General features: G+C 44.3%; 2 protein-coding genes, 1 long non-coding RNA gene, 1 other non-coding gene and 2 pseudogenes across 4 annotated transcripts; 5 read left to right on the top strand and 1 right to left on the bottom strand.

The window, feature by feature from the left end:
• Nucleotides 1–21,585: 21,585 nt before the first annotated feature.
• Nucleotides 21,586–24,326, top strand: ino80c (INO80 complex subunit C). Its single transcript, XM_046303454.1, has 5 exons — nt 21,586–21,916; nt 23,153–23,269; nt 23,379–23,490; nt 23,692–23,759; nt 23,889–24,326. The coding sequence occupies exons 1-5, from the start codon at nt 21,698–21,700 to the stop codon at nt 24,018–24,020; spliced, it is 648 nt and encodes a 215-aa protein (XP_046159410.1). The 5' UTR covers nt 21,586–21,697; the 3' UTR covers nt 24,021–24,326.
• A 316-nt stretch (nt 24,327–24,642) lies between these two features.
• LOC123997357 lies at nt 24,643–32,071 on the top strand (annotated as a pseudogene).
• On the bottom strand, nt 27,926–27,998 carry trnat-ugu. Its single transcript has one exon. It is a non-coding gene; the product is annotated as a tRNA-Thr (tRNA).
• Nucleotides 32,072–32,176: 105 nt separating the features above from the next.
• On the top strand, nt 32,177–37,341 carry LOC123998331 (annotated as a pseudogene).
• Nucleotides 37,342–38,590: 1,249 nt separating this feature from the next.
• Nucleotides 38,591–41,966, top strand: LOC123998330. The gene is made up of 3 exons (XR_006832253.1): nt 38,591–38,745; nt 38,922–38,995; nt 41,770–41,966. It is a non-coding gene; the product is annotated as an uncharacterized LOC123998330 (long non-coding RNA).
• Nucleotides 41,967–44,122: 2,156 nt separating this feature from the next.
• On the top strand, nt 44,123–59,755 carry LOC123998329 (cytoplasmic dynein 1 light intermediate chain 1-like). Its single transcript, XM_046303452.1, has 11 exons — nt 44,123–44,225; nt 44,530–44,760; nt 44,972–45,129; nt 48,609–48,702; nt 51,503–51,638; nt 51,766–51,877; nt 52,346–52,405; nt 52,607–52,651; nt 52,850–52,940; nt 54,762–54,872; nt 58,853–59,755. Exons 1-11 carry the CDS (start codon nt 44,168–44,170, stop codon nt 58,933–58,935), a joined length of 1,179 nt encoding a protein of 392 aa, XP_046159408.1. The 5' UTR covers nt 44,123–44,167; the 3' UTR covers nt 58,936–59,755.
• The last annotated feature ends 11,009 nt before the right edge of the window (nt 59,756–70,764 follow it).

Genomic DNA, 70,764 nt, shown 5'->3' with positions numbered 1-70,764 from the left:
TCTCATAGTGCTTATTGCTTATTGGTCAGGACTACTCATAGTGCTTATTGGTCTCATAGTGCTTATTGCTTATTGGTCTCATATTGCTTATTGGTCTCATAGTGCTTATTGGTCTCATATTGCTTATTGGTCTCATAGTGCTTATTGGTCTCATAGTGCTTATTGTCTTATTGGTCTCATAGTGCTTATTGGTCTCATATTGCATAGTGCTTATTGGTCTCATATTGCTTATTGGTCTCATATATTGGTCTCATATTGCTTATTGGTCTCATAGTGCTTATTGGTCTCATAGTGCTTATTGGTCTCATATTGCTTATTGGTCTCATAGTGCTTATTGGTCTCATAGTGCTTATTGGTCTCATATTGCTTATTGGTCTCATATTGGTGCTTATTGGTCTCTCATAGTTCTTATTGGTCTCATAGTGCTTATTGGTCTCATAGTGCTTGCTTATTGGTCTCATAGTGCTTATTGGTCTCATAGTGCTTATTGGTCTCAGTGCTTATTGATCTATTGGTCTATAGTGCTTATTGGTCTCATAGTGCTTATTGGTCTCATAGTGCTTATTGGTCTCATATTGCTTATTGGTCTCATAGTGCTTATTGGTCTCATAGTGCTTATTGGTCTCATAGTGCTTATTGGTCTCATAGTGCTTATTGGTCTCATAGTGCTTATTGGTCTCATAGTGCTTATTGGTCTCATAGTGCTTATTGGTCTCATAGTGCTTATTGGTCTCATAGTGCTTGCTTATTGGTCTCATATTGCTTATTGGTCTCATAGTGCTTATTGGTCTCATATTGCTTATTGGTCTCTCATAGTGCTTATTGGTCTATTGCTTATTGGTCTCATAGTGCTTATTGTCTCATAGTGCTTATTGGTCTCATAGTGCTTATTGGTCTCATATTGTGTCTTATTGGTCTCATAGTGCTTATTGGTCTCATAGTGCTTATTGGTCTCATATTGCTTATTGGTCTCATATTGCTTATTGGTCTCATAGTGCTTATTGGTCTCATAGTGCTTATTGGTCTCATATTGCTTATTGGTCTCATATTGCTTATTGGTCTCATAGTGCTTATTGGTCTCATATTGCTTATTGGTCTCATAGTGCTTATTGGTCTCATAGTGCTTATTGGTCTCATAGTGCTTATTGGTCTCATAGTGCTTATTGGTCTCATATTGCTTATTGGTCTCATAGTGCTTATTGGCCTCATTGCTTATTGGCCTCATTGCTTATTGGTCTCATAGTGCTTATTGGTCTCATAGTGCTTATTGGTCTCATAGTGCTTATTGGTCTCATAGTGCTTATTGGTCTCATATTGCTTATTGGTCTCATATTGCTTATTGGTCTCATAGTGCTTATTGGCCTTGTTGCTTATTGGTCTCATAGTGCTTATTGGTAGTGCTTATTGGTCTCATAGTGCTTATTGGTCTCATAGTGCTTATTGGCCTTGTTGCTTATTGGTCTCATAGTGCTTATTGAACTCATTGCTTATTGGCCTCATTGCTTATTGGCCTCATTGCTTATTGCCTCATTGCTTATTGGCCTCATAGTGCTTATTGGCCTCATTGCTTATTGGCCTCATAGTGCTTATTGGCCTCATTGCTTATTGGCCTCATAGTGCTTATTGGCCTCATTGCTTGTTGGCCACACACTTATAATCCAGTCATTTAGCACTCGCATCACTCTGATCCAGAGCAACTTATAGGTGCATAAAGGTTCAGTAGGGTAGACCTCACATTCTGCCATTCTTCTCCTTGGCCAGCTGTCTCTCCCCCTCAGTGTCCACTGATATGGAATGACACCAAAGCTGAGTGTGAAATATGAGCTGATGGTCTGGTCTCTCTTCCCTGGGGCCATCACACACACAAGCACACACATCAGATGTGATCAATCTTTATATCTCTCTCACACACACACACCTTGCGAGACACCTCCGTTAACACGCAGACAGCACACCAGGTTCGGTGTCCATTCAGTAAGTACCCGGAAATTCCATTGATCTTCAATGCCTTTTAATGAGCATAATGATGAAGTGGAACCTGGTTGACATTCTGAATTGACTGGAATGTAAATGGATTTGACCCCAACCCATTAGCTCAAACATAGACACATTTGAGCCAGCCATTTCACCGTACACATCATTCACTCATATCCGGCGCCAGTCGAAGGCCTCCTGACACAGATCTATGGGGTGGTGCTGCAGGCTCTGGGTCTGATCTTTGGCTCATATCTAGAGAGTCAGTGGAGCAGAAGACTGTATCAACTCTGTGACATTAATCCGCTTTTAAATCACAACCTTCAAGAACAAAATCCATTTCTTTTATTAATTTATTTTAATTCACCTTTATTTAACCAGGAAAGCCAGTTGAGAGCAAGATCTCATTTACAACTGCGACTTGGTCAAGATAAAGCAAAGCAGTGCGACACAAAAACAACAACACAGATTTACACATAAACAAACGTACAGTCAATAACGCAAAAGAAAAGAAAAATAGACAAATGTACAGTGTGTGCAAATGTAGAAGAGTAAGGAAAATAATTACAATTTAGCATTAATACTGGACTGATGTGCAGATGATGATGTGCAAGTAGAGATACTGGGGTGCAAAAGAGCAAGAGGATAAGTAACAATAGGAGGATGAGGTAGTTGGGTGGGCTATTTACAGATTGGCTGAGTACAGGTACAGTGATCGGTAAGCTGCTCTGACAGCTGATGCTTAAAGTTAGAGAGGGAGATATAAGACTCCAGCTTCAGAGATATTTGCAATTTGTTCCAGTCAATGGCAGCAGAGAACTGGGTGGAAAGGCTGCCAAAGTAAGTGTTGGCTTTGGGGATGACCAGTGCAATTACCTGCTGGAGCGCTTGCTATGGGTGAGTGTTGCTATGGTGACCAGTGAGCTGAGATATGGCGGGGCTTTACCTAGCAAAGACTTATAGATGACCTGGAGCCAGTGAGTTTGGCGACGGATATGTAGTGAGGGTCAGCCAACGAGAGCATACAGGTTGCAGTGGTGGTTAGTATATGAGGCTTTGGTGATAAAACCGATGGCACTGTGAAAGACTACATCCAGTTTGCTGAGTAGAGTGTTGGGGGCTAATTTGTAAATGACATCGCCGAAGTCAAGGATTGGCAGAATAGTCCGTTTTACGAGGGTATGTTTGGCGGCATGAGTGAAGGATGCTTTGTTATGAAATAGGAAGCCGATTGTAGATTTAATTTTGGATTGGAGATATATGATGCGGCTGCATGCATGCCATGGCCCTCCTCTCTCACACTCGAGTGACACTGAGATTGTGTTCATTGAGAAATAGCTGGATAGAAAGGCTCCTAGTAACATGTTGTGAGGTATTCTATTTGGCACAATAGAATCCCAACCTGCATCTCATAATTGCCTGCAAGTCCTGTATTGATTGATGAATATTGAAGATTGACACGCAGATATCTTTTAATGAAAACAAGGCCTCCTTACTCATTTAGACCACTAGAAAGCAAGAGCATCTAATCAATACTACGATTACAGAGCCCTCTGTATAGCACTCAGGAACATGTATTGTTGAACTCCAGGTGGAGTACAGAGCCCTCTGTAGCACCCAGGAACATGTATTGTAGATCTCCAGGTGGAGTACAGAGCCCTCTGTAGCACCCAGGAACATGTATTGTAGATCTCCAGCTGGAGGGCAGCTGATGTTTGAATATAAACAAGATGGCTCTGATGTAAACGTCTCTTGAAGTCAGTTATCTGACAGTTGATGTGTCCGTTAAAGACAGGGAAGTTGGGGGGTCCAGTGCCCCACAGTTACAGCTCACAGTTTAACCTTGTTCATAAAACATTAATGCCTGTTTGCACCAGAGTCTCCAGAAAGGCCTTATTTAAGTGTAGCATGTAGCAGCATCCTGCTGGGGATGTAATATGGATGAGATGTCAGAGGCTTCCCCTGTCTCAACACATTCCTTCCTTCACAGATACACAACAGGCAACACTATTGTGCACACACATTCACACACACAAACCCTACTGCACATCTGGCCTATATAGATGGCATGTATATATTATATTATGTATATATGATGTATTATTATATTATCTGCATCCTGTGTTGACGTCTGGATGCTGACAGGTCTTTCTCTGGGGGAGCTGCTGTGAGCTGATGGCTCTCCTGCAGGCAAGTCTCTGTAACAGATGTTTGTGAAAGGCATACGTCTGTTTGAACGACCACAGCGTAAGCATGTACAGTACCACAGTCCTTAGTAACACCGTCATTACACAGTAGTAACCACAGCCCTGACTCAGTTCTTTACCGTGTTGGCACATTAACCCCAGGTACCTGTTAGGTCCAGTGGAAAGGGGATTATTGACTGTAGTATTGCCTGAGGAACTCCTCTGCTGCCTGAAGGCAGTGGCAAAGAAGATTAGATAATAACCTCACTGAATGTTTTCAGATGGTCATGAACACTAACACATACATCATGCCACCGAGGTGGATAGAAACTCTATACCAGGGTAGAATGGGGACTGAGTTACTAATAGGACCATTTGCTTTTTAGTGTGTGTGTGTGTGTGTGTGTGTGTGTGTGTGTGTGTGTGTGTGTGTGTGTGTGTGTGTGTGTGTGTGTGTGTGTGTGTGTGTGTGTGTGTGTGTGTGTGTGTGTGTGTGTGTGTGTGTGTGTGTGTGTGTGTGTGTGTGTGTGTGTGTGTGTGTGTGTGTGTGTGTGTGTGTAATCTCCTCTTATGCACTCTGGACAGTTAGTGTTAGTAGTACCCAACTCACTAACGATCATTAGGTCGCTAATGGCCTGGTACTCAGGGCTCTACCGTCCCTCCAACCACTCTGACATCAATGCAAATGCAATGGAAAATCACATCAAAACACTATGTGCTTTTAAAACTCAATTTGAAGAAAGAAGTTCAACAACAGGTTGAAACTGAATGGAAAACATGGTCTTTGTGGATGTTGTTTCAAAGACTAACACAACGGAATGGACAGTGCTTTCTAAGGTGATGATTCATTCAAAACACCCATTTGAATATATAAAATAAAAGCTGAATTTAAGAAATGATAGTGCTGTTATACAGTACATAGCCTAGCCACATATTACAGAAGGCAGAAGAAAACTGATTTAAGAGATCTATGGTACATCATTTGTCTAGTCTATATTAAACAAATTCAGAGTTAGACTACATTATAGTGAATTTCTATTTGATTTTGAATAGCCTAGTAAAAGGGCATTATTTAAATATGTTTTATATAATCAATAGGCTGACACATTACCTTTAGCTACACAATATCTGAACCAACGCATTTCCATTTCCTCCCCTCTCTCCTTCATTCCTTTCTCCAGCGCGCAGGGAGGGGCTGTCAACAGTTTAATGAAATATGTTTAGTTGGGAAAACATGTTACTATCATGTTCCAGAACAGATTTCACTTGGTTTCACAAATTAAGCACTGGGTAGCTGCAGGAACAGGGTTGGAGAGCCCATGACATACAGAGTTTGTGTGCAATATCACCTGTTGCGTGAAAAAATAACCTGTGTAGCCGACCCAACATGGAATGAACCTGTAGCCTCCATTTGCTATTCGAGTGCATACGGATGATATGGATTTCCCTCTTGCCCCTGTTTCTGCCCATTTCATAATGGGACATTCTAAATCTAAACTCATTTTACATATTAGTAAAGACAAAATTAAATGAAAAATAGTCTGATGGGTGAAATAATGATCACTTGATGAGAGCTGGAGAGAACAGCTAGTGCTGCCTGATGCAAGGAACAGAGCACCACCTTTTGATTGGTAAGACATTCTAGGGTTTGTATCATTCACAACTAAAGTTGCCAAATAACTAGCATATAGTACCTGTTTCAAATGATACATTTTATAGTCAACATAGCAACTTCATAGGCGCACTTTAGCTCTGAATCGGAAAAAAATAATTTATATTTTATTCAACTTATTTTATTCAGTTAATTTATAATGTCCTTACTTTAAAATCAAGTAATATAAAATAATGGCATGGGACTTATAAGCATGTCTTGTCTGCTAAATGAACAAGCCTACAGCCTATGGCATGGCGCATAGTTTCACAGCCATCAAAGGAAGTGGACCAAGGTGCAGCGTGGGGAGCGTACATATTCCTTTTGTGGTGGTTATCTTCACCCTGCAAATGCGGGGCGCTGGCACAGGACGCACTGGGCTGTGCAGATGTACCGGAGACACAGTGCGCAGAGCCTGCTCAGAGACGCACTGGAGACCAGGCGCGCTGAGCCGGCACCATCCGTCCTGGCTGGATGCTCACCCTAGCCCGGCAGATGCGGGGAGCTGGGATGTAGCGCACCGGGCTGTGAACGTGCACTGGAGACACCGTGCGCTCCACCGCATAACACCGTGCCTGACCAGTACGACGCTCGCCACGGTAAACACGGGGAGTTGGCTCAGGTCTATAATCCGACTCTGTCAATCTCCCCGTGTGCCTCCCCAAAAAAAATCTTGGGGCTGCCTCTCGGGCTTCCTTGCTAGCCTTGTTCCCTCATAACGATGCCGTTCCGCCTTTGCTGCCTCCAGCTCCTCCTTGGGACGGTGATATTCCCCAGTCTGCCTCCAGCTCCTCCTTGGGACGGGGATATTCCCCAGCCTGCCTCCAGCTCCTCCTTGGGATGGTGATATTCCCCAGCCTGCCTCCAGCTCCTCCTTGGGACGGTTATATTCCCCAGCCTGCCTCCAGCTCCTCCTTGGGACAGGGATATTCCCCAGCCTGCCTCCAGCTCCTCCTTGGGATGGTGATATTCCCCAGCCTGCCTCCAGCTCCTCCTTGGGACAGGGATATTCCCCAGCCTGCCTCCAGCTCCTCCTTGGGACAGGGATATTCCCCAGCCTGCCTCCAGCTCCTCCTTGGGATGGTGATATTCCCCAGCCTGCCTCCAGCTCCTCCTTGGGACAGGGATATTCCCCAGTCTGCCTCCAGCTCCTCCTTGGGACGGGGATATTCCCCAGCCTGCCTCCAGTTCCTCCTTGGGATGGTGATTTTCCCCAGCCTGCCTCCAGCTCCTCCTTGGGACGGTTATATTTCCCAGCCTGCCTCCAGCTCCTCCTTGGGACAGGGATATTCCCCAGCCTGCCTCCAGCTCCTCCTTGGGACAGGGATATTCCCCAGCCTGCCTCCAGCTCCTCCTTGGGACGGTTATATTCCCCAGCCTGCCTCCAGCTCTTCCTTGGGACAGGGATATTCCCCAGCCTGCCTCCAGCTCCTCTTTGGGATGGTGATATTCGCCAGCCTGCCTCCAGCTCCTCCTTGGGACGGGGATATTCCCCAGCCTGCCTCCAGCTCCTCCTTGGGACGGGGATATTCCCCAGCCTGCCTCCAGCTCCTCCTTGGGACGGGGATATTCCCCAGCCTGCCTCCAGCTCCTCCTTGGGACAGGGATATTCCCCAGCCTGCCTCCAGTTCCTCCTTGGGACGGGGATATTCCCCAGCCTGCCTCCAGCTCCTCTTTGGGACTGTGGTATTCCCCAGCCTGCCTCCAGCTCCTCCTTGGGACAGGGATATTTCCCCAGCCTGCCTCCAGCTCCTCCTTGGGACAGGGTTATTCCCCAGCCTGCCTCCAGCTCCTCCTTGGGACAGGGATATTCCCCAGCCTGCCTCCAGCTCCTCCTTGGGACAGGGATATTCCCCAGCCTGCCTCCAGCTCCTCCTTGGGACAGTTATATTCCCCAGCCTGCCTCCAGCTCCTCCTTGGGACAGGGATATTCCCCAGCCTGCCTCCAGCTCCTCCTTGGGACGGGGATATTCCCCAGCCTGCCTCCAGCTCCTCTTTGGGGCGGTGATATTCCCCAGCCTGCCTCCAGTTCCTCCTTGGGACAGGGATATTCCCCAGCCTGCCTCCAGCTCCTCCTTGGGACGGGGATATTCCCCAGCCTGCCTCCAGCTCCTCTTTGGGACGGTGATATTCCCCAGCCTGCCTCCAGTTCCTCCTTGGGATGGTGATATTCCCCAGCCTGCCTCCAGGGTCCTTTACCGTCCAGGATTTCCTCCCAAGTCCATGAGTCCCCCTTACCACGCTGCTTGGTCCTTTTGTGGAAGTTCTGAGCCACCTCCGACCATGGGACGTACATCACCCATTCTCCTGGCCGGTCCTGGCAATACGACCGCAGAAACCTACCCACATCCTGGTTCACTCTCTCCACCTGCCCATTACTCTCGGGGTGATAACCCAAGGTCAGGCTGACCGAGACATATCCAACAGCAAAGGAAAAGGGAATCGGTGGCAGCTAGTAGACCGGTGACGACGACCGCCGAACGCCACCGAACAGTGGTGGAAGTCGTGACACAAAGCCAGATAGGTCAACTCATATTCTGTCCTTCTGTTTCTTTAGACCTGCCTAAAATAAAGAATGGATTTATTGTGACGTTGTATATTCAATTGATTTATTATACTTTTTAAAATGTAGATGTTCCAAAAGCAGGCATCAGCAGCTTGTGGGGAGATCAGGAGATGCTAAATGTGTTTAAATTAATTAACAGTCAACTACTGTGAGACCGGCAGTCTTTTGCATAGCAATAACTGGCTAACAAGTGGCAAAGGAATGGCATTTTCTCTAATAAACTGTCGTTAAAGGAACAATAATGGAACAAACAGAATAACATGGTGGTTTTCTGTGAATATCCATCAAAAACTTCTTAGCAGACATTTCAAATTACACCTGTACAGTATATGCCCTGAAAAGTGGACTGGACCAAGGTTTTTGACTCATGGGACGCAGGTACCCACTGCTTAGCCCAAATGTGATTCCTACTCCCCTCTCCAGGAGCTGATGGTTTTTGCATGAGGCAGGTGATGAGGGAGGACACTCCCAGAGAACACTGAGGGTTCTATGGAACATCACCAGCACAGCATACGCCTGACTAGACATGGACTAACACAGTTCATCTTTGTAATGCAAAACCACACAGATATAGTGTTAAACTTCAACCGAGGAGTGTCTATGTGTGTGTGAAAAAGAGACTAGGGCTTTATTGGAGGAGTGCAATTGAGGAGTTATAGTTCCCCCTCTCACTATATACTATAATTAAAAATAACCAAACACGTTTGGCCGTTTGGCCGACAATTTCTGAGGCTGGTAACTCTAATGAACTTATCCTCTGCAGCAGAGGTAACTCTGGGTTTTACTTTCCTGTGGCGGTCCTCACAAGAGCCAGTTTCATCATAGTGCTTGATGGTTTTTGCGACTGCACTTGAAGAAACTTTTGAAAGACCAAAATAAATTAAATAGTTCAAATCTGATAAATGTCCTATTACACAATGTTATTTAATAGTAGCACTTTTGCCCATTGAGATATGTTGTATTTCTGCATGATCATTTCTCAATAAGCTGTTTGAAATTAGTTATAGCAATCAAGTGTATATGTGTTATTTGGGATGTTCTGCTCAAAATACCTGCCAATGTCTCCGGAGAACAAACCTTCCTCTCCTGAGTGCCTACTTTCGTCTCCTGAATACAAACCAAGTAAAATGACCTATAAATCTACTTGCTCTCTTGAGAACCTTGAGTCTGTTGGCAGTAGTGAGCGTCTGAAGTTGATCCAGACCGGGGTGAAGTACCTGCAGCGACAGCTGTGGTACACACTTCCAGTGTTTGCCATAGGAGACCTATCAGAGAGGATTTTGGACCGATAGGAATTTACAAACTGGATTCCTGCTTTTTCCCCGACCCGTACGTTGTTTCAGGCTGGGTAAAGGACAAATTGGGAGCGGTTACATGTGAAAGTTTTGAGAAGTGGAATTGTTTATATTTTTTGTGCATCCTCCGCCCACAGGCAGCTGGCGCTGCGCGTGTCGAGGCCTCGTGCTTTGCTCTTCGGAGCAGGGCGCTGCTCAAAGGAGTGATCAGTAGGGTAGCATTGAGTGTAAAGTTGGATCAAATGAAAAAGAATATTCCTGGTGTTTGGTGAAACGTAAACCTGGTGGTAATGGCGAGACTGAGAATACCCAGTCTGTCTTGTTGAGCTTTGACAGAGTTTCTGCCTGATCAGGTTAGGTTATAGTTGTTATTCTGTGAGGTCCTTCAGTGGCTTGGGAAAGTATTCACCCCCTTGGCATTTTTCCTATTTTGTTGGGAATAAAAATTCATTTTTTGGGGGGTGGGGGGTTGTATCATTTGATTTACATGCCAACCACTTTGAAGATGCAAAATATATTTTTATTGTGAAACAAATAAGAAACAAGACAAACAAAACAGAAAACTTGAGTCTGCATAACTATTCACCCCCCCCCCAAAAAGTCAATACTTTGTAGAGCCACCTTTTGCAGCAATTACAGCTGCAAGTATCTTGGGGTATGTATCTATAAGCTTGGCACATATAGCCACTGGGAATTTTGCCCATTCTTCAAGGCAAAACTGCTCCAGCTCCTTCAAGTTGGATGGGTTCCGCTGGTGTACAGAAATCTTTAAGTCATACCACAGATTCTCAATTGGATTTTTTTCTTTAAGCAATGCCTTCTTTTCTGGCCACTCCTCCGTAAAGCCCGGCTCTGTAGGGGTGTATGGCTTTAAAGTTGTCCTATGAACAGATACTCCAATCTCCGCTGTGGAGCTTTGCTGCTCCTTCAGGGTTATCTTTGGTCTCTTTGTTGCCTCTGTGATTAATGCCCTCCTTGCCTGGTCCGTGAGTTTTGGCGACCCTCTCTTGGCAGGTTTGTTGTGGTGTCTTATTCTTTCCATTTTTTAATAGTGGATTTAATGGTGCTCAGTGGAATGTTCAAAGTTTCAGATATTTTTTTATAACCCAACCCTGATCTGTATTTCTCCACAACTTTGTCCATGACCTGTTTGGAGAGCTCCTTGGTCTTCATGGTACTGCTTGCTTAGTGGTTACCCTTACTTAGAGATGTTGCAGACTCTGGGGCCTTACAGAACAGGTGTATATACACTGCGATAATGTGACAGATCATGTAGTTAACTAATTATGTGACTTCTGAGGGTAATTGGTTGCACCAGATCTTATTTAGGGACTTCATAGTAAAGGGGGTGAATAAATATGCACGCACCACTTTTCTGTTTTTTCTTTTTTTTAACTAGTTATTTTTTAATTTCACTTCACCCATTTGGACTATTTTGTGTATGTCCATTACATGAAATCCAAATTCAAATAAATTTAAATGACAGATTGAAATGCATCAAAATAGGAAAAACACCAAGAGGGATGAATACTTTTTCAAGGGACTATGTTCCCATGCAGCAGGTGATCCAAAGAGCCCTGTGAGAGAGCGAAGGGTTGAGATTACCAGAGTTTGAGTTGGGGGGGAAGAGCCCAAGGGTGAGTGATATGACTGGGAGCCCCCCCAGTGAGTCGGCCTGAAGAGAGATCCAGAGAGGATGAGTTTTAGTAAGGTTGGATTTCTAGCATTTCTAGCCATTGTGATCAACCGCTCTATGCTGATGGTGCAGAAATCACAGAAGATAGATGTGGTAGTTGCAGCAGGGATAAATATTTGGGTGTGATAGATTTTAGTGCAGAAGATCTACAGGGAGTCTTGAAAGAAGGGGTTCCATCCTCCCAGGCCTGATGTAGGATCATTTAGTGTGAAAGTAGAGTGATGGGGTGGTGGGTTCTTTTTGGGGGGGATAGTTGGTGCTTTAAGATAACTGGGAACTCAAAGGTCAAATCATGATGTCAGTGATCTTCAGGCCGGAAAGTAGGAGCGCTAGAAAGATGCCTGAGTTTCCGACTTGGAATTCTGATTTGGACCATTCCAAACTATTTTTCCCAGTCTGAGATTGTTTTTTTCCCCAACTTCCCAGTTGTCTTGAACGAAGTCTGAAGTCAGAGATTTCAGAGTTCCCAATTCACAGTTGTTTTGAATGCGGCAAGTGTACAGGTGCAGGGTTAGATGGGGGTGAAATGTAACATTTCCCCTTCCTCCATTTTCGGTGGACCAAAATGTGCACAACAGCCTGCAAAATGCAGCAATACGCAACACAGCCTCTAGTCTGCCAGTAATTCACACAAAAAATAATACTTTTATTTTGAAGGCCTCTTGGAAGGTTTGCGGAAGTATAAATGGAGTAGTTTACCCCTGTGTTAGGGAGATGCTAATAGAGTACCACATTATGAGTCATAATACCCATAAAACCTACAAAACAGGGAAATGGTTCCAATCATTTTTTCCATCATTCATTTTTCTCACAGGAGATTTTAGAAACACAAAATAAGAACTATGTTTTGTGTATGCTTACCCTGGCATGACGTTTTAATAACCATGTAAATGTCTCTTGGAGAAGCTTTTATCAGTGTATTCGCCTGTGTTTACCCCCAACAAATGAAACGTTAATTTGCTGATAATGTGGCCATCATAAAGATCTACAAATGCCATCAAGATCTGGACAAGACTGCCGAATAGAGGCAAAGGTAAGAATCTCTGGATTAACTATCTAATGTAGCAATGTGTAAATTGGCTACATTTCTTTAATTGTACCTGTTAGCAAAGGTGACTTCGTAGAGATGACGTGCAGGAGCTTGCAGGGATTTGTAGTCTTGTATGATGTCTACTTTGACGCTAATTAGCATTTTTGAATCGTAGCCTAAATAGAGCCAAATATAAATACAGCCCTTACTTTAAGTGTTTCTCAAATCTGTCTTGCATGCCAGTGCTGGGATCTGTAATGGCACATTCAACACGAGGTGTGACTGCGTCCTGGGCTCCACTGAGAGGAGTGCCCCTCGATGAGATCGGTGCTGCGGCCAGCTGGGCTTCCTCTTGCACCTTTTCTAGGTACTATCGGGTAAATGTGGCACCTCCCTCTGCGGTTGGTTCAACGGTCCTGGGCGTCGCCGCCCCTTCCGGGGACTGTGTCGGGACCCCCCTTCCACACTGACGGCCCATGCGTCTCGGTCCCGCACTGGGACTTCGTTGCTGGCTGGCCAGGTCCCTCTAGCACCGACTAATCTGGTACGGGTATACCAATGTATTGGAGTAATCCAATGTAGTGAAACATAACAAAGGTTATGTATGTAACCACGGTTATTTATTTATTTATTTATTTGATTTATTTCACCTTTATTTAACCAGGTAGGCAAGTTGAGAACAAGTTCTCATTAACAATTGCGACCTGGCCAAGATAAAGCAAAGCAGTTCGACAGATACAACGACACAGAGTTACACATGGAGTAAAACAAACATACAGTCAATAATACAGTATAAACAAGTCTATATACAATGTGAGCAAATTAGGTGAGAAGGGAGGTAAAGGCAAAGAAGGCCATGGTGGCAAGTAAATACAATATAGCAAGTAGAACACTGGAATGGTAGTTTTCCAATGGAAGAATGTGCAAAGTAGAAATAAAAATAATGGGGTGCAAAGGAGCAAAATAAATAAATAAATAAAATACAGTTGGGAAAGAGGTAGTTGTTTGGGCTAAATTATAGGTGGGCTATGTACAGGTGCAGTAATCTGTAAGATGCTCTGACAGTTGGTGCTTAAAGCTAGTGAGGGAGATAAGTGTTTCCAGTTTCAGAGATTTTTGTAGTTCGTTCCAGTCATTGGCAGCAGAGAACTGGAAGGAGAGGCGACCAAAGAAAGAATTGGTTTTGGGGGTGACTAGAGAGATATACCTGCTGGAGCGTGTGCTACAGGTGGGAGATGCTATGGTGACCAGTGAGCTGAGATAAGGGGGGACTTTACCTAGCAGGGTCTTGTAGATGACATGGAGCCAGTGGGTTTGGCGACGAGTATGAAGCGAGGGCCAGCCAACGAGAGCGTACAGGTCGCAATGGTGGGTAGTATATGGGGCTTTGGTGACAAAACGGATTGCACTGTGATAGACTGCATCCAATTTGTTGAGTAGGGTATTGGAGGCTATTTTGTAAATGACATCGCCAAAGTCAAGGATTGGTGGGATGGTCAGTTTTACAAGGGTATGTTTGGCAGCATGAGTGAAGGATGCTTTGTTGCGAAATAGGAAGCCAATTCTAGATTTAACTTTGGATTGGAGATGTTTGATATGGGTCTGGAAGGAGAGTTTACAGTCTAACCAGACACCTAAGTATTTGTAGTTGTCCACGTATTCTAAGTCAGAGCCGTCCAGAGTAGTGATGTTGGACAGGCGGGTAGGTGCAGGTAGCGATCGGTTGAAGAGCATGCATTTAGTTTTACTTGTATTTAAGAGCAATTGGAGGCCACGGAAGGAGAGTTGTATGGCATTGAAGCTTGCCTGGAGGGTTGTTAACACAGTGTCCAAAGAAGGGCCGGAAGTATACAGAATGGTGTCGTCTGTGTATGTGAGCTATATGGATCACTCCAATCCTCTACAGTGCTGGTGCGCCTCAAGAATGATGTAGAGAATGTGTGCCGAGGCAATGGGTTCTATATATAGGTACAGACCCCAGCCGTGACACAGGTGTACACGGGAGTAAATCTGTAAATCCTCACCTCCGATGTATCCCTCCTCCGCGGAGTGATACCGGATACCAATTTATTGGAGTGATCCAATATAGTGAAACATTACAATTGGAACCATTTCCGTGTTTGACCGCTAGGTTTTATGGGTATTATGACACCTCCATATCCCAAAGGTTGGAGCCGTTGAAAGGAGTGATAACTAGGGTAGCATTGTGTTTAGAAGGAGCAACTGAAATGGAAGATTCCCGGTGTATGACGCCCGCCGCTTGGTGCGACTCATAGCCGGTGGAGAGCATGGTGAAACACAGATGACTATCTGTCCTGCTGAGTGTTGATGCAGAGTCTTTACCTGATAAAGTTAAGTTAGGATGTGTCAGTTATCCTGTGAGACCATTTGTGCAGAACCCACTAAGTTTATTTCAGATGTTAAGCTCATGTTGCAGTAGTGTGTAGGTGGGAGATTCCTAGATGTGAGAAGTGTGCAGGAGGACATGACACAAAGGAATGTGTGGAAACGGTGAAAAAAGTGGTGTGTGTAAACTTTGGGGGACCCATGATGCTGGCGATTGGAAATGTCATGTGAGAGAGGCAGGTTAAAGTTGCCAGGATCAGAGTAGTCAGAGCATAGCCGGGGGAAGTAGGGGTGCTGAGGGTGCTGCAGCACCCCTGAAAAATTACAATAAAATAACGATTAATAAGTACAAAAATACAGCAGCTCCCAGCCTGTGCATGTTTTCTGTCACTTTTAGAAAGCAGAGGGCAGAGACAGTGCCATGTTCTGTCACTTTTAGAAAGCAGAGTGCAGAGACAGTGCCATGTTCTGTCACTTTTAGAAAGCAGAGTGCAGAGACAGTGCCATGTTCTGTCACTTTTAGAAAGCAGAGAGACAGTGCCATGTTCTGTCACTTTTGCAGAGACAGTGCCATGTTCTGTCACTTTTAGAAAGCAGAGACAGTGCCATGTTCTGTCACTTTTAGAAAGCAGAGTGCAGAGACAGTGCCATGTTCTGTCACTTTTAGAAAGCAGAGAGACAGTGCCATGTTCTGTCACTTTTAGAAAGCAGAGTGCAGAGACAGTGCCATGTTCTGTCACTTTTAGAAAGCAGAGAGACAGTGCCATGTTCTGTCACTTTTAGAAAGCAGAGACAGTGCCATGTTCTGTCACTTTTAGAAAGCAGAGTGCAGAGACAGTGCCATGTTCTGTCACTTTTAGAAAGCAGAGAGACAGTGCCATGTTCTGTCACTTTTAGAAAGCAGAGTGCAGAGACAGTGCCATGTTCTGTCACTTTTAGAAAGCAGAGAGACAGTGCCATGTTCTGTCACTTTTAGAAAGCAGAGAGACAGTGCCATGTTCTGTCACTTTTAGAAAGCAGAGAGACAGTGCCATGTTCTGTCACTTTTAGAAAGCAGAGAGACAGTGCCATGTTCTGTCACTTTTAGAAAGCAGAGAGACAGTGCCATGTTCTGTCACTTTTAGAAAGCAGAGAGACAGTGCCATGTTCTGTCACTTTTAGAAAGCAGAGAGACAGTGCCATGTTCTGTCACTTTTAGAAAGCAGAGAGACAGTGCCATGTTCTGTCACTTTTAGAAAGCAGAGAGACAGTGCCATGTTCTGTCACTTTTAGAAAGCAGAGAGACAGTGCCATGTTCTGTCACTTTTAGAAAGCAGAGAGACAGTGCCATGTTCTGTCACTTTTAGAAAGCAGAGAGACAGTGCCATGTTCTGTCACTTTTAGAAAGCAGAGAGACAGTGCCATGTTCTGTCACTTTTAGAAAGCAGAGAGACAGTGCCATGTTCTGTCACTTTTAGAAAACAGAGAGACAGTGCCATGTTCTGTCACTTTTAGAAAGCAGAGAGACAGTGCCATGTTCTGTCACTTTTAGAAAGCAGAGAGACAGTGCCATGTTCTGTCACTTTTAGAAAGCAGAGAGACAGTGTCATGTTCTGTCACTTTTAGAAAGCAGAGAGGCAGTGCCATGTTCTGTCACATGTTTTCACTTTTAGAAAGCAGAGAGACAGTGCCATGTTCTGTCACTTTTAGAAAGCAGAGAGACAGTGCCATGTTCTGTCACTTTTAGAAAGCAGAGAGACAGTGCCATGTTCTGTCACTTTTAGAAAGCAGAGAGACAGTGCCATGTTCTGTCACTTTTAGAAAGCAGAGAGACAGTGCCATGTTCTGTCACTTTTAGAAAGCAGAGAGACAGTGCCATGTTCTGTCACTTTTAGAAAGCAGAGAGACAGTGCCATGTTCTGTCACTTTTAGAAAGCAGAGAGACAGTGCCATGTTCTGTCACTTTTAGAAAGCAGAGAGACAGTGCCATGTTCTGTCACTTTTTAGAAAGCAGAGAGACAGTGCCATGTTCTGTCACTTTTAGAAAGCAGAGAGACAGTGCCATGTTCTGTCACTTTTAGAAAGCAGAGAGACAGTGCCATGTTCTGTCACTTTTAGAAAGCAGAGAGACAGTGCCATGTTCTGTCACTTTTAGAAAGCAGAGAGACAGTGCCATGTTCTGTCACTTTTAGAAAGCAGAGAGACAGTGCCATGTTCTGTCACTTTTAGAAAGCAGAGAGACAGTGCCATGTTCTGTCACTTTTAGAAAGCAGAGAGGCAGTGCCATGTTCTGTCACTTTTAGAAAGCAGAGAGACAGTGCCATGTTCTGTCACTTTTAGAAAGCAGAGAGACAGTGCCATGTTCTGTCACTTTTAGAAAGCAGAGAGACAGTGCCATGTTCTGTCACTTTTAGAAAACAGAGAGACAGTGCCATGTTCTGTCACTTTTAGAAAGCAGAGAGACAGTGCCATGTTCTGTCACTTTTAGAAAGCAGAGAGACAGTGCCATGTTCTGTCACTTTTAGAAAGCAGAGAGACAGTGTCATGTTCTGTCACTTTTAGAAAGCAGAGAGGCAGTGCCATGTTCTGTCACTTTTAGAAAGCAGAGAGACAGTGCCATGTTCTGTCACTTTTAGAAAGCAGAGAGACAGTGCCATGTTCTGTCACTTTTAGAAAGCAGAGAGACAGTGCCATGTTCTGTCACTTTTAGAAAGCAGAGAGACAGTGCCATGTTCTGTCACTTTTAGAAAGCAGAGAGACAGTGCCATGTTCTGTCACTTTTAGAAAGCAGAGAGACAGTGCCATGTTCTGTCACTTTTAGAAAGCAGAGAGACAGTGCCATGTTCTGTCACTTTTAGAAAGCAGAGAGACAGTGCCATGTTCTGTCCCTTTTAGAAAGCAGAGAGACAGTGCCATGTTCTGTCCCTTTTAGAAAGCAGAGAGACAGTGCCATGTTCTTTGCCTGTCAGCTGATTAGGCAGTGCCATGTTCTTTGCCTGTCAGCTGATTAGGCAGTGCCATGTTCTTTGCCTGTCAGCTGATTAGGCAGTGCCATGTTCTTTGCCTGTCAGCTGATTAGGCAGTGCCATGTTCTTTGCCTGTCAGCTGATTAGGCAGTGCCATGTTCTTTGCCTGTCAGCTGATTAGGCAGTGCCATGTTCTTTGCCTGTCAGCTGATTAGGCAGTGCCATGTTCCTTGCCTGTCAGCTGATTAGGCAGTGCCATGTTCTTTGCCTGTCAGCTGATTAGGCAGTGCCATGTTCTTTGCCTGTCAGCTGATTAGGCAGTGCCATGTTCTTTGCCTGTCAGCTGATTAGGCAGTGCCATGTTCTTTGCCTGTCAGCTGATTAGGCAGTGCCATGTTCTTTGCCTGTCAGCTGATTAGGCAGTGCCATGTTCTTTGCCTGTCAGCTGATTAGGCAGTGCCATGTTCTTTGCCTGTCAGCTGATTAGGCAGTGCCATGTTCTTTGCCTGTCAGCTGATTAGGCAGTGCCATGTTCTTTGCCTGTCAGCTGATTAGGCAGTGCCATGTTCTTTGCCTGTCAGCTGATTAGGCAGTGCCATGTTCTTTGCCTGTCAGCTGATTAGGCAGTGCCATGTTCTTTGCCTGTCAGCTGATTAGGCAGTGCCATGTTCTTTGCCTGTCAGCTGATTAGGCAGTGCACCATTTGCTTTGGATTTGACGTTGGCATTTGAACATGGCCTGGTAAACCTTGTTCTAATCTGATAGCCAGAGGTTCAATGGGAGGTGGGGAGCCCTCGTTGATGGTGACCATTCGAAACCAAAAGCTGTTTTGTTGCTATTTAAAAATATCTGTTGTGATAGCTGTATGCCTAATTGTTATTTTCATTTATTCACCCAGTAGGCTAGTGAAATTTTGGTTTCACGTAAGCCTATTGGTATGAAAATAAACAACTGAACAATTTTCTATTTAGAGCATTTCCCACAAATGCATGTCTTGTTTTTGGCTTCAAAGACAATAACAAATGATTGTAGGCTGTAACAAATGTGCATTGTCATGCAGTGACAGAATGATAATGGAAATAATTGAGCATTATTGATTACCTAGTTGGGCGAACTTTTTAAACCTCTTGCTGTAGACCTACATCGTCATCCTCTGCCTGCATCTCTACCTGTAGCCTACCTGCCCTGGTATAATGTATGTTCACCTATCCCTCTATCAGTCTTGCTTGACTATCTTCCTGAATATTCTAATAGATCAATCTTGCTGGCAAAACTGAATGAAATGTTGCTAAGTTATTTAGCTCTAGTGTAGATATGGAGCTGTTTTTGTTGGATATAATGAATGCTGCATAGGCCACACTATAATATAAAGACAGAGACAAGCTGGCCGGGGGGAAATGTTTGCGGGCCGCCTCTGTGTTGCCTATGATGTTGCAATATTAGTATTCTCAGAGTAGTCTTGTTGATACAAAATGTTTCAATATTATCCAAGCCGCCTTGTTCGTTTGACACATTTTAATATTCTCAGAAACACCTTGTTGATGCAATGCTTCAATATTCACAGAATGTTTCACTTCCCTGGTGAATAATGCAGACAGGCAAATACAAACATCAGCTGGCCTTACACATTATAAGCAACATCCCTGAATGCAGAGCAACACATTTGGTGGGAACTGTCATTGTACACTGTATGCTCTGTTCCACAAGCATGCCTTCATATAGCCTATAGCAGGGGGTCTGAAACCTTTTTCATGAGTTACAATTGATCCTACAACTTCTAAAGATCTATGTGCCAGTTATGATTTTCATATAAGCGTTGTAGGCTACTCAACTGTGCCCAGAAAATGTCTAAAGTGAATAGCCTAATTCTAGCTGGCTACTGGACAGTCACACTCCACGGAGCTCCACTATGTCGACCTGACCAAGGCGCTGTCCATTCAGCGGTGCTGAATCACAGGCGCCACCTTAATGTGTAGGTTTTTCTTCATTCCTTGGTCGATTTTGTTTGTCTTTATGCGTTCTTGTCGATTGTAGGCCTAAGTAATTCCTTTAACGTATGCATTTTATTTCAATGCATCTGTAGGATTTATCTGGCATCTGGCATCGTCTGTGGCATCGTCTGTGGCATCGTCTGTGGCATCGTCTGTGGCATCGTCTGTGGCATCGTCTGCGTTCACAGTCAGCTGTTTTCTGCTCCGGTTACTTTCACATTGATGTGGGTATTTGACGTCGGCCTTGGCGTGTTTTATGCATCTATTTCAAGTTGCACTGTTCCACAAGTAGGCTGTGTATGATGAGAGTCATAAACCTAATATTGTGGTGATAATGTCTGGGGGACATTTTTGTTTGTTTTAACTGTTCTCCAAATAGAATTTCAGAGTTAAACAGTAGAAGAAGACTACAGTAAATGAGCCGCAGCAGTAAATAAACCGCAGCAGTAAATCACAGAGGATAGATGTTGTGGTGGCAGCTGCAGATAAGTATTTGGGTGTACGTGATTCACAGGAGGTTGGTGGTGTAACAGAATAACTTTAGTCTGTCCCTCGCCCATACCCGGGCTCGAACCAGGGACTCTCTGCACACAACAGTCACCCACGAAGCATCGTTACCCATCGCTCCACAAAAGCCGTGGCCCTTGCAAGGCAAGGGGAACCACTACTTCAGGGGCTCAACGCTATTAGCGCGCACCACCGCTAACTAGCTAGCCATTTCACATCGGTTACCATGGCATCTTAATTGGGGAGGAGGAGCTCGTGGTGATGACTGAAGAGGAATCGTGGAATGGTATCAAATACTTTAAACGCATGGTTTCCAGGTTGTGCTGCCATCCTGTTAGAAGGTAACAGATTATTTTATTACAATGGTTAAATTGGATTTTCATTGTGTTCAATGGTGTTAATTGCCCCCTAGTGGCGCTTTCTGGTACTTAGAAAGACGACGCAAACGGGAAGTTCAGAATTTGTTTTGCACGCATAGAAGCAGCTACAAACAACGCTACGGTGCAGGTCTTTCAATGTAGTTATTTCTTGTCACGCTTCAGCCTTGGAAAAATATTTGTTTGTAAGTTCGATTCAAGCATTTAGCTAATGATGATAATCTTTTTATTGATAGAGTTTCTTACATATCAATGTTGGTTGCATTTACTCACAAATTGCAATGCCTTTTGTGTATGTCGTTAGCTGTATTACTTTGCTCATGCAAACGAATTGTAAAATATACAATACTGTAGTTTTGTTACTGTTTCTAGTGTAATATGCTTTGTTATTCTACATAGATGGCTATACATTATTAGAGTAATGAAAGGAGCAATTACCATATGGTTAACAATTAGCTATATGGTTTGGCATCATGCCAAACCTTAGCGCATGCTTTGTATTTATGCAACTTCAAATGTTTAATGTACAGCTACAGTATGTCGGTGTGAATTGAACACTAAAGTATATTCTTTTCTGTATTTTGCAGTTTCACAACATAAACGTTTTCAATATATTCATTCAAGAAAAGTCACGCCTTGGGAGTTTTATTGAAGAATTGGTTGTTAGCTATCTGTCTAGTTTTGCATGGGAACGCAACTCAAGGGCAGAATACAGGTGTTTGATGCCATTCCATTTGCTATGTTCTCCCCTCAGCAGCAGCCACTGACGTGATTGTACTGCAGAAGAGTTACAAGCTGTTAGTGAATGTGTCCTGTCCTACCAGGCTGTTGGCCTGGTGTAGGATCAGATGGGGTCCTGTGGTGGTGGTGAGGGTGTTGGGTTAGTTGGTAGGGAAATTCTTCACAGCGTAATGAATTAATAATGCAGAATAGTAGGCTGACAAACAGCCAAACAGTAGGTGGCGGCAAAAAAACACTAGTAGGTTGTATTCTGCCATAAAACCTGACAGAAGAAGGCCGTTAGAACTAGTTTTGACCCGGAAGTGATTACGAGAAAAAATATTTTCAATGACGATAGAACATGTGTTTATGAACATTTCAACCGTCTTTTTGCGTAAATCGTTTACAGAGAAATGGCTTCTCCGAACCATAGCCCGGGTGTGGAAGGGGCGGTCAGGGTAACAGCTTCGCCAGCTGGTAAAATACAGACGTTGGTTTTGGCTTCTAGCCTGGCCGGGCTCCGCGGTAAGAAGAGACCTGCTAACACCGCCACCTCTCCTGCTGTACTCGCCAGTGGGAACAACAGCAAGAAGAAGAAATGTCAGCCCATCGCAAACCCAACACAAGCACAGGTAGTTTCCCCGAAGCTCGCTAGCTAGAAAGCTACTACATACGCAGAGGAATAGACAGACCAATTATTTTTTTTATCTGATTTCGATGATACAGTAACAATACTTTTGTTGGTCGTGGTAAGGGGTCCTCCCATTACAAAAAAATACAGTTAAATCAAATTGTATTTGTCGCATGCGCCGAATACAACAGGTGTAGGTAGACCTTACAGTGAAATGATTACTTACAAGCCCTTAACCAACAATGTTAAGAAGTTAAGTAAAAAATAGAAAATCAAAGTAACAAATAATTAAACCGCAGCAGTAAAATATCAATATAATAAATAAATATCAAGTAACAATATACAGGGGGTACCGGTACAGAGTCCATGTGCGTGGGCACCGGTTAGTTGAGGTAATTGAGATAATATGTACATGTAGGTAGAGTTAAAGTGACTATGTATAGGTAATAAACAGAGTATCAGCAGTGTAAAAGAGGGGTCTGGGTAGCCCTTTGATTAGCTGTTCGGGAGTCTTATGGATTGGGGGTAGAAGCTGTTATGAAGCCTTTTGGACCTAGGCTTGAGGTAGTAGAGAGAACAGTCCATGACTAGGGTGCCCGGTTAAAGCCTCACTTCACCACTTTTTAACCTCGTATTCATCATCTCCAGATCAGTCCCAGTGAAAACTATGATCTACGTTCTGCAGTCAAAAACTCTAATCTCTTTTTTTGTTTTTCTAAACACCAAAGAGCACTCAAAAAACTTGAAAAGTAGGGAGATTACATACTGGTCGTAATGCTGGCTGCACTTTGTCCAAACTGGTTGATCTGGCTAGTTATGTAACAGCTGAGCTGTCCCCTGGGCCAAGTTCAGTTGCCAAACAACGTTGCAGATAGAAATGCCATGAATAGAGCCGACACGATCACTTATTTTACATGTCAGAGAGGCATGTTGTATAAACATAGTGTAACAGTATAACTTTAGTCCGTTCCCTCACCCCGGGCTCAAGCCAGGGACCCTCTGCACACATCAACAACTGACACCCACGAAGCATCGTTACCCATCCCTCCACAAAAGCCATGGCCCTTGCAGAGCAAGGGGAACCACTACTTCAAGGTCTCAGAGCAAGTGACGTCACCGATTGAAACGCTATTAGCGTGCACCACCGCTAACTAGCTAGCCATTTCACATCCGTTACACTGGCATACTTCTATCTAAACATTCCAAAATGTTGCATTCTGCTAAACTGACCCTGTAGGTGACTGCAGTGGAGGCGGTGTCTGAGGGGAAGGCAGTGGGCGTGTCTGACGCTGTAGGTCCAGCCACAACGGAACCAGCAGCCAAACCCCTGCCCTTCAAAGACCCAATATTTGTGGTGAGCAGACTGGGGGGGAACACTTGTGAAATGATAACTGGTTGATAGAGCATTTTCTGTCTTTCCCTCACTTGTCTTCGCCTCATTCCTTTCTCCCCCCTTTTTACAGCATTCAGGGATAGGGGGAGCTGCAGCAGGAAAAAAGAACCGGACCTGGAAAAACCTGAAACAGATTCTGGCAGTGGAACGGACTCTACCCTGGAAGATCAATGACCCCAATTGTGAGTGTGTCTGAAAGATGTTTTGGGTCAATGTTTCTGCTTTGAAAGATGTTTACAGTGAAAATGAATACCCATTTTGGGGATTTTAACAGACGGCTGTGTAACTATAAGCTACTTCTCTGTGCAGTATTACACATGACCTGATTCTTTCTGAGCCTTCTCTGATTGCCTGAATTTGACCTTTGAGCCTGCTGTGTTCAGACTACAGCATCGATGCCCCTCCCTCCCTGAAGCCAGCCAAGAAATACTCAGACATCTCTGGACTCCCCGTGAGTAACTGACACACACAAAGTCTTCACAAATGTTTATGGACTCTGTGAGCTGTTGTCATTTTGTATGTGTCAGGTGAACTACACACAAACACTCACTCTGCATTATGCTATGTGTCCATGTGTCAGGCGAACTACACTGACCCCCAGACCAAGCTGAGGTTCACGTCATCTGAGGAGTTCTCCTTCCTGCGCCTGCTCCCCACTGACGCCGTCACCGGTTACCTGGCGCTCCGCAAGGCCACCTGCATTGTTCCCTGACCGCAAGGCCTGCTGGGAGATGGGAGTTCAGCGTGTGTCTGTCATGGCCTGGGAGGGACATTGACCATTATGGGGAACAATGTCTAGGAGGTGTCTGAGACTCTCAGGGAGAGGGACCAACAGGGACTGTTACAGAGAGAGGGATCCAATGGATACCTTTGGCCCCCTTTCGACAACAAGGGAAGCACCTCTAGTGTTGAGACTATCACCCCCAATCTGGCTGATGTCATGATGGGGATGTCTACACAGACATTGTGAGCTAGCTACTGTCTACAGACCTTTTGAGCTAGCTACTGTCTACAGACCTTTTGACATTTACATTTACAGCAGACGCCTTATGCTTGCATTCACCTTATGACATCCAGTGGGACAGTCACTTAACAATAGTGCATCTAAAACTTAGGGGTGGGGTGAGGGATTACTTAACCTATCCTAGGTATTCCTTCTGTCTCATGACTCCGCTGTCCTGGGAGTTTGTTCCACCACACAGTTTTGACTGGGCTGAGCGGGAGCTGTACAGTGGTAGGGAGGCGAGCAGGCCAGAGGTTGAGTGCCCTAGGGCCTGATCAGAGCCTGGAGGTACTGAGGTGCCGTTCCCCTCACAGCTCCGTAGGCAAGCACCATGGTCAGCGGAGAGCTCAACTGGAGCCAGTGGAAGAACGGAGGAGCGGGGTGACGTGAGAGAACAGAACACCAGAGCGTTCTGGCACAGGCAGGGAGCCCAGCCAACAGCGAGTTGCAGTAATCCAGACGGGAGATGACAAGTGCCTGGATTAGGACCTGCGCCGCTTCCTGTGTGAGGCACCGGATGTTGTAGAGCATGAACCTACAGGAACGGGCCACATGTTAGTTTCCAGGACGCCAAGGTTCTTGGCGCTCTGGGAGGAGACACAATCTGTCAGACCGTGATGGCGAGATCATGAGCTCCGTCTTGCCGAGGTTCAGCTTGAGGTGGTGACATCCACACTGATATGTCTGCCAGACATGTCTGGTCACAGACCATTTTGAGCTATGCTACTGTCTACGTGGTGAGGAGACAGATTTTGAGCTCAGCTACTGTCTACTGAGACCGATTTTGAGCTAGCTACTGTCTACAGAGGAGACCAGTCTTTGAATGACTAGTCTGAAACCTGACTGATTTGGATCAAGAAGGTCACAGAGCAGACCTTTTTGAGCTAGCTACTGTCTGACACGGAGGGATCGAGTGTAGGTTTTTTCAGAAGGGGTGCAACTCTCGCTCTCTTGAGTTAACGGTCTGAGCTGAAATGGTCTCACAGACAGGTTGTTTTGAGCTAGCTCAGAGCACTCCAGCGGTGTCGTTTGACTTAGCAAACGAGGATCGGATGTCGTCGACCTTCTTTTCAAAATGGTTGGCTACACGGAGGATGAGGTGGCAAAGAGCTTCCAGATGCTTGGAATTTGAGTTGGCTTTAGCAGCAGAGACAGAGGAGGAAAATGTAGAGAGGAGGGAGTGAAAGGATGCCAGGTCCGCACAGGTTTTCCTGTCGGCTGCCCGGAGCCCTGTTCTGTGAGCTAGCTACACAGACCTTTTGAGTTAGCTACTGTCTGGAAGAGGAGACACAGACGAAGGTTTTGAGTTGAGCTACAGTGGTCTGGACAGAGGTTAGTGGAAGAACAGCATCTAGTAAAGATGAGGTCAGACCTTGAGTTGAGGCTGGAAAGAAGGACAGAGAGGAAAGAGTCTACAGACCTTTGAGTCCTCAGGAAAGGAGCTACAAGTCTACAGACCGATAAATGATTGTTAAGCTTGAAAGGGCTAGTAACTGTGACAGCATGGCTACAGATGGGTAAGGGAGAAAGAGAGAATGACCACTTGGGAGAGATGAGGATGTCTACCAGATGCTCTACAGACCTTGAGTTAGCTATCCATGTTTCCGTCAGTGCCAAGAAGTCGAGGGACTGGAAGGCAGAGGCTGAGATGAACTACTGTCTACCGGAGACCTTGAGTTAGCTACTGTCTACAGACCTTGAGTTAGCTCGAATGTCTAGCTACGTAGCAAGAACAGACTAAAATGATTAAAATTGAGTTAGCTACTGTCTACAGACTAATCAAGTCATTGAGTTAGCTACTGTCTACAGACCGTTTGAGACAATAGATGGCTAGCTAACCTAGAAATCTGTCTAGACTACACAATTATCTTTGATACAGACTATTAGCTAGTAGCTAGCTACCTGATACAACCTACGGGTAGTTGTTCTACAGACCTTGAGTTAGCTACTGTCTACAGACCTTGAGTTAGCTACTGTCTACAGACCTTGAGTTAGCTACTGTCTACAGACCTTGAGTTAGCTACTGCAATTATCTTTGATACATGAAGTTAGATAACTGTCTCAAACAGATATTGAGCTAGCTACTGTCTACAGACCTTTTGAGCTAGCTACTGTCTACTTAGATATTTTGAGCTAACTACTGTCTACACAGACCTTTTGAGCTAGCTACTGTCTACACAGACCTTTTGAGTTAGCTACTGTCTACACAGACCTTTTGAGTTAGCTACTGTCTACACAGACCTTTTGAGTTTAGTCTACAGACCTTTTGAGTTGGCTACAGTCTACAGACCTTTTGAGTTGGCTACAGTCCACAGACCTTGAGTTAGCTACAGTCTACAGACCTTTTGAGTTGGCTACTGTCTACAGACCTTGAGTTAGCTACTGTCTACAGACCTTGAGTTAGCTACTGTCTACAGACCTTGAGTTAGCTACTGTCTACAGACCTTGAGTTAGCTACTGTCTACAGACCTTGAGTTAGCTACTGTCTACAGACCTTGAGTTAGCTACTGTCTACAGACCTTGAGTTAGCTACTGTCTACAGACCTTGAGTTAGCTACTGTCTACAGACCTTGAGTTAGCTACTGTCTACAGACCTTGAGTTAGCTACTGTCTACAGACCTTGAGTTAGCTACTGTCTACAGACCTTGAGTTAGCTACTGTCTACAGACCTTGAGTTGAGTACAGACCTTGAGTTAGCTACTGTCTACAGACCTTGAGTTAGCTACTGTCTACAGACCTTGAGTTAGCTACTGTCTACAGACCTTGAGTTAGCTACTGTCTACAGACCTTGAGTTAGCTACTGTCTACAGACCTTGAGTTAGCTACTGTCTACAGACCTTGAGTTAGCTACTGTCTACAGACCTTGAGTTAGCTACTGTCTACAGACCTTGAGTTAGCTACTGTCTACAGACCTTGAGTTAGCTACTGTCTACAGACCTTGAGTTAGCTACTGTCTACAGACCTTGAGTTAGCTACTGTCTACAGACCTTGAGTTAGCTACTGTCTACAGACCTTGAGTTAGCTACTGTCTACACAGACCTTTTGAGTTGGCTATTGTCTACAGACCTTTTTAGTTGGCTCTTGTCTACACAGACCTTTTGAGCTACTGCCTACAGACCTTTTGAGTTAGCTACTGTCTACACGTCTGAGTTGGCTGTCTACAGGAAAAACAATAGTGAATAACTTGACCTTCCTATGATGATTTCTCCTTGATCTGTCTGAAATCATGTGTTTGTTATGTTGCTGTATGATGATAGTGTTGCTACTTGTTTTATCTGCCCTCTAAGATAACACAATATTGTTACCTGTTTTTTAATGTATTTAAAAAACTAAATACTTATCATCCTTACTGAACCAACTAGTTGTGCCACATTCTGTAATCACCTGCTGTAATGAGATTTGACAGCTTTAAAAGATGACTTTCTCTTTCGGACGCTGTTATCTTTCTGCTTGGGAGCAAAACTGGGAGATGAAGTAGAGAAGAGACTTCCTAATGTGTTTTCCAGGGCTGTGTTAGTTTGAGTTGCTGGCTAACTGTAGAGAGCAACAGTACAATGGCTGCTGCGTGACAACAGGTGCTACTGGGTCACATATCAGCTGGGCCAAAATATGTCAGGCCCCAGCGAGAATTGAACTCGCGACCCCTGGTTTACAAGACCAGTGCTCTAACCACTGAGCTATGGAGCCTTACTTGTATAGCAACGCAGAGAATATGCTATTTAATTACCACACCCCTACTGGCTACAATGCAGATGCCACACCTCAGTAATATGTCAGACTCCTTATATAAATACAAGTAACGATAGCTGCCGGTATGATCCCACAAAGCCTTCTGAACCACCATTGTAAATGATATCAAATGAGTACCACATTGAGATATACTAAGACCCAAGATGAGGTTTAGGATTATCAATGACAGTTGGGCAGAAAGATTACACCGAGCTTCCCAGAGACACAAGATTATGCTGGATCTCTGCTTGAGTCTTTTATCGTTCAGTCTAGTTTGAACCGTGAACTGTGTTTGACCATTCAGATAGCTTTGATTATGAAATTCTTGACTGGGCCAGGAAAAACAAACAAGATTTCGAAGGGTTTATCAAAAAGCTAATAGAAGACTTGATTTATCCTGCCTTCTAAAATAGAGAAATAAAGTAGGTGATGTGACACTGCCTCCTGGTGGTATAAAGTGTTTAAAACAAGATTATAAACTGTGGTTCAAGTCCTGAATGCTGATTGGCTGACAGCCGTGGTATATCAGACTATATACCACTGGTATGATAACATCTATTTTTACTGCTCGAGTTACGTAGAATGTATGCACACATGACTGTAAGTCGCTTTGGATAAAAGCGTCTGCTAAATGGCATATATTATTATTATTACGTTGGTAACTAGTTTATAATAGCAATAAGTCACCTTGGTGGTTGTGGTATATGGCCAATATCCCACGGCTAAGGGCTGTATCCAGGCACTCCTCTGCGCAGAAGAACAGCTCTTGCCGTGGTATGTTGGCCATATGCTACACCCCTTTGTGCCTTATTGCTTAAATATAGTGCCAGAGTCCTCTATAAAGGTTGCTACGCACAGAAATCGTACGTCACTTTAAGCAAACTTTGATTTACCAAAAAATAAAAACTTGACGGGAGACGGTGCGGTCCTCCATGGACACACACAAACTCGAGAAATTAGAAATTACGACTCTGATGGCAGAAGGATGGAAACTCAAGAAACGCTTTGAAATTAATACCAGTGTGTGAAATAAATGGAAATATTACCTTATGGTATGAGTTACCTGGAGTTCACACACACGAAATACACGATTTAGGGACAATACAAACGGAGATATGTTTTTGCAAAGAACCCCTCATGTTGTCCAGTTTAATCGGGAATCATTTAATCGGGTCTGTAATTATCAAACAAATCAAATTGTATTTGTCACATACACATGGTTAGCAGATGTTAATGCGAGTGTAGCGAAATGCTTGTGCTTCTAGTTCCGACAATACATGTATTCTCAAATACTAATGTGAACAGTCCAAATTCTGTTTAAACTGGAGCCGTTTACGATGCCTCAGTATGGCAGATACGAGTGCACAGTTTCATATTGTTATCACATGTTCGTTGCGCCGAACTGTCAGTTACAATCAGGGTAATTACCACACCTGAAGGTGTTACGCAATTGGGTAGCTTTGACAATCAAATTGATGGGTATTAAAACGCATGCAATTACAATGCGTAATGACGCACAATGGCTGCTGTGGCACTGTTGGAAGATTTGGCGAGAGCGACTTTTCAGAGACCAGCAATATCTACTGGCCAATGATAAGGAGCTGGTTCCCACTACCAAGAGCTGTTCTCTTGGATCTGTGTTGTAGTGGGCCCAGCTTTACAGAGAAGCGCCAGCAGAAACAAAGTTAATAGCGTTGATGGTGTCTGCGTTTGCAGGACTGCATCTGTGAGGACACTGCCGCTGGAGGGTTGTGACGCACAAGGTGCAGTGGAGACGCCGGGGCAGAACACTGTAAGGCGATGCACCTTTTGACCTCCACTTTTTTCGGACCACCTTTTCATTTCTGAGCCAGCAGCATTCACAGCGTCCGCCACATGTAAAGCCCCACTATGTCCACCAAAGCAAATATTTTCTTTCTTCATCCTCCCCTACAAGAACTTCAATTTCACACTGGGTGAAATGTTTCTTTTTATTGCCTTTCTGTCGAGATTTGTTGTCATGCAGTCAGTATGGAGGAATATCAGTTAGTGGCGTTTCACTGACTATTTATAGGCAACTATGGCGGTTAAAAGGGTGGGACTAGACGCTCGCTCACGTGCGCCAAATTTCGAGTTGATTGTGATTTCTAACGGGAAACCGGCGTGGGAAGTGCATACGCACTGTTAAAAATCAGAATATTTTTGTATGTAAGCACTTTCTGTGTTTTGTCCGTACGCCACCTTTTGACGTGAATCCCCCGCCCAGTTTTATAAATGAGGCATCTGGTCTGTAAACGGTTTCCTCCTGGATACAGAGTGAGAGTGAAATAAATGTTCTGATTGGTTCTAGTCTAGGTAATGCATGTTCAGCAGTAGTATCTGTAAACGAGCGGAAGGACCAGCACTGGAGTTGTCAGTGCCTTGTTCTCGGCAGAGTTCTCCCACACGCTCACGAACTGAGACATGAACCTCTCTGTGGCTATTGTCTTTCTTACTGCGGTCGTCTGCACTTCGGCAGAAAGTAAGTATTTTATTGATTTTAATGCCATTTGAATTAGGGCCAGGGTCATATTAATTTATTCAAGGTACTGGGTATATGAAGTGTGATAACGGTTTAAAATAGACTTTGAACCAGTATTTGGTTCAATCACTTTGTAAAGATTGAAGCTGATGTAAATGATTTGGTGTATTTATCAGTCAACTGAACTTGTATGTTATCTGTTTGGGTTTCCAGTTCCTCATGAGACCGTCTATGTGCAGGGCTGTCTTGAGAAGACAAAGGTGAATGCACCAATTTGTAAGTCGCTCTGGATAAGAGCGTCTGCTAAATGACTTAAATGTAAATGTAAATGTGGAGGCGGAGGCAGAGCTTCAGGTGGATGGGGAGGAAGTGGTATATGCTGACTTCCAGAGTGGACAGGAAGTTTGGACATTGCCTGAGTTCCTGGGGCCATTCCCAAGCTCCACTGTTCGTAACTTCTACAAGAATGCCGTCAAAGGCAGACGATTGTGTCAGGATGCCTTGGCTCTTTGGATATTAGAAGAATGCAGATGCCCCTGAGAGCACCATCCACCCCAGGGCTGAGGAGGTGCTGGGGGTGGAGAACACCCTAATCTGCTTTGCCAATCATTTCTACCCCCCCGCCTGTCAAAGTCCACTGGACCAAGAATGGCCTGGAGGTGCCTGAGTGAGCGTTTCTCAGTCGGTACTATCCTAATAAAGATAGAACGTTCCACCAGTTCTCCAGCCTGAGTTTCACTCCACAGGAGGGGGATGTCTATGCCTGCACTGTGGAGCACACAGCCTTGGAGGACCCCAAAACCAGGTTCTGGGGTGAGAAACTGTTTCTCTAAATAGGGTATTTATTAAATTATCTTGGGTATTTGGAAGCCTATCAGATATAAGAATCTGAAACTCAGGGTAATGTTTCCTCATAAACTATTGCCACTGTAATATATAATAGTTGAAATATGTATTTCTTCAATGTGTTGATGGCACCACTCTCCTCTTGTCCCCCAGAGATACATGAGGTGAGTGGGTCCAGTGCTGGTCCTGCTGTATTCTGTGGAGTGGGCCTGACTCTGGGACTGTTGGGAGTGGCTACCGGAACATTCCTGTACGTCAAAGGACAACAGTTTCACTGAATTGTGACATATATGAAATCTAAAAAATCCTCTTTTGCAGTTGTAGGTAAACAATGTGACAGAATTAGTGGTGTACCGCAGTTTCATATTTTTTGTTGAGGGGGGAAACCGCTAACGTCGTACAATTTTACACATTTTGTCACTGGGCAAAGAAAAATAGGCAGTTTTATAACTAATCTCATGCTATTTTGCCATGAGGCTGAGAGAGAATGTTGCTGTTTTGAAGCTAATTTCCTGCAATTCTACACATTGCCATGGGACAGAGAGAAATGTGCATTTTTTAAAGCACATTTCCTGCTATTCTACACATTTTGCTCTGAGGCTGAGAGAAAAGGTTGAAGTTTAGCAGCTAATTTCCTGTCATTTTAAACATTTTTGCCATGGCTTATGACATGTTCATATGTTATCTGGGGGGGGGGGGGGCTGACCTCAAGGTTGTTCCCACCTTTTCTTTTGGAGAGGGGGGGGGTGGGGTTGGTACGCCAGTGCAAATAATATTATTAACTACTCTGTAACGGTTTAATTTTTTGCCTGTCAATAAAATCTTTTTTTTCCGGAAAACAAAGGTATCATAAATATGCACTCAACATGAGACGTTTAACAATAATAGACACATGAATGGATCACATTCATTAATTGTTCCCGTCTTTTACATTGTACACTGCAAATAGGTAATTCCCCCCTCTGTCATCAATACTTACATGATCAAACTTTAATGTCATTTCACCATTTACTACTAACTATCAGTTGTGTGGTAAACAGGAGGAAGTATGAAGTTTTTTTCTACAATGTACTGAAACTGTGTGAGAATGGGAGAGCATGTCTGAGCTGTTGTGGGACCAATACCATAGAAACTCCAACAAGACTGTAAAGTAGTAGGTTGGTTAATATTTACACACAGTGACAGGAATAAGAGTTTTATTGTATGCAATAATTGGTATGGGACTTTGCCTGGTGTCAAATCAATAATCATAAACAGGGTCGGGTAGGTTACTTTCTAAATGTAATCCGTTACTAGTTAAGTGTCATTGTAATCCGTAGCGTAACTTTTGAATTACCCAAACTAACAGATTACGTTCAGTTACTTTTGAATTACCTTCCCTTTAAAGAGGCGTTAGAAAAAGACAAAGGATCCATCCAACACATTTGGTGTGTCAGTGGTCTCTGACTTGTGGTCATATTCGCTCAGGCAGACAAACTTGCACAATTTTTCAACGCTGAATTGAATGAAATTGAGAAAACAAAGTGTCAATGTATTTTTTCACAAACATTGATTCTGAATTTAAAAGTAATTCGAGATGTAATCTAGTTTTTCAAAAGAATTTGTAATCTGATTGCAATATTTTAGCTGGTAATGTAATTACACAGTCATGAATTGCAGTGCTTTGTGATATGCTTAGTGAGAGAGAGAGCATAGCAATATTATAACCAATTACTTCCTGAAAGACTTTAGAGCTGTTTCACTACTGGACTGACATTGGTCCATCCAATCTGATTCCTCATTCTGTTCCATTCTGTTATAGACACAGGCCAACATTAACCACATAGAGACACAGAAGGAGGTATCTAACTCTTCTCGTTCTGAGAAGTAAACATGTCTGTGCTGAATCTCTCGTCCATCCACCTATTGCTTCTCTTCTCCTCTCTGTCTGGAGTAGGTGAGTAAAAATCTGCTCCTGTCCTATAGATGTGATCAGGTTTGACAGGAACCACAGAATGACTTTGAATTGATCAAGATACACAAAGTTAGTCCAAAGTCTCAGTTATCGTCTTGAGCTTTGCAAAATGACTGCCATTATAGACACTTGTAGTGGTGAGAGTCAACATTAATGCTGTTGTTTGTGGTCTCTGTACAGAGAGACTGAAGGGATTGAAGTCTAGTGGTGGAATAATCACCCACTTGTGATACATGAGTAAAAATATAGATACCTTTTTAATAGAAAGTTACTCAAGTAAAAGTGGAAGTCACCTAGTAAAATACTACTTCAGTAAACGTCTAAAAGTATTTGGTTCTAAATATACTTAAGTATCAAAGTAAATATAATTTCTAAAATATGCTTAAATATCAATAGTAAAAGTGTAAATAATTTCAAATTCCTTATATTATGCAAAGCAGACAGCACCATTTTCTTGTTTTTAAAATTGACAGATATCCAAGGGCGCACTCCAACACTCAGACATCATTTACAAATGACGCATTTGTGTTTAGTGAGTCAGTAGATGACCATGTGTTCTCTTGACAAGTGCGTGAATTGGACCATGTTCCTGTCCTGCTAAGCATTCAAAATGTAACGAATAATTTTGGGTGTCATGGAAAATGTACGGAGTGAAAAGTACATTCTTTTCTTTAGGAATAACTCCAGTATGTATTGATATAATTTCACAGGATTTGTTTTTGGATGGAAGCTGTAGAGATTGGTAAGAAATGGCCAAATGTAGCCAAATATCTTATTCATCCATTTTAGTTTTTTTTAAACATTACATGACCTGGTATGATGGTGGGTTGATCAGTTATACAGTTTAAATCTGTTGTTTTTGCTGGGGGTTTTGCCCAAATTTTACTTTTAAAGTAACTGTCCAGTGTTTCCAGATTTCTATGAAATATGATATATAATTAATTACAATAAGTGTGAAATCGTTTTCCATTCAGGTTTGGAATGGTGTGGGTGTACCCCGTCAACAGAATGGTGTGGGTGTACCCCGTCAACAGAATGGTGTGGGTGTACCCCGTCAACAGAATGGTGTGGGTGTACCCCGTCAACAGAATGGTGTGGGTGTACCCCGTCAACAGAATGGTGTGGGTGTTCCCCGTCAACAGAATGGTGTGGGTGTTCCCCGTCAACAGAATGGTGTGGGTGTTCCCCGTCACCAGAATGGTGTGGGTGTTCCCCGTCAACAGAATGGTGTGGGTGTTCCCCGTCAACAGAATGGTGTGGGTGTACCCCGTCAACAGAATGGTGTGGGTGTACCCCGTCAACAGAATGGTGTGGGTGTACCCCGTCAACAGAATGGTGTGGGTGTACCCCGTCAACAGAATGGTGTGGGTGTACCCCGTCAACAGAATGGTGTGGGTGTCAACAGAATGGTGTGGGTGTCAACAGAATGGTGTGGGTGTACCCCGTCAACAGAATGGTGTGGGTGTACCCCGTCAACAGAATGGTGTGGGTGTACCCCGTCAACAGAATGGTGTGGGTGTCAACAGAATGGTGTGGGTGTACCCCCCCGTCAACAGAATGGTGTGGAATGGTGTGGGTGTACCCCGTCAACAGAATGGTGTGGGTGTTCCCCGTCAACAGAATGGTGTGGGTGTTCCCCGTCAACAGAATGAGTTAACAGAATATTCACTTTTAAAAGGGAGATTTTCACTGGACAGTTACTTTAAAATGGCAACATTTTCTCTCAGACTCTCAGACTCATGTCAAACTGTGTAGAGTAGCAGGAAACCTGCTTTAAAACTGAAGGGAAAAAATCTGAAGAATAGCATGAGATGAGCTATAAAATAGTTTTTTTTTTCTCTGTCCAAAATTTGTAGAATTGCAAGAAATCACATTAAACTTCAAAATTGTCTCTGATTCATGACAAAATGTGTAGAATAACAGTATAAAGCTGCAAAATGTTCTCTTAGCTGTTTTTCCCCCCCAAAGTTCGTTTTCCCTAAAAATTATATTCATTTTTTTTTTTCATTTTGGGGGGAGGGGCCTTCAACTTTCCACTTATACTGTGTTTTCAAAATACCCCTCCAAATATCCCTCCAAATAACCCTCAAGAGAGGCATAATAAGTGATGTCAAGCTATGTACAATCGCAGGAAATGCAATGCCCCCCCCCACCTCCAATATCTACACTACAATTTCACCCTTGATTTAAGTAGTGGCCAAAGTGTGTCATCCTCTGCGTTCTTGTAGTCGTGCACTGATGAAATCGTGCACTAAACATGTTTGTATTTTGATAAAGAATTATTCCATCTTATATTTCTATAGACAAAGATACATGAGTGAAATCCACAGAATGTATTTGTTTTCTCTGGTCTGTTCATCAGATGATATTATGAAAGAAGATAAACGAGACCTCCAGATCTCATCTTGTTTGTGACTGTTTATTTGACAGATGGCTATTTTGGACACTTTGAGATGAGGTGTCGTTTCAGCTCCGAGGAGCCCCGTGATATTGAGTTTCTGCTGCAGGTCTACGGCAACAAGAAGTTACTGGGACAATACAACAGCACAACAGAGAAATGTACGGTCTACACACAATGGATGAAGAACTTCACTGAAACGGCCTGCAAAGGCCCTGCTTTTCTGGCCGCGAGGAGAGACGAAATGAAGAAATACTGCAGCAGCAACGTTCCTGTGGTGTATGGGTACTTACTAGAGAAGGCAGGTGAGTGAATGAGTACATACTCAATGGTAGTGATAAGGAGGAGTACATACTAGATGAGATGGCTGAACATCATGAAAAGAGCATGAGGCGAGCCCTGAAGAACCTAGTATGTTCTTCCCTCTCCAGTTGAGCCCTACATCAGGCTGAGGTCAGTGGAGCCGTTCAGTACCAGACACCTGGCCATGCTCGTGTGCAGCGCCTACGACTTCTACCCCAAACCCATCAGTGACATGGCTGAGGGACGGACAGGAAGTGACCTCAAATGTGACTTCCACAGAGGAGCTGGTCAATGGGGATTGGACCTACCAGATCCACTCGCACCTGGAGTACACACCCACACCTGGAGAGAGAATCGCCTGTATGGTGGAGCACTTCAGCCTCACTGAGCCCAAACTGTATGACTGGGGTAAGTGTGTGTGTGGACTTGGAGTGTCTGAATGAGATACGAGTGCTTGGGAGGGAGGGTTTATAAGTCTATTTATTATAAGATGCATGTCTTAATTGTCTGTGTGATTACAGACCCCTCCATGCCGGGTCCTGAGAAGAATAAGATGGTGATTGGGGCCTGTGGGCTGCTGCTGGGGGTGGTCTTTATAGCAGCTGGACTGATCTACTACATGAAGAAATCTACTGGTGAGGAGACACAGGCTATTCTATGTCAAACCAACCAAATACTTTAAGTCCAAATTTGAAATGCAACTTTGTCTTTTTTGTTCTCTTTCAGAAGGACGAGTGTTGGTGCCGACCATGGTGCTGCCAGAAAGTTATGGCACCATCTAGTGGTTCACACCAGTCTTCCTTCTGAAGGTTGTGATCTGAACTCACTTAATTAGTCTGGGTACCAGTCTTTTTAGCTAACATTCCACTCCTTGTTGCATTTTCCGTGACATATGCCAAGGAGGTCAAGTAGTGGAATGTCAGCTAAAAAGACTGGTACCCAGACTACCACTTAATAATTCCAAGCACAATGTCTTCTCAGTCTCCCAGGCCTTTTGCATTGGAGGAGAGGTTGCAGCCAGAAACTCCCAAGGCCCTTCTATGGGGATCAGAATCCCGGCATTCAAATCAAGAGTTTACCACCGAGTGGCCAACTTGATCAAATCTATGTCCACATCCTGTGCGTCTGAGACATTAAACCTAGGTTATGATTTTGTAAGGAATTTTCAGATGCGACAAACACGATTGGTTTATGGAATTGTTCATCCTTAGGTTTTGATTCTAATTCTTGTTTCTATTGGCAACTGATATTATTGTTAACTTGGCTTTGTCTTTTATTAAAATAGTTTTATTTTGCAGTTTTCATTTGTTTGGGTATTTGTTGATAGATTCGCAAGGGGTAGGCTATATTTAACCAATAAGGTCCAAGGAGGTGTGGTATACGGCCAATATACCATGCCAATGGGCTGTTCTTTAGTACGACACAACGCTGAGTGCCTGGATACCGCCCTTAGCAGTGACATATTGGCCATATACTACAAACCTCCAAGGTGCCTTATTGTTATTATAAACAAGTTACCAACATAAATATGACTGTAAACAAGAAATGTTGCATCATACCCATAGTTCAGGTCACGTCCCACTGCTTAGACGCTGCCAGATCTTACAACACCTAGATAGGTATTTTACCTTTCAGCTAACCACATATGTTATAGCAATCTGTCAGTTGATGACAAGTCGATGGACACAGTCGACAGTCGATGACGTGGCATGCAACCATTGGTTGATTCATGCAACGTCTAAGCAGTGGAAAGCAACCATACCGTCTGATATTCCATGTCTTTCAGCCAATCAGCATCCAGAAGCCAAACTACCCAGTTTATAAATGTCTATATTAGTGAAAAGCTATATAAGGCTAGAAGTCAAATTACTTCCTCTCATGCTTTCCCTTCCTTCATGGACACTTATGCATAAAATAAAATAAAATAATGAAAGCCATTTGAAAGTAAACATCCTCCATATTGTTTTCACTCATCCTTTGCTTTCAGATCAGTGCAAATCAAGAAAAGGAGGCTAAGACACAGGAAAGGAGGCTAGGCTAGGACATAGGAAAAGAGGTTAGGCTAGGTCACAGGAAAGGAGGCTAGGACACAGAAGTCTAGCACCAGCAGACACTCCGTGCCAGAGGATTGGTTTGCGTTCCAGGTCATCTTTTTTTTGCAGTCACAATTTGCTCAATAAGATTGCTGTATCTTATTCATGTGGTTCCTGAGCCTTTCTACAGTCCAGACGTTGTGACGCTCATCTACAAAGCGTGACTGCAAAAAAGATGACATACAAGTTGGAAGACAACTTGAAAGTAAAATGTCAATTTCAAAAAATATATCAATGCAACTTTTTCCATTCCGAGCAGACACAGATTGTATAACTGCATAATTGAATCATTTATCATTTTGTACATACCCGTGTTTAAAATGTCTCCTTCACTCTGTGCATGGTGCTGCACAGATCTGCTGCAAGTTGATTATTTTTAGATCAGTTATTCTGCGTGGCTTCCTTGTTTCAAATTTGAACTTGCCGTGACCGCAGCACTTATAAATAAGGGCATCTGGAACGCGCCCTTTATTATGCCAATTCAAACATCCGGGCACTTAATCCATTCAAGGCTGATAGAAGATGGCTTCGACAGTGAGAATTACGTCAACTGCAAATACACTAAATTCTATAGAAAATCAAACCAGCGACGAGGATGGCCAGAATTTATGGTGAATATTGGTCCTGAACTATACAATAATATGGCGTAAGAAAGGCCTGGCTCGCCTGTCAGAGCCACTTTGAATGGTTTTAGGGTTTGAAAAATCTGGTTCTAAGGGAGTAGCGCATCTGAATAGCAGGGATATGGGTGCTTGGTATTTGTCTGATGTCATTGTCTCTCTTGCAGGTCCTCTATTTTGAGTGAGGTCTCGACGCGTTCACGGTCAAAATTGCCGTCTGGGAAAAATGTTCTTATTATGGGTAAGCCTATTTAATTTTCTGCTTGCGTTGTGTAATATTGGCACGGGATGGACCACCTGCTCCCTCCGCTACTTCAGAGTGTGCGGGATGCTAGACAAGGAGTGCCTCACCACGCGTTCTGTATTCCATTACAATGTCAATAACAGACAGTATTGGACCATTGTTGCGAGGTTTGAGAACCAATTGATTATTAACCGAATTATGGCAGGCTATTGTTGAATGCATTTATAACAGCACCGCTTATAATTGTCCAACAAAATATGGACAGTGTTTCATAGACGACTAAAAATGGCAATTTCTGCAGGTCAGATCGGCTCTGATCCAATCACATTGAAAAAATGATTATATTCAACAACTGCTAGTTTTATCTGTAAAATAAATCCCACAACGAGCAAATGAGATTACATATATTTCTTATCTGGTCGACTAGTGGTATGCAGTGCCTTCAGAAAGTATTCACACCCCTTGACTTTTTCCACATTTTGTTATTACAGCCTGAATTTAAAATGGATTACATTTAAATTAGTTGGTCACTGGCCTACACACAATACCCCATAATTACATTTACATTTAAGTCATTTAGCAGACGCTCTTATCCAGAGCGACTTACAAATTGGATAATGTAACAGTGGAAGTATGTTTTTGAAATGTACCAAAAATGAAAGCTGAAATGTCTTGAGTCAATAAGTTTTGGTGTAAAAATTTGCTTAACAAGTCACATAATAAGTTGCATGGAGTCACTGTGTGCAAAGTGTTTAACATGATTTTTGAATCTCTGTAACCCACACCTACAATTATCCCTCAGTTGAGCAGTGAATTTCAAACACCGATTCAAATACAGAAACACAAAGGTTTTCCAATTCGAAAGCAAACATTGAAAATCCCATTGAAACATGGTGAAGTTATTCATTACTGGATGATGTATCAATACACCCAGTCACTACAAAGATACTACAAAGATACAGGCGTCCTTCCTAACTCAGTGATGGTGAAGTTATTCATTACTGGATGGTGTATCAATACACCCAGTCACTACAAAGATACAGGCGTCCTTCCTAACTCAGTGATGGTGAAGTTATTCATTACTGGATGGTGTATCAATACACCCAGTCACTACAAAGATACAGGCGTCCTTCCTAACTCAGTGATGGTGAAGTTATTCATTACTGGATGGTGTATCAATACACCCAGTCACTACAAAGATACAGGCGTCCTTCCTAACTCAGTGATGGTGAAGTTATTCATTACTGGATGGTGTATCAATACACCCAGTCACTACAAAGATACAGGCGTCCTTCCTAACTCAGTGATGGTGAAGTTATTCATTACTGGATGGTGTATCAATACACCCAGTCACTACAAAGATCACTAACTCAGTGATGGTGAAGTTAAACTGGATACAGGCAAAGATACAGGCGTCCTTCCTAACTCAGTGATGGTGAAGTTATTCATTACTGGATGGTGTATCAATACACCCAGTCACTACAAAGATACAGGCGTCCTTCCTAACTCAGTGATGGTGAAGTTATTCATTACTGGATGGTGTATCAATACACCCAGTCACTACAAAGATACAGGCGTCCTTCCTAACTCAGTGATGGTGAAGTTATTCATTACTGGATGGTGTATCAATACACCCAGTCACTACAAAGATACAGGCGTCCTTCCTAACTCAGTGATGGTGAAGTTATTCATTACTGGATGGTGTATCAATACACCCAGTCACTACAAAGATACAGGCGTCCTTCCTAACTCAGTGATGGTGAAGTTATTCATTACTGGATGGTGTATCAATACACCCAGTCACTACAAAGATACAGGCGTCCTTCCTAACTCAGTGATGGTGAAGTTATTCATTACTGGATGGTGTATCAATACACCCAGTCACTACAAAGATACAGGCGTCCTTCCTAACTCAGTGATGGTGAAGTTATTCATTACTGGATGGTGTATCACTACAGGCGTCCTTCCTAACTCAGTGAAGACTCCTAACTCGGTGATGGTCAAGTCGTCTCTTTTCACTGACTCAGATCATTGACCCGTTCAGTCAAAAGAATGAATCTTTTGACTCATTTTGTTCATTTGAGTCAGTAAGAGCCAATTTATGCTTTATCCCAAATATGGTCGGAGGCGCCCAATGGATCGTGTGACTCAAATATGGAAATTCCGGAGGCAAGCAGAGGCCAAATTGAGCTCTGTACCGCGTCGCCGTGCTCCGCTCAATTGTTGTAATTATGTGGATGGCTCCGCCTTTACGTGATTGGTTGGTGGTAGGTGAGGGCGATAAGTCCTGTGTATACACAAACTCACATCCTTAACAACAGCTCTACGACAAACTGAAGACTGTCATTCACAGTAGGGGGCTTATTGGAGCTGTCATTTGTGACTGAGACTTGTAAATGTGTGCTTTTAAACAATGTACATTTAGTTAATTGCTAGGCATACAAATGGCATTATTTCTTGCTACATTTGAAACGAGGTCCATCTAGCTGTGGCTGCTACCGGACTAGAGTGTGAACGACTCTTGGTGGGATGCATTGCGTGACTGCCGGGAGAGTTCAGTCGTTCACGAGCTGCAGCCGACCAAAGGATTCCTTCTCAAGTTCTAGTTTGCTGAGCAGAGGCTGTGTATGGTTTGGTTCTACTAAGCTGTGTCCATCTTAACATTAAATCAATCCAATGCAGTCATTCTTGCACCATACAACCAATTATCAGTTCTAGATATGTCTGTCTTCTCTATGCTCATGATTTATTTTCCTGTGCAAATATGACAGACAGTTGGGGGTTGGAGGCACGTCTCTGGAGCTGCTGAGCCGGAGGAGTGTGTATGAAAGGTGCTGCTTGGTCATTCTGACGTCTGCGTTGGCCTTGCAGCATTTATGGTGACACAGCCTCTGCAGAAGTCAGGGCATTCATACTTCTTGAGCTTCGCCGAGCAGCACAGACCTGTTGTGAAAGAAGTTGTCAAGGAAGTGAGTTTGTGTTTTACAGGACCTCCCACCCTCGCCTATTGTCAAACAATCATGTCAATGCGGAGCTACAGTTGAAGTCGGAAGTTTACATACACCTTAGCCAAAGACATTTAAACTCATTTAACAATTCCTGACATTTTAATCCAAGTAAAAATTCCCTGTTTTAGGTCAGTTAGGATTACCACTTTATTTTAAGAATGTGAAATGTCAGAATAATAGTAGAGAGAATGATTTATCTATTTAAGCTTTTATCACATTCCCAGTGGGTCAGAAGTTTACATACTCAATTAGTATTTGGTAACATTTCCTTTTAAATTGTTTAACTTGGGTCAAATGTTTCGGGTAGCCTTTCGCAAGCTTCCCACAATAAGTTGGGTGAATTTTGGCCCATTCCTCCTGACAGAGCTGGTGTAACTGAGTCAGGTTTGTAGGCCTCCTTGCTCGCACATGCTTTTTCAGTTCTGCCCACATATTTTCTATGGGATTGAGGTCAGGGCTTTGTGATGGCCACTCTAATACCTTGACTTTGTTGTCCTTAAACCAATTTTACACAACTTTGGAAGTATGCTTGGGGTCATTGTCCATTTGGAAGACCCATTGCGACCAACTTTAACTTCCTGACTGATGTCTGGAGATGCTGTTTCAATATATAATTTTCCTCCCTCATGATGTCATCTATTTTGTGAAGTGCACCAGTCCCTCCTGCAGCAAAGCACCCCCACAACATGATGCGGCCACCCTCGTGCTTCACGGTTGGTATGGTGTTCCTTGGCTTGCAAGCCTCCCCTTTTTCCTCCAAACATAATGATGGTCATTATGGCCAAACAGTTCTATTTTTGTTTCATCAGACCAGAGGACATTTCTCCAAAAGGTAAAATCTTTGTCCCCATGTGCAGTTGCAAACCATAGTCTGGCTTTTTTATCGTGGTTTTTGAGCAGTGGCTTCTTCCTTGCTGAGTGGCCTTTCAGGTTATGGCAATATAGGACTTGTTTTACTGTGGATATAGATACTTTTGTACCTGTTTTCTCCAGCACATCATTAGAAGGAAACCGGTCAGAGATTTCACCATGAGGCCAATGTTTACTTTAAAACGGTTAGAGTTTAATGGCATCAAGAATCAACAACATTGAAGTTACTCCATAATTCTAACCTAATTGACAGAGTGGAAAAAAGGGAGCCTGTACAGAATAACAATATTCCAAAACATGCATTCTGTTTGCAATAATGCACTGTTTGGGGCAAATCCAACACAACACTGAGTACCGCTCTTCATATTTTCAAGCATAGGGGTGGCTGCATCATGTTATGAGTATGCTTGTCATTGGCAAGGACTAGGGAGTTTTCTTTATGATAAAGATAAATGTAATAGAGCTAAGCAGTGGCAAAATCCTGGAGGAAAACCTGGTTCAGTCTGCTTTCCAGTAGACACTGAGAGATGGTCACCTTTCAGCAGGACAATAACCTAAAACACAAGGCCAAATATACACTGGAGTTGCTTACCAAGATGACATTGAATAGCCTAGTTAAAGTTTTGACTGAAAAAAAATCTATAGCAAGACTTGAAAATGGCCGTCTACCAATGATCAACAATCAACTTGACAGAACTTGAAGAACTTAAAAAATAGTCATGTGCAAATGTTGTGCAATCCAGGTGGGAATAATTCTTCAACTGAAATCGCTCACAGCTGTAATCGCAGCTAAAGGTGATTCTAACATGTATTCAACCCCCTGAGTCAATACATCTAATCAAGAGTTTCATTTATTTGTATATCTTTTATTTTACAAATGTTAGAATTTTTCTTCCACTTTGACATTACAGAATATTTTGTGCAGATCGTTTACAAAAAGGTCAATTACATCAATTTGAATCCCACTTTGTAGCACAACAACATTTTGAAAAAGGTGAAGGGGTATGAGTATTTTCTGAAGGTATTGTATGGGCCCTGCATATAGGCCTAACTGATTTTGTGAGCAATAGCTGCATTGATGCAAAATGATATACTTTTATAGGCCTAGAACACTGGCCACAGCAGGCAGCTGACCTAAAGGCCTAATGTAGTCTACAGTAGGCTATAACGGAGTTGAATGATTTTGCTTAGCATGCAGTTTACCTGCACGTATGTGTTTCATGTATGCTACAGGTGAGACGGGGCAGGGAAGACCACTCTCATAGCCAAACTGCAGGGAGTTGAAGAATACATGAAAGGCAGAGGACTGGAGTACCTGTACTTTAACGTTCACGATGATGACATCGATGGTAAGTGTGTCTTTTGGACATAATGAGAAAACAAAGGTGATCAAGTTTGATGATTTGTTTTAGTTCATAATATAGCTTGGGCATCAGTGTATGATGGGTCAGTAGCGATCAATAGGAAAGCCTTGTACAATTTCTCCTTTTGGTGTGATTTGACCCCAAACTGTGTGTGTGTGTGTGTGTGTGTGTGTGTGTGTGTGTGTGTGTGTGTGTGTGTGTGTGTGTGTGTGTGTGTGTGTGTGTGTGTGTGTGTGTGTGTGTGTGTGTGTGTGTGTGTGTGTGTGTGTGTGTGTGTGTGTGCGTGCAGATCATGCTATGTGTAACGCATGGATTCTGGACGGTGACCTGTACCACAAAGGCCTCCAGAAGTTTGCTGTGTGTGGGGAGAACATGGCCGACACTATGGCTCTGCTGGTAGTGGACATGTCCAGGCCGTGGACGGTGCTGGACTCTCTGCAGAAGTGGGCCAGTGTGCTACGAGAACACATCGACAAGCTCCGAGTCAACCCAGAGACACTGAGGGACATGGAACAGAGATGTACGTCTATGAATCTGAGAGAGAGACATTCTTACTTTATAACATTAAAGACTTGAAATAGCTACTTCAACAGTATTTCTTTAACTTTAAGTAGTCATGTGATATAAACTATAAAGTGAATTGAGATGAATTGTTTGGAGTTTGAATTAAAAAGGGTAAAATAGCAATCGCTGTAAAACGGAATCTCTTCCACCCTCTCCCCTACCGCTAGTGGTCCGACAGTTCCAGGAGTACTCAGAGCCAGGGGGTGACCACAGCGCCTCTCCCAAGAGGAGGAACCCCGTGGCTGGGGAGGCTGAGGAGGAGTGTGTGGTGCTCCCCTTGGGAGAGAACACACTCACACACAACCTGGGCGTGCCTGTTATGGTGGTGTGTACAAAGGTATGGTGGGCAAAGCTCTGGCATTAGGGAAAGAAATGAACTTGCCTTGTTAACTCAACTTATCAAAGGATACTTTCCTTGGCATTGGTATGGTTTCTTTATTCATGTGTATAAAGGACGGAAAATCCGTCATTTTGTTTTACACTTTCTCATCTTCGCTTTCAATTTCTTTTTCATTCTTGTCTTGTGTGGCTTACTCTCTCTCTCTCTCAGTATTCTCTTACTCTCTCTCTCTCTCTCTCAGTATTCTCTTACCCTCTCTCTCTCTCAGTATTCTCTTACCCTCTCTCTCTCTCAGTATTCTCTTACCCTCTCTCTCTCTCAGTATTCTCTTACCCTCTCTCTCTCTCAGTATTCTCTTACCCTCTCTCTCTCTCAGTATTCTCTTACCCTCTCTCTCTCTCAGTATTCTCTTACCCTCTCTCTCTCTCTCAGTATTCTCTTACCCTCTCTCTCTCTCTCTCTATTCTCTTACCCTCTCTCTCTCTCTCTCTCAGTATTCTCTCTTACCCTCTCTCTCTCTCTCTCTCAGTATTCTCTTACCCTCTCTCTCTCTCTCAGTATTCTCTTACTCTCTCTCTCTCTCTCTCTCTCAGTATTCTCTTACCCTCTCTCTCTCTCAGTATTCTCTTCTCCCTCTCTCTCTCTCAGTATTCTCTTACCCTCTCTCTCTCTCTCAGTATTCTCTTACTCTCTTCTCTCTCTCTCAGTATTCTCAGTATTCTCTTACCTCTCTCTCTCTCTCTCTCAGTATTCTCTTACCCTCTCTCTCTCTCAGTATTCTCTTACCTCTCTCTCTCTCAGTATTCTCTTACCCTATTCTCTCTCAGTATTCTCTTACCCTCTCTCTCTCTCTCAGTATTCTCTTACCCTCTCTCTCTCTCTCAGTATTCTCTTACCTCTCTCCTCTCTCTCTCTCTCTCAGTATTCTCTCTCTCTCTCTCTATCTCTACCCTCTCTCTCTCAGTATTCTCTTACCCTCTCTCTCTCTCTCAGTATTCTCTTACCCTCTCTCTCTCTCTCTCAGTATTCTCTTACCCTCTCTCTCTCTCTCTATTCTCTTACCCTCTCTCTCTCTCAGTATTCTCTACCCTCTCTCTCTCTCTCAGTATTCTCTTACCCTCTCTCTCTCTCTCTCAGTATTCTCTTACCTCTCTCTCTCTCTCTCTCTCTATTCTCTTACCTCTCTCTCTCTCTCTCAGTATTCTCTACCCTCTCTCTCTCTCTCTCTCAGTATTCTCTTACCCCTCTCTCTCTCTCTCTCAGTATTCTCTTACCCTCTCTTCACTTCCCTCCTTTGCAGTGTGACACGTTTCTCAGTCTAGAGAAAGAGCATGACTACCGGGAAGAACACTCTCAGTATCTCACTTGACACTTCTCTCTGTCTCACTCTCTCTCTCTCTCAGTGTATCCTTCTCTCACCGACTGGTCTTCTGCCCTAAGAGTTTGCATTCCTCTGCCGTTATTCTTTCAAACTAATGTATTTTCCTATTTTCTTAGATGTACCAACCATGTGCAGGCACCAGTTTCAGGTTGTTCTTGTGTGAAGTGAGCATGTTTTATCTGAGCAGTAGAGGGGTAGTAGAGGGGTAGTCTCTCTTAGTAGGGGTAGTAGTCTCTCTCTCTCTAGAGGGGTAGTAGAGGGGTAGTAGAGGGTAGTCTCTAGGTAGAGGGGGTAGTAGAGGGGTAGTAGAGGGGTAGTAGAGGGGTAGTAGAGGGGTAGTAGAGGGGCAGTAGAGGGGTAGTCTCTCTCTCAGTAGAGGGGTAGTAGAGGGGCAGTAGAGGGGTAGTAGAGGGGTAGTAGGGGCAGTAGAGCAGTAGAGGGGTAGTAGAGGGGTAGTAGAGGGGTAGAGAGGGGTAGTAGAGGGGTAGTAGAGGGGTAGTAGAGAGGGTAGTAGAGGGTAGTAGAGGGGTAGTAGAGGGGTAGTAGAGGGGCAGTAGAGGGGTAGTAGAGGGGCAGTAGAGGGGTAGTCAGAGGGGCAGTAGAGGGGTAGTAGAGGTAGTAGAGGGGTAGTAGAGGGGTAGTAGAGGGGTAGAGGCAGTAGAGGGGTAGTAGAGGGGTAGTAGAGGGTAGTAGAGGGGTAGTAGAGGGGTAGTAGAGGGGTAGTAGAGGGGTAGTAGAGGGGTAGTAGAGGGGCAGTAGAGGGGTAGTAGAGGGGTAGTAGAGAGGGGTAGTAGAGGGGTAGTAGAGGGTAGTAGAGGGGCAGTAGAGGGGTAGTAGAGGGGTAGTAGAGGGGCAGTAGAGGGGCAGTAGAGGGGCAGTAGAGGGGTAGTAGAGGGTAGTAGAGGGGTAGTAGGTAGTAGAGGGGTAGTAGAGGGGTAGTAGAGGGGTAGTAGAGGGGTAGTAGAGGGGTAGTAGAGGGTAGTAGAGGGGTAGTAGAGGGGTAGTAGAGGGGTAGTAGAGGGGTAGTAGAGGGGTAGTAGAGGGGTAGTAGAGGGGTAGTAGAGGGGTAGTAGAGGGGTAGTAGAGGGTAGTAGAGGGGTAGTAGAGGGGTAGTAGAGGGGTAGTAGAGGGGTAGTAGAGGGGTAGTAGAGGGGTAGTAGAGGGGTAGTAGAGGGGTAGTAGAGGGGTAGTAGAGGGGGTAGTAGAGGGTCTCTCTCTCTCTCAGTATTCTCTTAGTAGAGGGGTAGTCTCTCTCTCAGTATTCTCTTACCCTCTCTCTCTCTAGTCTCTCTCTAGTCTCTCTCTAGTAGAGGGCAGTAGAGGGGCAGTCTCTCTCTCTCTAGAGGGCAGTAGAGGGGCAGTCTCTCTCAGTAGAGGGGTACTCTCTCTCTCTCTCTAGAGGGGAGGGGCAGTCTCTCTCTAGTAGAGGGGTAGTACTCTCTCTCTAGAGGGGTAGTAGAGGGGTAGTCTCTCTCTCTCTCAGTATTCTCTTACCCTCTCTCTCTAGATTCTCTACCCTCTCTCTCTCTCTCAGTATTCTCTTACCCTCTCTCTCTCTCTCTCTCTCTCTCTCTAGAGGGGTAGTCTCTCTCTCAGTATTCTCTTACCCTCTCTCTCTCTCAGTCTCAGTAGAGGGGTAGTACTCTCTCTCTCTCAGTCTCTCTCAGTAGATTCTCTCAGTCTCTCTCTCTCTCTCTCTCTCTCTCTCAGTATTCTCTTACTCTCTAGAGGGGTAGTAGATTCTCTCAGTATTCTACCCTACCCTCTCTCTCTCTCTCTCTCTCAGTAGACCCCTCTCTCTCTCTCTCTCAGTATTCTCTTACCCTCTCTCTCTCTCTCTCTCAGTAGACCCTCTCTCTCTCTCTCTCTCTTACCCTCTCTCTCTCTCTCAGTATTCTCTTACCTCTCTCTCTCTCTCTCTCTCTCTCTCTCTCAGTATTCTCTTCTCTCTCTCTCTAGTAGACCCTCTCTCTCTCTCTCAGTATTCTCTTACCCTCTCTCTCTCTCTCTAGAGGGGTAGTCTCTCTCTCTCTCTCTCTCTCTCAGTATTCTCTTACCCTCTCTTCACTTCCCTCCTTTGCAGTGTGACACGTTTCTCAGTCTAGAGAAAGAGCATGACTACCGGGAAGAACACTTTGACTTCATCCAGTCTCACATCCGACACTTCTGCTTGCAGTGTATCCTTCTGCCTCACCGACTGGTCTTCTGCCCTAAGAGTTTGCATTCCTCTGCCGTTATTCTTTCAAACTAATGTATTTTCCTATTTTCTTAGATGTACCAACCATGTGCAGGCACCAGTTTCAGGTTGTTCTTGTGTGAAGTGAGCATGTTTTATCTGAGCAGTAGAGGGGTAGTAGAGGGGTAGTAGAGGGGTAGTAGAGGGGTAGTAGAGGGGTAGTAGGGTAGTAGTAGAGGGGTAGTAGTAGAGGGGTAGTAGAGGGGTAGTAGAGGGGTAGTAGAGGGGTAGAGGGGTAGTAGAGGGGTAGTAGAGGGGTAGTAGAGGGGCAGTAGAGGGGTAGTAGTAGAGGGGTAGTAGAGGGGTAGTAGAGGGGTAGTAGAGGGTAGTAGTAGAGGGGTAGTAGAGGGGTAGTAGAGGGGTAGTAGAGGGGTAGTAGAGGGGTAGTAGAGGGGTAGTAGAGGGGTAGTAGAGGGGTAGTAGAGGGGTAGTAGAGGGGTAGTAGAGGGGTAGTAGAGGGGTAGTAGAGGGGTAGTAGAGGGGTAGTAGAGGGGGTAGAGGGGTAGTAGAGGGGTAGTAGAGGGGTAGTAGAGGGGTAGTAGAGGGGTAGTAGAGGGGTAGTAGAGTAGAGGGGTAGAGTAGAGGGGCAGTAGAGGGGCAGTAGAGGGGCAGTAGAGGGGCAGTAGAGGGGCAGTAGAGGGGCAGTAGTAGGGGTAGTAGAGGGGCAGTAGAGGGGCAGTAGAGGGGCAGTAGAGGGGCAGTAGAGGGCAGTAGAGGGGTAGTAGAGGGGTAGTAGAGGGGTAGTAGAGGGGTAGTAGAGGGGTAGTAGAGGGGTAGTAGAGGGGCAGTAGAGGGGCAGTAGAGGGGTAGTAGAGGGGTAGAGGGTAGAGGGGTAGTAGAGGGGTAGTAGAGGGGTAGTAGAGAGGGGGGGTAGTAGAGGGGTAGTAGAGGGGTAGTAGAGGGGTAGTAGAGGGGTAGTAGAGGGGTAGTAGAGGGGCAGTAGAGGGGTAGTAGAGGGGTAGTAGAGGGGTAGTAGAGGGGTAGTAGAGGGGTAGTAGAGGGGTAGTAGAGGGGTAGTAGAGGGGTAGAGTAGAGGGGTAGTAGAGGGGTAGTAGAGGGGTAGTAGAGGGGTAGTAGAGGGGTAGTAGAGGGGTAGTAGAGGGGTAGAGGGGTAGTAGAGGGGTAGTAGAGGGGTAGAGTAGAGGGGTAGTAGAGGGGTAGTAGAGGGGTAGTAGAGGGGCAGTAGAGTAGAGGGGTAGTAGAGGGGTAGTAGAGGGGTAGTAGAGGGGTAGTAGAGGGGTAGAGGGGTAGAGGGGTAGTAGAGGGCAGTAGTAGAGGGGGTAGTAGAGGGGTAGTAGAGGGGTAGTAGAGGGGTAGTAGAGGGGTAGTAGAGGGGTAGTAGAGGGGTAGTAGAGGGGTAGTAGAGGGGTAGTAGAGGGGTAGGGGTAGAGGGGTAGTAGAGGGGTAGGGGTAGAGGGGTAGTAGAGGGGTAGTAGAGGGGTAGTAGAGGGGTAGTAGAGGGGTAGTAGAGGGGTAGTAGAGGGGTAGTAGAGGGGTAGTAGAGGGGCAGTAGAGGGGCAGTAGAGGGGCAGTAGAGGGGCAGTAGAGGGGCAGTAGAGGGGCAGTAGAGGGGCAGTAGAGGGGTAGTAGAGGGGCAGTAGAGGGGCAGTAGAGGGGCAGTAGAGGGGCAGTAGAGGGGCAGTAGAGGGGCAGTAGAGGGGCAGTAGAGGGGCAGTAGAGGGGCAGTAGAGGGCAGTAGAGGGGTAGTAGAGGGCAGTAGAGGGGCAGTAGAGGGGCAGTAGAGGGGCAGTAGAGGGGTAGAGGGGCAGTAGAGGGGCAGTAGAGGGGCAGTAGAGGGGCAGTAGAGGGGCAGTAGTAGAGGGGCAGTAGAGGGGCAGTAGAGGGGCAGTAGAGGGGCAGTAGAGGGGCAGTAGAGGGGCAGTAGAGGGGCAGTAGAGGGGCAGTAGAGGGGCAGTAGAGGGGCAGTAGAGGGGCAGTAGAGGGGCAGTAGAGGGGCAGTAGAGGGGCAGTAGAGGGGTAGTAGAGGGGCAGTAGAGGGCAGTAGAGGGGTAGTAGAGGGGTAGTAGAGGGGCAGTAGAGGGGCAGTAGAGGGGCAGTAGAGGGGCAGTAGTAGGGGCAGTAGAGGGGCAGTAGAGGGGCAGTAGAGGGGCAGTAGAGGGGCAGTAGAGGGGCAGTAGAGGGGCAGTAGAGGGGCAGTAGAGGGGTAGAGGGGCAGTAGAGGGGCAGTAGAGGGGCAGTAGAGGGGCAGTAGAGGGGCAGTAGAGGGGTAGTAGAGGGGGGTAGAGTAGAGGGGTAGTAGAGGGGTAGTAGAGGGGTAGTAGAGGGGTAGTAGAGGGGTAGTAGAGGGGTAGTAGAGGGGTAGTAGAGGGTAGTAGAGGGGTAGTAGAGGGGTAGTAGAGGGGTAGTAGGGGCAGTAGAGGGGCAGTAGAGGGGCAGTAGAGGGGCAGTAGAGGGGCAGTAGAGGGGCAGTAGAGGGGCAGTAGAGGGGCAGTAGAGGGGCAGTAGAGGGGTAGTAGAGGGGGCAGTAGAGGGGCAGTAGAGGGGCAGTAGAGGGGCAGTAGAGGGGTAGAGGGGTAGTAGAGGGGTAGTAGAGGGGTAGTAGAGGGGTAGTAGAGGGGCAGTAGAGGGGCAGTAGAGGGGCAGTAGAGGGGCAGTAGAGGGGCAGTAGAGGGGCAGTAGAGGGGCAGTAGAGGGGCAGTAGAGGGGCAGTAGAGGGGTCTTTAAGATATGGTTGGCCATTCTAGCAATAATACTATCCTTGACAAGTAGTGGTCTCTCAGATGGCGCAGCGCTGCTATACACGTCAATGAAGGAGCACAAAAACCTAGACCTTTTGTATAAATACCTGGTCCATAGATTATACGGGTTTCCCTTTGACATGCTGGCCCAGGTGGTGGACAAAGACTCAGTATTCATGTAAGTGTGACTCTGTGTTCTCACTAATGAAACATTTAGCCTTTTTCTCATGTGCTGTTAACAATGACATGAGTTATTTTTTAATATATATATATTTTGTATGCTTCTGTGGTTCATTGTCTTCCAGCCCATCAGGATGGGATAATGAAAAAAAGGTTGCCATTTTATATGAAAACTTTCAGTCGTTGAAAAGGGAAGACAAGTTTGAGGAGGTTATCATCCAGCCTCCTGTTAGGAAGGTAATGTCACTCCCAGATCTTCTTCTTATTTTTGGCACAGACATGAAATATTAGAAACAAGTGTAATTTAACAGACCTTTTAACTGACCTACACTCTAGGGGTAGTATCTTGGAGTTGAATAAAATTGTGACTGAATCCAAAATCCTTAGCCCTGATCAGGGTCAGAGATTACTACCGGCATGCATGGTTGGTGCTGTGCCTGGGTGGACTGGGGGATTCTGGGTGTTTGCTCTCTTCAGTCCTCTCCTCTGGACTTTAATGGGCCCCGGGATGAGGGGCCCATTTAATCTCAAATAACATCAGATTACCAGGATGAGCCTGCCTGTACTCAGATTACAGTGCCAAGGCCAGGCAAATATGTACTTAATCGGATGTACACTAAACTAACACATTAGGATGACTTGCATGTCATTTTGTGGAGAAAAGGTATATAGGTATGTGTTTGTTTATGATGTTTTTTTGAGCAGTTTGTACATGAAAAGGAACTAGGTGCGGAGGATGACCAAGTGTTTCTCCTCAAGCTTCAGGTAAGGGAGAATGTACAGTGTGTATTTGTACAGCTGGTATGACCCAAAACATTACTTTGGTAATATTGCATAATGCTAATCTGACATCAGCTGTGATAAGTTTAATTCTGCCAGTTACCATATGAATTAGGTTAGTGGTGTTAAGGGCTTCAGACTCTATCTGGACTCTCACACTACATGCTCTGTGTTGTCTATTAACAGACCCTGTTGTGTAAGCAGCCCCCAGTGGCAGCAGGCAGACCAGTGGTAAGTGTCTGGGGAAACATGCTACTGTAAAGGACCTAAAGAGTTCATGTAAATCTTCTGATATATGCAATTAATGATCCTCTACTCCTTCTTCCTTTCCTGTCTCTTCTCTTTCTCTCCCTCCCTTCTCATCCTCTTCTTCTCCTCTCTACTGTTCCTGTATCATCCCTCCTTCATTCCTTCTCCTTTTCATCTCAGGACACCACAAACAGAGCACCCACTGGCTCTCCACGGGTGTCAAATCGCTCGGCAACAGCAAACGTGGCCAATGTGATGCCCATGCAACCAGGTACTGAGACCATAGATCCCCGATAACTCATTCTACTGAAATGACAAAGATTAGCTTTGACACCCGTATTAAGTTTGCACCTACTGTGCATTTGGAATTCAGACCCTTGGCTTTTTACACATTTTGTTATGTTGCAGCCTAATTCTAAAATTGTTTTATTTTTAAAGTCAATCCTAATTCATCTACACACAATAACCCATAATGACAAACAAAACATGTTTTGTAGAAGTTTTTGCCCATGTATATAAATAAAACTGAAAGATCACATTTACATAAGTATTCAGACCCTTTACTCAGTACTTTGTTGAAGCACCTTTGGCAGCGATTACAGCCTTGAGTCTTCTTGGGTATGACGCTTCAAGCTTGGCACACCTGTATTTGGGGAGTTTCTCCCATTCTCTGCAGATCCTCTCAAGTTCTGTCAGGTTGGATGGGGAGCGTTGCTGCACAGCTATTCTTAGGTGTCTTCAGAGATGTTTGATAGGGTTCATGTCTGGGCTCTGGCTGGGCCACGCAAGGACATATAGTGTCCTTGAGTGGAACCAGAGACTTGTCCCAAAGCCACTCCTGCATTTGTCTTGGCTGTGTGCTTAGGGTTGTTGTCCTGTTGGAAGGTGAACCTTTGCCCCAGTCTGAGGTCCTGAGCACTCTGGAGTAGGTATTCATCAATGATTTCTCTGTACTTTGCTCCGTTCATCTTTCCTTCGATCCTGACTAGTCTCTCCGCCCCTGCTGCTGAAAAACAACCCCACAGCATGATACTGCCTCCGCCATGCATCACTGTTTTTATGGTACCAGGATTCCTCCAGATGTGACACTTTGAATTATTTGGCCTGAATACCATCTTAGTTTAATCGGGCCAGAGAATCTTGTTCCTCACGGTCTGAAAGTCCTTTCGGTGCCTTTGGGCAAACTCCAAGTGGTCTGTCATGTGCCTTTTACTGAGGAGTGGCTTCCTTCTGGCCTTTCGACCATAAAGGCCTGGCCTGATTGGTGGAGTGCTGCAGAGATGGTTGTTCTTCTGGAAGGTTCTCCCATCTCCACAGAGGAACTCTGGAGCTCTGTCAGTCACCATCAGGTTCTTGGTCACCTCCCTGAACAAGGCCTTTCTCCCGCGATTGCTCAGTTTGGCCTGGCGGCTGGCTCTAGGAAGTCTTGGTGGTTCCAAACTTCTTCCATTTAAGAATGGAGGAGGCCACTGTGTTCTTGGAGACCTTCAATGCTACAGAAATGTTTTGGTACCCTTCCCCAGATCTGTGCCTCGACACAATCCTGTCTCGGAGCTCTACGGACAATTCCTTCAACCTCATGGCTTGTTTTTTTTTCTCTGACGTGCATTATCAACTGTGGGACCTTCTACAGACAGGTGTCTGCCTTTCCAAATCATGTCCAATCATCAATTAAATTTACCACAGGTGGACTCCAATCAAGTTGTAGAAACATCTCAAAGATGATCAATGAAAACAATATGCACCTGAGCTCAATTTCGAGTCTCATAGCAAAGGGTCTGAATACCTATGTAAATAAGGTATGTCTGTTTCTTTAATGTTGATCACATTTGCTAAAAATGTTAAACCAGTTTTCACTTTTTATTATGGGGTGTTGTGTGTAGATTGAGGATTTGTTTTATTCAAGTCTATTCAGAATAAGGCTGTAACATAAGAAAACGTGTAAATCTGAATGCACTGTACATGTTGTACGTAGGGAATAACACCGCTAGCCTAACTGTTCTTTTTTCTAAACAATACCTGCCAACCTTGTGTGTGCAAGTTCGCTGGGTAACTGTGATGTTTTGTCTCTTTGTTTTCGCTGTGCCATTAGGCGGGCAGACCAGCGAGGGCGTGCTGGCTAACTTCTTCAACAGTCTGTTGAGCAAGAAGACCGGGGAAGGGGGCGGGGCCAACAACACGCCCAGAACAGTCCGGAAGTCAGGTACTGCTCCACACATGGAAGAGCTGTAACTCTTTTGTCATACACCTTCTAGTAAAGTTCTAGGGAGCACAGTGACAGGTATTCTTCCCCAAATGTCCACAGAAAGACTTGAAATAGAAAACATCCATTCTGTCATCTCACTGTAAGACCGTCACTGTGCGGTTGTTTAGGTGCACTGTGCGGTTGTTTAGGTGCACTGTGCGGTTGTTTAGGTGCACTGTGCGGTTGTTTAGGTGCACTGTGCGGTTGTTTAGGTGCACTGTGCGGTTGTTTAGGTGCACTGTGCGGTTGTTTAGGTGCACTGTGTGGTTGTTTAGGTGCACTGTGCGGTTGTTTAGGTGCACTGTGCGGTTGTTTAGGTGCACTGTGCGGTTGTTTAGGTGTGTTCTATCCCCCTGATCTCTCCTTTATTAGACTGACTCGCACTCCTTCCATTGTCTTTACCAGATGTTCTAAACCTCAGTAACTAAGCTCATAAGGCATTTACAAGTTATATTCTTTAAGAGTTGTTGGTGTAATAGAGAATTTCCATGAGAACCAGAAGGTGAGCAGTCATTGATCAAATCAATCAGAAATCAATCCTGTTTAATACAAGTTGCAACAGGGAGACAATCTCCAGAATGGAACATTTCCAACTGGTCTTCTCTAAGCAGGCCTTATGTTCTAATCTCACAACACCAGTGTTCTGTGAACACCCGCCGCCGAGAGGCTTGTAGGAAGTCACGGCATCATCTGTTAGTGCTACAGAATACAATAACAATCAGTGTCCTCGTACCTCCAGCATCAATCACTATCAACAGATATGAGCACATCCATAACATTCACTATCAAGTCTAGTGACCAGCAACCCATAAACAATGAGTGTCCTAAATAAAGCACTTGAAATCATGTGTTTTACATAAAGGGAGAATAAATAAATAAGTGTTGTGGTAATATGAACTTTATTCATCTGAAATATTCCCATTACAAATGGCTACATATCAACACAGGTTCAGAGATGGATGGATGCACCAATCTTACATGGAACAATATATACATACAACATGCAACAATTTAAAAGATTTGACAAAGTTACAGTTCACAAAAGGACATCAGTCAATTGAAATAAATGCATTATGCCCTAATCTATGGATTTCACATAACTGGGGATCCAGATATACATCTGTTGGTCACAGTAGTTAATACTTCTGTTCTAAATGAACCTTTTTTGTTGTTGCTGGTTTTCAACCTTCTTTTAATAATTGTGACGTAATCTATACTTGTCTGATGATGTGGAGGGGAGATCAATTGATCATAACTGAGTTGTCAATAAGTCGCTTTGGATAAAAGCGTCTGCTAAATGGCATACATTCTACATTCATTCAATACGGATTGTATTTTAGAGCCCCGTGTCTGTCCATTGTGTGTGTGTGTTAGTTAGTGGATGCTGGCCCTGCTAAGGTCGGTGTATCATGTAACTCTCCTGCATGTGTTCATATTCACGGAGCGTGCTCACTCTGTTGCCATATTAACATTGAACAAACCCTTATTTTATGTTGTACTTGGTCAATTAGACCGAACGACCTGTTTCCCTGCCCTTGTGTTGCCTTATTTGAATGCCTGCGCACACAGAGCCTGCCTGGCCCAAATGAGTGGCTGGGTGCTCCATCGGCTCCCCAGACATCAGGCAGGTCTGCCACTAACAGACAGCACAGAGCTCATGTTCTCCATATCCTCTCTGGTTGTAGACCTGTATCTGGGCCTTAGTATGTCTCTGGGCCTTAGTATGTCTCTGGGCCTTAGTATGTCTCTGGGCCTTAGTATGTCTCTGGGCCTTAGTATGTCTCTGGGCCTTAGTATGTCTCTGGGCCTTAGTATGTCTCTGGGCCTTAGTATGTCTCTGGGCCTTAGTATGTCTTTGTATGTCTCTGGGCCTTAGTATGTCTCTGGGCCTTAGTATGTCTCTGGGCCTTAGTATGTCTCTGGGCCTTAGTATGTCTCTGGGCCTTTGTATGTCTCTGGGCCTTTGTATGTCTCTGGGCCTTTGTATGTCTCTGTATGTCTCTGGGTCTTTGTATGTCTCTGGGTCTTTGTCTCTGGTCTTTGTATGTCTCTGGGTCTTTGTATGTCTCTGGGCCTTCTGGGTCTTTGTCTCTGGGTCTTTTATGTATGTCTCTGGGTCTTTGTATGTCTCTGGGTCTTTGTATGTCTCTGGGTCTTTGTATGTCTCTGGGTCTTTGTATGTCTCTGGGTCTTTGTATGTCTCTGGGTCTTTGTATGTCTCTGGGTCTTTGTATGTCTCTGGGTCTTTGTATGTCTCTGGGTCTTTGTATGTCTCTGGGTCTTTGTATGTCTCTGGGTCTTTGTATGTCTCTGTATGTCTCTGGGTCTTTGTATGTCTCTGGGTCTTTGTATGTCTCTGGGCCTTTGTATGTCTCTGGGCCTTTGTATGTCTCTGGGCCTTTGTATGTCTCTGGGTCTTTGTATGTCTCTGGGTCTTTGTATGTCTCTGGGTCTTTGTATGTCCCTTTGTATGTCTCTGGGTCTTTGTATGTCCCTGGGTCTTTGTATGTCTCTGGGTCTTTGTATGTCTCTGGGTCTTTGTATGTCTCTGGGTCTTTGTATGTCTCTGGGTCTTTGTATGTCCCTGGGTCTTTGTATGTCCCTGGGTCTTTGTATGTCCCTGGGTCTTTGTATGTCCCTGGGTCTTTGTATGTCTCTGGGTCTTTGTATGTCTCTGGGTCTTTGTATGTCTCTGGGTCTTTGTATGTCTCTGGGTCTTTGGTCTTTGTATGTCTCTGGGTCTTTGTATGTCTCTGGGTCTTTGTATGTCTCTGGGTCTTTGTATGTCTCTGGGTCTTTGTATGTCTCTGGGTCTTTGTATGTCTCTGGGTCTTTGTATGTCTCTGGGTGTCTCTGTATGTCTCTGGGTCTTTGTATGTCTCTGGGTCTTTGTATGTCCTTTGTATGTCTCTGGGTCTTTGTATGTCTTTGTATGTCTGGGTCTTTGTATGTCTCTGGGTCTTTGTATGTCTCTGGGTCTTTGTATGTCTCTGGGTCTGTATGTCCCTGGGTCTTTGTATGTCTCTGGGTCTTTGTATGTCTCTGGGTCTTTGTATGTCCCTGGGTCTTTGTATGTCCCTGGGTCTTTGTCTGGGCCTTTGTGTCTCTGGGTCTTTGTATGTCCCTGGGTCTTTGTATGTCCCTGGGTCTTTGTATGTCCCTGGGTCTTTGTATGTCCCTGGGTCTTTGTATGTCCCTGGGTCTTTGTATGTCCCTGGGTCTTTGTATGTCCCTGGGTCTTTGTATGTCCCTGGGTCTTTGTATGTCTCTGGGTCTTTGTATGTCTCTGGGTCTTTGTATGTGGGTCTTTGGGTCTTTGTATGTCTCTGGGTCTTTGTATGTCTCTGGGTCTTTGTATGTCTCTGGGTCTTTGTATGTCTCTGGGTCTTTGTATGTCTCTGGGTCTTTGTATGTCTCTGGGTCTTTGTATGTCTCTGGGTCTTTGTATGTCTCTGGGTCTTTGTATGTCTCTGGGTCTTTGTATGTCTCTGGGTCTTTGTATGTCTCTGTCTTTGGTCTTTGTATGTGGGTCTCTGGGTCTTTGTATGTCTCTGGGTCTTTGTATGTCTCTGGGTCTTTGTATGTCTCTGGGTCTTTGTATGTCTCTGGGTCTTTGTATGTCTCTGGGTCTTTGTATGTCTCTGGGTCTTTGTATGTCTCTGGGTCTTTGTATGTCTCTGGGTCTTTGTATGTCTCTGGGTCTTTGTATGTCTCTGGGCCTTAGTATGTCCCTGCGTCTTCACGGCCTTAGTAGTTGGTTACAACTCATTTCTTTGTTTTCAGAATTTAATGTATCAGTTTGTTTCAAATGTGTGTTTTTATTTGTCGTTTTCAAATGCTGCCACAGAGTACAACTGCAGACTGATCTTTGTCCTGATACTAGTAATTGGGTGAAAGTGTATTTTTAACACCTACACCTATTTTGCAAACTCTTCCAGTATCAAAGGTGGGACTTGACGGTGAGCCAGAGGCGTCCTCCCCGACCTCATCCTCACCCCCAGCCGACATGGAGGAGTCCTGAACCCCCAAACCCTCCCCACCACCACACACCCACACACACTCGCTGGGTCCTCTCGCTCTTTAGACCCTCGACTGTCAGATGGATCAGAAGCTGGGCTGGAAACAGAACAGAGCGGTCTTGGAGCGGTTGCCGTGAGACCGAGCCTTGCATGCCAATCCGTTGAACCACCACCAAAGCAAAACAACATGGACTTACTGAAAAACATCAATGTATTATATAGAAGATAAGCTCACAGGATATTGGAGGGAAATGGAGGAAGTCTGACTCGTTGTTGCTTTATTTGACAGCAACATTAAAATGAGAGGAACTGGATATCTTGCGGGTGGTCTTGAAGCCACTGTGACAAGTGCACATCCTTGATATCACTCTGAGCACTGTGGCTGTCTGCGAGGATGTTTTCAAAGTGGAGGAGATTGATGTTTGCCATTTGTGGAGATGGGTCTTTGGTAGACAGCAGTTCCATTGTTATGTGACGTCATAATGCACTGAGACGCTGATGGATGAAGACTGCTGTACAATCAGGCAGAATGATGGAAATAGTTGGTGTTTTAGTGCTTATAATGGTCATAATCAAGGGTTCTGTTAGAACTCAAGAATCCAGAGTCATGGATGATGCTCTAAAACCAGGGAAATTATTTATTCTTTATTTTTTTTAACTTGTGTGTTCATTGGCTTGGTTTGGATTAGGGAATAGGCAGACCTCTGGAGTGTTTTATTGGCATAGGGGAATCATCTATCACAATCTTGAAGTAGTCAAGTTTTCATGAACTATTCAACTGTTAAATCTGCCATTATTCAATAAAGCTGTATTACTAATCAGCACTCTGCTTTTGTCTCTGTCATGTTTCTTTAGGCCTACGGTACTTCTTGCATGGTGCAATAGCCAATGGTATTGTGTAACTTACACCACTATTATTGAGTTGTATCCTGCTACTGGCCGGGAAGTCTGAAATACGAAAAGGAGACGAGGTCGTGGAACGGGGTGCTTAAGAAAATCATCGTCGTTCAGTTTCAAATAGGGAGAAGATCTTGACGAAACGGGGAGAAATCCAGTGGAGGTGGTTGAGCAACACTGGGCTGTGATTGGAGCAGAGATGGATAGGAAGGTCGGGCGGTTAGGGTTGAGTGAGGAAGTAGGAGAGGTGTCTGCTAAAGTTCTTTGATGGAAGTTTGGTGTGTTTCAATGTTACACAGTATGAGAAGGTGCTCAAACTCAAGCAGGTATGTAAAGTGGTTGATGGTAGCCTGCTGGATCAAACTGGACGGCAGTGGGTCAGGAGTAGTTACAGGAGTAGTTACAGGAGTAGTTACAGGAGTAGTTACAGGAGTAGTTACAGGAGTAGGAGTAGTTACAGGAGTTGTTACAGGAGTTGTTACAGGAGTTGTTACAGGAGTTCCAGAAAGTGTTAACATGCCAGAAATAAAGGACCACCTGAAGGTCTGCTCTCTTATTGAGGCAAAGCACCTCCAGAGGACATGAGATGGAAGCAAGGTGGATAGCTTGTCAGTGCTACTATAGGTATTGCCAGGAACAGTTAGGATTGGGTATGAGTAACTATGTGTGAACATATGTTCCGACACCATTGCGTTGCTGTAACTGTCAAAGGTTTGGGCATGTGGTGTGTAAAGGCAAAATGAGATGTGGGGGGGGGGACATACATACATACGTGGAGACGGTCCAGTTAAAGTGCTGGAACTGTGGGGAGGCGCCCATAGTGTGACGTATGGGGCTTGTTCAGTGGTGTAAAGACCGGTGCAAGTGCAGCAGGTGAGGAGTGAGCGTAACATCTCATATGCAGAAGCAGTGAAGGTAGTTCAGGCAGAAACAATCGAGGCACTGAGGAGAGCAGGTATGCCAGGGCTCATTGGGATGCAGGTTGGGCCAGATGTAGACAGCAGAATGGGGGAGAACACAAGAATGGTAGTAGACCATGAGGAAGGTTGTTACATTTGTGACAGCAGCAATCAATTGCACAGAAAAATGACAATCAAAGACTATGCAGATACAGATCATAGTGGAGCAGGCAGTGAGGTATCTTGGGATCACAGGACTGACAGGGGAAAATGTACAAGATGACCTCAATAAGATTGAGAATCAGTCCAGCCAGGAATCATGTATTGGTTAATTTTCATTATGGTGTTAATCCTTCAATGGAACGCCAGAAGTTTGATGGTGAATGGGCAGGAGTTCAAACAGGTTCTTGAGTTACCAGCCAACCTGATGTGATAGGTCTCCAGGAGACATGGCTAAAACCTCGTCCAGATGTTGTATTACAAGGTTATGTTGCAGTCTGTAAACATAAGGGTGGGGAGGGGGGTGATAATGCAGGGGATCCCATATAGGTGTGTGGGACAGGAGTATGTTGTGGTTGGGAGGGAAGGGGGGAAATGGTAATAGTCAACTTTTACAAGCCGTGTAAGAGTTTCTGGCCCTTGGAAATGTAGAAGGTAAAGATAGGAGACAGGTAATGTGATGGGGGGATCTTAATGCTCATAGTACGCTCTGGGGAGGGTTACAGACTGATAAGAGACAGACAAGTGTTGGAGGAACTACTGGATGAGAAAGGCCTTGTGAGTTTTAATGACGGCCGGGGAACCAGGATTGACCCAGTAACTGGGATTGAATCTGCTCTGGATCTTACTTTATTCTCAAGTTGAATGGCAGGCAGATGTAGTTGGGAGGCGTTGGAGGAATCTACAGGGGGTAGTGATCACTGTCCTGTTAACTGTAGGATTGAGGAGAGAATCAGGAAGAATCAGTAGGAAATGGATTGAGGAGATGGATATTTGGGAAAACGGAGTGGGATCAGTTTCAGGAGTTGAGTGAACAGGAGCTCTCTCAGGTTGATCTCAGTTCAGATATAAATGGGCAATAATGTAGAGTAAGAGGTACAATAGTAGGGGTCGCAAGGCCGGTGATTCCTATGGGTACAGGGGGAGAAAGAGTTCTGCAGGTGATTCCTATGGGTACAGGGGGAGAAAGAGTTCTGCAGGTGATTCCTATGGGTACAGGGGGGAGAGAGTTCTGCAGGTGATTCCTATGGGTACGGGGGGAGAGAGTTCTGCAGGTGATTCCTATGGGTGCGGGGGTGGGGGGGAAGAGTAACACAGTCCCCTGGTGGAGTGTAGAGCAGCAGTGAAGAGTAGGAACAGGGCTTTCAGAATGTTGAAAAGGACCCATAATTACCAGCACCTGATACAGTAGAAACAAGCAGTAGTAAGGAGGATCATTAGGACAGCTAAGAGGGCGTATTGGCGCCAGTTCTGTGGAAACAAGGGCAGGACCACTCCTGTGGGAGAGGTATGGTGGATGATTAAGAGGATGAGTGGGGTCAGAAGAGATTGGGATCTCCCTGTGCTGAAAAGGGGGAGATGCGAGTCCAGGCATTTGTGAAGGTGCACAACTCAAATAATCTGACAGAAGAGGGGTAGGGTGGGAGAGAGAGGGTCAGAGGAGAACATCTGGGGGTCCTGGATCAGAGAGAGATGGTGGTGGATACTTTGAATGGCCCTTTTACGTTGGTTGAGATGAGTGCATTAGCTAAAGCTGGGGTAACATCTCCTGGGAAGGATGAGATGTGTTACATTATGATGGCTCATCTCAGTGACACTGCAATGGGGAAAGTATTGGGCCTTTACAATAAGGTGGGGCAGGAAGGGAAACTGCCTAGAAGTTGGAAGCAGGCAGTAGTGGTGTCAATACGGAGACCAGGGAAAGACCCTACTAGTCCTATAAGCTATAGGCAGATAGTGTTGACATCTCACGTATGTAAACTATAGAAAGGCTGACGTATGTTCTGTTGAGGACTAATGTCACCAGATCAAAGTGGGTTCAGGAAAGGCAGGGGAACGATGGACCCTGCACTGTGCCTAGAGTCAATCATATAGAAGGCACAGGGAAATAAGGAGGTGGTGGTAGTTAATTTTCTTCAATGTAGAGAAGGTTTATGATGTGGAGGGAAGGCCCCCCAGGGAAGTGTCATTAGTCCTTTGTTGTTCTCGGCTATGATTGATGATGTGTTCTCCCAGGTGAGACCTGATAATGGGAGGTCATTGTTTGCGATGATGGGGTGCCGTGGAAGAGTGGGAGAAATATCACCCATACAGCCAGGAGAGTTCAACAAGTGATTCGTAAAGTAGAGCAGTGGTCCATCAGGTGGGGCTTCAAGTTTTCAGTTGAGAAAACACAGACTGTGTTTTTTTCTAGAAGGAAGGTTGGGGAGGAAATATACTTGAAGCTGTATGGAAGGAATCTGGAGAGGGTGGGAGGTGTTTAGGTTCCTGGGGGTCTGGTTTGACACTCAAATGACATGGGCGGAGCATATTAACTGAGTAGTTGTCAAAGGAAATAAAATATTGAGTGTGATGCGTTGCTTGTCAGGAATGGAGTAACAGATAGAATGGTGTTGAAAATGATATATATAGCGCTGTTAATTTCATCAGTGGATTATGGAAGTATAGCATATGGATCAGCAGCTCTGACATCTTTAAAAAAGCTGGATGTTATCCAGGCTCAAGCCCTAACAATATGTTGTGGAGCCCTTAGGACTTCCTGGTGGCAGCGATGCAGGTAGATTTAGGAGAGATGCTGTTAAAGTTAAGAAAACAACAGTTAGCCATGACATATTGGGTAAATCTACAAGGACATAAGGTTACACATCCTCCAAAAATGGTGCTCTTAGAGGGCTGGGAACATGAATAGAAATCTGAATTCAACTTTGGGTGGATAGGCAATTACATGGAGAGAGAGATGGGGTTGTTTGGGAGGGAGTTTAGCCCCTCTGTGGTTCTTCCTGCTATCCCACCTTGGTTTCTCCCTCAGCCAGTGATGGGTCTAGGGTTGCTTGAGAAGGTAAGAGATGTTGAGGAAGGAGTAGATTCAGTTGTAAGGGAACATTTAAGAACACAATACTATGCTTTCTTGAATATATTCACAGATGGATCTAAGGACCCTAAAACAGGAAGGACAGGACCAGCTTTTAAGTGTTCCTGAGTTTAAGGTGGCTGTGACGAAAAGAGCAACGGATCATTTATCTGTTTACACAATGAAGTTGTTGGCCATACTATTGGCTGCAGAGTGGGTGGAGGTGGTGTAATCTGCTCTGACTCCTATGCAGCACGGGTTAGGTTTTGCAGTGCTTGTATAGGGTGAAAGAGACTGTGTTTTTGTGATCTTCCTCTGGGTACCAGCTCACTTGAGATAGAGGGGAATGAGGTGGTGGATGTTCTAAACAAGCAGGCTCTTAACCATCCTAATGTTGAGATAACATTACATTACATTACATTTAAGTCATAGATAAAATTGTCAGTCGGTAAAGCCAAGGGGTTAATCAATCAATCAAATGTATTTATAAAGCCCTTTTTTACATCAGCCGATGCCACAAAGTGCTGTACAGAAACCCAGCCTAAAACACCAAACAGCAAGCAGTGCAGATGTAGAAGCTCAGTGGCTAGGAAAAACTCTGTAGAAATACCAGAACCTAGGAATAAACCGAGAGAGGAACCAGGCTATGAGGGGTGGCCAGTCCTCTTCTGGCTGTGCCGGGTGGAGATTATAACAGAACATGGCCAAGATGTTCAAACGTTCATAGATGACCAGCAGGGTCAGATAATAATCACAGTGGTTGTAGAGGGTGCAACAGGTCAGCATCTCAGGAGTAAATGTCAGTTGGCTTTTCATAGCCGATCATCAGAGTTAGAGACAGCAGGTGCAGTAGAGAGAGTCTAAAACAGCAGGTCCAGGACAAGGCAGTCCATGGCTCCACAGCCGCAGGCAGAACAGCCGAAACCAGAGCAGCAGCATGACCAGGTGAACTGGGGACAGCAAGGAGTCGTCAGGCCAGGTACTCCTGAGGCATGGTCCTAGGGCTCAGGTCCTGCGAGAGTTGAGAGAGAGAAGGAGATGATCATTGTCAAGAGGAGATGGAGACAGTGGAACATGTTCTATTTCAGTGCCAGAAATATGTGAGAGAAAGGGAGTGATTGTTATTAGATTTTAGGAGTAAGGGGGCTGAAGAGCCAGTATTAAGTGAACTGCTGGGGAAATCTTCAGGGGATGCATTATTTAATTATGTATTTCATTTCCTTAGGGAGAAGAGATTATTGGGTAGGATTTAGACCTTCACTGTCTCTGGTCCACACTCCAGTCCAGTTGGTGGCAGTAATGCACCTTAACATTGGTTGCCAACCGCCATATCAAATCCAAAAGACGAAGAAGAGTTGTATCTTGAATGCTTTATTTCTGTTCAAGGGATGCAAGGGGAGCCTTGATACGGAAGGGGAATGAGCCTGTGAATCTGGTGTAGGACAGGAGGAGGAAATGGCGACTGTGCTTGAATCCAAAAGTACGGCAAGTAAAGTGTGTAATAATGAATGGAAAATAGTGACATCAAGGAATGGAACAAAACAAGCAAAAGATGTAATAGAAGACAAGGACCGGTCCAATAAGGCATTTCTTATTAGACTGCCTTTTTTTGGACAAGGAGATTCATTTTGGAAATCCATTTGTTAATATCGAGTACTGTGAAGAAAGCAGTGGGAAAGGTGGTTTCAATACAGGTGACAAGAAGCGGCCTTGTTTTGGTTAATTGTGTTGATGAAGAACAGAAGAATCTTGCACTGGATCTGCCTAGATGTATTGATCTTCGGAGCAGGGCACCTGCCAAAGGAGTTATAGCTGGAGTCTCGTTGGATGTAGATAATGAGTACCTTAGTCAGAAAATCCCAATATGTGCACGTCACCTGACCCGTATGGTAAATGGAAGGAAGGAGAAAAGCCTGTCGATATTATTGTTGTTTGAGGAGACTCTACCTGAATATGTGAGGTATGTGGTGAGAACATTTGTGTCCAAACCATTACAGTGTGTAAATTGTAAAGGATATGGGTGTAACAGTATAGCTTCTGTCCCTCTCCTCACCCCAACCTGGGCTCGAACCAGGGACCCACTGCACACATCAACCACAGTCACTCACGAAGCATCGTTACCCATCGCTCCACAAAAGCCACAGGGAACCACTACTTCAAGGTCTCAGAGCAAGTGAAGTCACCGATCGAAACGCTATTAGCGCGCACCACCGCTAACTAGCTAGCCATTTCACATCGGTCACATGGGCACGATTACATAGATCACCGATAAGTTTTTGGGGCTCCAAGCACTACAAGGACTTTTGTCGCTAGGAAATGTCCTGCCCTCACCGGAGGCTTCTGAGGCTGTGTTGGGACCTGATTAGAATGAGTTTTTTACAGAAAAGCATGTTGATTTTGTTTAGTTAATTTCTTTTTTGATAGTTTGTATAATATTTTTTTTTATTTTTACCCAAATGTTTTCCTTTTTGGGATCCTTATTATCCACCTTCACAGTAGGTGGCGGAATGCACATCTAATTGTTGTGAATGCCATTATAGCATAGAAGAATAAGAAGCCTTTTGACTTGTTTCACAATATTGTTGCGTCACAGTATCCTGTATGAAGACTAGACTGTAGTCTATCTAGGCTAGACTACTCTACTATGGGGGGTGATAAGTGCCAGAATTAAGCCTTGTGAAGCTGCTGATACCTTTCACAAAGTCACTTAATGTCTTCCTAGCGCCATAAAATACCACCATGAATTAACATGGACTGTCAATGGAGACAGTTTTTTTCTAAGAAGTCAAACTGCTGACATGTTCACTTCACGTTCATGACACGTATATGTCATGTAGACAGATGTATTAATGTGGCACTGATACGTCATGTGTCAGTTTGCTTGTAAGTTTATTATGAACGATCTTACCATGAGCGCCTTAAACATCTACATGTGTTACGCGTCGTGTTAGTTTAAGTGTCTGTTTACTTTATTATTAAAGATCTCACCCTGAACGCCTTACATCTAAATATGTTTCATTGCCAGAGTAATCTAATCAATTTCAATTTAAATTCTCTAGTGGCCATTCAAAAAAACTCAGAACTCTGCAATCTTCAGTGTGTTCAAGACAACTGTGAACTCGGAAAAAAGCAAGCTCAGACTGGGAAAAATAGTTTTGAATGGTCATCCAACTCGGAATTCCAATTCAGAAAATCTTTCTCTTACCTGAAAATCCCTGATATCATAACGTGAACTAGTTTTTCCCCCCTGAGTTTCCTGTTTACCGGTTTAACAGACACAATCACTGTCACCATGCAATCGTTAGGCTATACGTTTCTGTGGAGATGTCTTATGGTTAAAAGCAGGGCTCGAATTGCAAAGAGAATGACCTTCAGGTTGTCCTCCCACCATTCCTGGAGCCCGTCAAGGGACTTGCCCATGGCAGTCTTGAGGGTGTGGTTGGTCTGTTCATCAAAACCTAGAGGAGGGGCTAGGAAAGGGATATCTACTGACAATGGAAGATATTGAAATGTCTGATTATGTACCATGGAAAAACAAATACTAATAGTACCTTGTTTCAGAGTTCACGACCTTGGTCAATCAAGATGACCTCAGGAGAACCGTAGGTGTTGAAGATGTCCATCATCACCTTGGAGGTGGCCTCGCCAGTCTTGTCCTTGATGGGTATCATCAAAATAAACTAAATGTTTGGTTCCAAGCACCCTTTTTAAATGGGTTACAGAAGGGAATTTAGAGTTAAGCACATTCTCTTCCTTTACAGACCTTAATGGGTATTGCCTCCCCCATATGGTAAAATAATCGGTTGCCGTCAGACACCAGCTGTTGCCATTCCTGGATTTCGTCAAGCGTCCAATGAGGTCCACCCCAAACATAGAAAGTCGTAGAGAGAAGATTACTTAATTCTTACCCATATCTGTCGTTCAGTATGCAGATTTTCATATTTGTAAGGGTATGACACACCATCTATAATATTGAACTCTGCTTTAGTCAAATAAAGCAACCATTACAAAACAACTTATCAGGGAAAAATGTGTACTGTGACACTTACCGATCATGTGCCATGGTAAAACAACTGATGGGCTTCAACTCTTACGCTAGTATTCACCCTCCCAAACTGCTGTCAAGCTAAACCTTTAAGCACAAGGTGACAAATTGAAACATTGTGTTGTCTCTGGTATGACATTCATTGAAATCATAATAATTTCAGATATAATAGAACGTGATCGATAAACAAAAGGTGCCCAGCTGTCCACATCCTTGACAATCCCAAGGCAAAAGAAGCATATGTTGCCTCCCGGGTGGTTAAGGGCGCTGTATTGCAGCTCCAGCTGTGCCACCAGAGACTCTGGGTTCACGCCCAGGCTCTGTCGTGACCTACTAAACAATTGAATACCATGAAATTGGGAAGAAAAAGGGGTAAAAATTAAGAAAAAAAAGAAGCGTATGTTGATTTTGGCAATCATGCGCTTCAAACTGAAATTGCCACCATGCATCTCGGTCAGCATGGCCTCCTTCTCCTCAGTGAAAATCCTCCTCCTGTGTGGCTGGCCACCCTTCCCACATAGGTACATCTGATTGCCTAACAAGTTTGAATACAAGAGTTGTTGAAATACTCAAGTCCAAGTAATTTTGCACGACTGTCTTTCTTTGTTTCTCTCTCTCCCCATCTCTCTCTTTCACTCTCACTTTCATCCTTTCTTTATCCCTCTCCCCCATCTCTGTCTGTGTGTCTGTCTAGCAAAGACACCTAGTTAAGGGCAGTTGGAATGACCATAATTGGTAAGACCTATCCATTTGATTGATCAGGGTTAACTTATAGCTAGATACCTCAATATGACAGACATTTAACTAAATGTATAACTAGCAACTTCTAGATGGAAAATGGTTGTTGAAAAATGGTTGTTCATAGCTAAATCCTTCCAGTTATGTAATAGAAGTTAACCGCTTTACGTTACCCTGAATAGTGAATTTCTGTCTCCTACGAATGTTGCGCCTCTTGTCGAGATCAGTGGTGCCTTCATAGTACTTCACCTGGTTGGAAAGATAACATAACATCTCCTTGAGGGATGCCATTAAAGTGCAAGCTACATACAAACAGAAAGCTACAAAAACAGTTAGCTAGCTAGTTAACGTTAGCTAAACAAATCTGTCTGGCTAGCTAGCTGACTAGGGAGGCTGATGTAAGTAAATAAGTAATGTTACAGTAGCTAGAAATTTCTATCCAAAAGCAGCCTAATTTTTCCCCCAGTTAATATTTTGTTATATGAAGACAAATATATGGTAAAGAAAACATTTGTCAAACTACATACAGAGTCTTCTTCTTTGATACTATGGCGGTTTGCAAACAAATGTCACAGGCTCAGGCTCATGCTGCCATCCACTGCCCTGGCTGTATATCAGCCCAAATACTTAACAAAGTAAACAAAAACAAAACCCAACATAATCCTTTAGTCAGATTCAACTGCCAACACCCATCCCTGCAGGCTCTGGGGCCTGAGAAAGAAAAGCATCTTCAGCCAGTATTCTCTGCAATGTTTGGGCAGTGAAGTCCTTGAAACCCAAAGACCTTTTTTTGCAGGGGAAAAGTATTTGGCATGACAGGCCCTTTAATGTTTGATTTGTTTTCCATAAATGACTACTGTAGTGGAAAGATGAGATGGTGATAATACTCCTGACTGGCTGGCGTTCCCATGGAAGTCCTGGGGTCACTGACACCAGGAGAGGTGTGAAGACAGATGAAAAGGTGAATCAACGAAATGAATGTAACTGTGTGAATTAAATTGTCATGTTTGGATTGTTCAAGAGTTCATGATTTTTTATTTTTTTAAATTACATTTTTATATATTTTATTATACTGCAAGTGCTATGGATTTATAGTGACAGGGAAACTGTGGATAGTTCAGGCTGTGTGACACAAGGGTGCGCTCCTATCATTTAAATATAGTTGATGAGATTAGAATCTGGTTGTGTTTTCCTTGCTTTGACTTTTCCCCATGCCATATGTGTACCCAATTAGGCTAAATGTAATCCTATTAATACGCTTGAAATGTTTTGCTATTGATTTGCATAGGTTAACCATTGTGATTAATGGTATTTACTATCGTCTACTTTTTATGAATAAACAGGCATCGGTAAAAACAACAAAACGTTTCGGCCCTTTGATTTTTAATTTGTTTCCCATGAATGACGACTGTAGTAGAAGAATGAGAGAAGATGATATACTCGCGACTGGTTACGAGCTGGCGTGCGAGGCTCAGCATAATGACTCAAGCACCATTTATTACATGGCAGATGGCTATCACAAGGTTCAAACATACCGTATCTATGGCAATCTCTAAGAAGAGACGTTCTCATGGAAGTCCTGGGGTCACTGACGCCAGGAGAGGTGTGAAGACCGATGAAAACGTCAATCAACTAAATTAATGTTACTATGTCAATTGAATTGCCATGTTTGAATTTTTCAAGAGTTCCCAAAGAGCTACACATGTGTATTGTATTGTAGTGTAAGTGCTATGGGATGTATTGCTACAGGGAGTGTTGTTTTGTTCGTCGGGCAGCGTATAGTTTAAAGAGGGAGCGACACAAGTATTCACTCCTATCATTTACATTGAGTTGATTAGATTTGAATCTGGCTGTCTTCCTGTCTTTTGTTTTAAGCAGTCAAAAGTGCAAAGAAATGTTCATTCAGGTTGGGTATCAGTTTCTGCTTGAATTTGGTTTAAAGGACAGTGAATTTGTTCATAATTTGAGAACTTGCTACCAAGCTCCTGTGTGTATCAGACACACATTGTGTTTTCTCTTCGAGCCTCTATTCTGAACTGAAGACATGTGTTACCACGTTGTTTTAGCCTATTGGTGATAGTCATATACTCTGTGTTATTATGTCATGTATAAGGTATTTCAAGTACACTGTCATTTTTTGTGTCAATTATTTCATGCTATTAGTTAAATAGAGTAACTTCAT

Source organism: Oncorhynchus gorbuscha, linkage group LG15 (genome assembly GCF_021184085.1).
Source record: "Oncorhynchus gorbuscha isolate QuinsamMale2020 ecotype Even-year linkage group LG15, OgorEven_v1.0, whole genome shotgun sequence".
Taxonomy (NCBI): Eukaryota; Metazoa; Chordata; class Actinopteri; order Salmoniformes; family Salmonidae; genus Oncorhynchus; species Oncorhynchus gorbuscha.
Note: the sequence above shows the minus strand (reverse complement) of the source record. Positions and strands in the feature narration are given on the sequence as shown.

Excerpts from the sequence above, each read along its gene's own strand:
- ino80c (XM_046303454.1), top strand. The coding sequence starts at position 21,698 with ATGGCTTCTCCGAACCATAGCCCGGGTGTGGAAGGGGCGGTCAGGGTA. Across the intron at positions 21,917-23,152 it reads CAAACCCAACACAAGCACAG|GTGACTGCAGTGGAGGCGGT; the intron begins GTAGTTTCCCCG and ends CTGACCCTGTAG. Across the intron at positions 23,760-23,888 it reads CAGACATCTCTGGACTCCCC|GCGAACTACACTGACCCCCA; the intron begins GTGAGTAACTGA and ends TCCATGTGTCAG.
- LOC123998329 (XM_046303452.1), top strand. The coding sequence starts at position 44,168 with ATGAAAGGCAGAGGACTGGAGTACCTGTACTTTAACGTTCACGATGAT. Across the intron at positions 44,761-44,971 it reads GAGGGACATGGAACAGAGAT|TGGTCCGACAGTTCCAGGAG; the intron begins GTACGTCTATGA and ends CCCTACCGCTAG. Across the intron at positions 51,639-51,765 it reads GACAAAGACTCAGTATTCAT|CCCATCAGGATGGGATAATG; the intron begins GTAAGTGTGACT and ends ATTGTCTTCCAG.